This window comes from Stegostoma tigrinum, chromosome 30 (genome assembly GCF_030684315.1).
Source record: "Stegostoma tigrinum isolate sSteTig4 chromosome 30, sSteTig4.hap1, whole genome shotgun sequence".
Classification (NCBI taxonomy): Eukaryota; Metazoa; Chordata; class Chondrichthyes; order Orectolobiformes; family Stegostomatidae; genus Stegostoma; species Stegostoma tigrinum.
This window is the reverse complement of record NC_081383.1, coordinates 38,623,270-38,683,402: the sequence shown is the minus strand read 5'-3', so window position 1 is coordinate 38,683,402 and position 60,133 is coordinate 38,623,270. Positions and strand designations below refer to the sequence as shown.

Sequence of the window (60,133 nt, the reverse complement as noted above, 5' to 3'; positions counted from 1 at the left end):
ATGAGCCTCATGTGCATTGTTGGAAAAGTATTGGAATCAGTTTTAAGTTTGGGAAAGGTTTGGGAAATCATCATTTAATCAAGCAGAATTAGCATGACTTCATGAAAGTGAAATGCTGTCTGACTAATTTGTTAGAGATCTTTGAGTAAGTCTTAATTAGAGAAGACAGAAAGGAACCAGTAGATGTGTTGTATTTGAATTTCCAGAAGGGGTTTAACAAGGTTCCTACTCACAAGTGATGCCCCATGTCCCACTTGTCTGCCAGGTCTGGGGCAAATGTACAAGCCGTGTCTGGCAGCACCAGACTGACAGGGCTCATCCGAACGCACAGCTGAGTTTAAAGATCATGCAGGAGTGAGTGATATGGATCTCTGAGCTCTGGGATGTTTATCTGGGTATGGTGAGTAGCAGAATCAGGCAAAAGCATTGTCATGAGGGAGGTGGAGGGAATGAGTCAAACTTGGGATGATATGGTGAGAAATCTCACTCTCAGTGAGGAGCCCTCAGTGTAAATCAACTAAATTGACAATTGGCTAAACTTTGATAAGATTCAGCCACAGAATTGTCCATTATGTCTGCACTAGCTCCATGAACTTTTTAACTGAGCGCCAATCTAATGTCTTTTCAAATAAACCTGCAGACTCTTTCAATTCAAATAATCATGCAAAGGCCTCTGGTGTGCCTCAACTAAACTTACTTCCACTGTGCATTATTACAAAGTAAAAAGTGTTACAAAAAGATTTGCCGTGATGTTAGTGTATCTTGATTGAATGTGGAAGTATTTACTTAGCACACTCTCAATTCCAACAATCTATTGACGTGTGCCCTCCAAGCTGCTGGCATGTAACTTATTAGATACAGAGTTAGTTCAAATTCAGGGACAGCATTCCTGATGTTATTACCAATATTTATAGGGCTCGATCTATTCACTTCAAGGACAAGTCACTTTTTCCAGGTGAACATTGTGAGGACGATGTAAAGATTTGTGTGCTCCCTGCAAACTTAAAGCAGAGCTTCAAGATGGCAATTCTGAGGGATATTGGATTCTGCAAATGAACTGCTGGAGCATGAAATAGGGAAATGAAGTGTTACAATTCAGGCAACTTCCCAAAATTCTTAACATTTGTTAAATTAGTTTTGAATAATCATTAAACCACAATTTCCAAACATGATCCATTTCTGTTATCAGTTCTCTATTTGTATTGCTCTGATCTTCCTGTAACTGGCACAATTTCTCCCTGTATTTCCAACAGGGAAAAAATTAGTTGAGGAGGCTTTTTCCAGTGGAACCACCAATGTAATGGTGAGGGAGTGAGAGACAATCTCAGGAAATCAATCCCACTTGCATTAAAGGGTGAGATACTTCAGTTCTTAGGAAAGCTAAAATTAATTTGTACATTCTTTATATGCAGCAAGAACGATATTTGATAATAAAGCCTGTTATTTGCCTATTGTGTATCAAGAAAATTTCCATGACTTGATTCAGTGTTTCCTTGGATTTGTCAGATATAAATGAAGTTGATGAGATAAAGACAAATAGATTAGTTTAAATGTGACATGCTTTATCGATGCTTAACTGAAGCAAAATGTGTGCTCCACATGCATACCTCTTGAGTCTGATTCATGTTCTATATCCCAGATTATTTATGGCTAAATTGGATTTTCTTTCTCCACTTCACTATTCCCACTTCTATAATTGACGGAATTTAAATTCATTTAGTCGTGCGACTTTCTGAAAAATGTGGCATCAAGAGCGAGTCTCATTAATGGTGATTGTAAAAGTACCATTAATTGATGTAAAATTCCATCTACGGATGGCTGTATGTGACTGGATGTTTATGTCTTCAGATCCACAGCAACAATTCCTTACTACCCTCTGCAAGCAAGCACTTGGCTGTAACGAACCCGGATGGGCATAAAAATCCTGGCATTGCCAATGATGCCCATGATGTAGGAAGAATAAAACTCTGTGTAGAATGTTATTTATGCTTCAGTGCAAAGTAACTCTGAGCTGCCCCTCCTCAGAAAGACAACACAGAGTGCTGGTGCTGAACAGAATGTAAATCACACAACTTTAAACAGAAGGATCATGTTCATATTAACGGCGTTGGAAAGAAATGGACAACATTAAAGTCCCATGATTCATCACGTTAGTCTTAAAATGACTCTGAGGAAACCCAAGAAGTTTTCGAGAACTGAATGGCACAGTGGGTCACAGAGATCGGAAAGTAGAATCAGGATGGGTTTCATTGTCACTTGTACTCGAGTACAGGGATACAGGAGTACAGTGAAAGGTTTACAATGCCGACATTCAAGCTGCCATGTGAGCTACAAGGTACTGGATACAAGATCTTCGGTAAAGAGTCCAAAAATAAAGAAGTTAAAAAGTTCAACACAAGAGTTTTTCTCAGTATAAAATAGTGAATAAAAAGTAAGGTTAAAATTTCCAAATTACGGTCCTTCTTTAGCCATGGGCCAGCAGTAGCTCCACACTGAGCATTCCCCATGAGGGCTCAATCTCTCTCCCATGCTGGATTCAACCTCTTGTCCCCCGCGTTATCGCTTTGCCGTCTCACCACTGACTGCTGACCTGCTGTGGTGCTGCTCCTGGCTCCAAGCCACTTCTATGATGTTGCTGACAGCCAGAGTTCTGCCTGGGCTCATCAACTGCCTCATGGCCAGCTGCTGAAGCCCACATTCTGGGTCCACAACTGCTGCTGTCACTGCCACTGCCTCCACGAACAAAATCCCTTCGACAGGTAAGTAGGGAGAAAAAGAAAACTGAAAAAAAGCTAAAATAAAAATAAAAAATGCATGAAAAGAAGAAAGACAAGCGGTTGGATTGGATGACCTCCAATTCAAGAACCCTACTGTGCCACCATCTCGGATTAAGACAATAAGTGGTACAGATGCTCAGTGGATAGCACTGCTGTCTCATAGTGCCAGGGATCTGGGGTTGATTCCACACTCATGCGATTGTCTGTATGGAGTTTGCACATTCTCCCCACATCTCTATGGGTTACGTCTGGCTTGTCTGGTTTCCTCCCACAGCCCAAACATGTGCAGGTTAGATGGATTGATCGTGATAAATTACCCCATTCTGTCCAGGAATGTGCAGGCTAGGTAGGTTAACTATGGTAAATGTGGGGATAGTGTCAACACTGACTTGATGGACTGAATGGCCTCTATCTCTCCTATAATGATTCTGAGATTCTAAGCTTTGCATGGTGATATGGAGGGGCAGGAATTATTTTGAGATCATCATGGAGAATTCCTTTTGTGGAAAATCTGCTTAGCAAAGCTGACTATGTACAATATTTACTCCTAACCTATGAGCTTGTGGCTCAGTGATGGTATCTCTACCTCTGGACAAGGAGCGTTAGAGCAAAATGTACACAGTCCTGCTCCATGACACACTGGATCAAGATCATTAACTTACAAGCCAACACCGCTTTCCATTGTATTTGACTTAAGATTCAGTTCAGTCTTCTCTCTGTCTACTGGCTGCTACATAATACAGGCTTGGCTCATTTCCATGTGTGGAAAAATAGTCAATGCTTCAACATAAATGGACGCATGTCTGCCTGGGATATGACCCCGCCTCTGGATCAGGAAGCAAGGCTTCAGGTCCCATCAGCTCCAGAAATGTATAATAACATCTCTGAACTGATTGCTTTGAAAATATCTATAAATCAACGCTAAAGCTCCTCTGGAAAGCAGCATCAAGAGTTCACTTTGACTCTGGGAAATTCACCCTTATCCTGAAGGAATACTTTTTGGATGCTGTAGAAAAAGGGGGTTTACTGCTTAACATTGACACTCTGGCAACAACTAAGTGAAAACACCTCCCTTCCCATTACTCAGTAATCTCTCGAATAAATACCAGTTTTGTTCAAAATAATATGTGGATGAAAGGTAAATATCATACACTAAGCCAAGTTGTCCTATGGATTTTTTTTTAATCCACATGTACAGATATATTATGGTGAAGGTGGGACTTGAACCTGGACACCTGGCCTAGAGATAGGGACAATACCACTACACCACAAGGCCCCTAAATCTCCCTTTACACTTGAGGAAGGAGGATGCAGTTTATATTTTTTCATCTTTCATCTGGAGATGCAATTACACTCATGTGAGTTTTTATTAACCACCATCAATCATCCGTGTTTCTAAACAAAACCATAATTTATAGAAGTATGCAAATTGTTCAGCAATTCCTTTCATGACTTGCACTATTTGACTGTATTTGTTCATTAAACAATTAACCATGTTCGATTTGTCAATCAGTGATGCTATCATGATATTGAAGGGAGACTGTGTGTATATAAGGCAGGAATACACATGATGTGTGAGAGAGCGCTGTACTTAGATGGACCTAATCACTCCAAGAGGAGCTTATGATTACAAGGGATTATTTTCTTTTTTAAGTTCAGGGATGGATAGCTGGATAGTTGGATGGATGGATGGATGGATGGAGGGATGGATGAATGGATGGATTACGTGGGATGGGACTTAACTGTACTGTTTTACATCCAACTTTTGAAAATTCCGTTGTGTGATGACTGTACTATGACTTCAAGAGGTGCGTTTTGTATTTGTTTTTCGAGAGAAATTGGGGGAACTGGTACCAAGCAGTCTGAGAAGGTAAACAGCTTGTGTCTTCATGGGTGCTTTCTTCAACCGTTGGAACAGTAGAAACTGTCTGAATTTGTTGACCAAATGTCCACCCACGAACTAGGAAATTTAGGTTTAGCTTTCAGCAGTTTCTGTCTGAGTCTTGAAGACGCAATCGCTGCATTTTCCCTCTCTCAGTTACAGCTGAAAGCTGGAGTTCTCTATCTATCTGCAATATTCTTTCCTCCTGGATTGGAGAACTACATGTGACACATGAATTCTGAATTTGCCTTTTGCCAAGGGTGTGTTTATAGGATGTTACTATCTTCGAGTTGTTACTGTTTATTAGTAAAATAATCTATTCTTCCATTCAGCTTTCCCATAGATTTGTTGTTCCAAGTTCTTCTTTTTTGTTGTATTTTAACCAAAGTGTTTAAATAGTATTTTGTTTAACATGGAGTGTTTGAACAATCAAATTTTATCTGGAACACAACACCTCACATTTAACTTTAAAATAAGAAAATTAGGATCTCGACTGTCTTCAGAATAGTTTGAAGGGTTTTGATCTGGTCCATAAGAGAACTTTGTGATTTGTGGGGAAGTATTGAGCCATGATAGAGGGGAATTGTGAGAGGTTCTTATTGAAGAGTTTGTAGAGTTTCTCACTCTCACCTTTTGCCTCAGTTGCTCTGTGCCATTTTCCCCGATCCGCACAGAAGTGAGTACAATCATAGAAATGGGATAATTCCTACTCTATAACCTTGCCTGTAATTAGGACCTGACAGCACATGGAGGGCCATGATTCATAGATTGAAGCTTCCCCCCCCCTTCCTATCCTCCCTTCCCCACCAGACAGAGTTGTGTAATCTCAATTGTCAGGACCACCATCTGTGTCAATGAAGATCGCCTCAGCACTGATTGTATTTTTAATACATGCAGCTTATCTTTGTACAGTGATATGTGTGAGATCACGCAGAGGAAAACAAGAGGTTGCACTCACCACATAACCAGTGACATTTTCTGCAGGGTAATAATTAAACTAACGTTGATATTTCCTGAGAACAACTTCAGGAGTGTTCTATTGTATTTCACTGGATCACTGGCTTCCCCTACATATTTTACGAAAGGCACTGAATAATGAATAGATTATCAGGAGATCGTAAGAACTGCAGATACTAGGGTCAGAGATAACAGTGTGGATTATCCTAATAGACTATCAGGAAGGGCTTTTATCCATTGTATAATATAATTATTTAGAAAGGTCACCAATGGATTATGAATGTAGGTGTCAATGACATTGTTATTCAGAGAATTCAGATTTATATTACTCCTTGAGAATGTTAACTTTACAATCTGATGGGTATTTAGTGATTGGTGTCACCCGTGAAAAATGTCGATGTGAGATGTTGCAGCATCAGTGATCGTGTGGGGTGGAAGTCGGTGGAAGATATAAATATGTACACATCAAAGACTGAAGAGGATACCCAGGATACGAATTCAGCAGCGTTTACATACCTATGTGTGAAAATGTCAAAGATCATCATGGCTTATTGCACTTTGACCTGCAGGAAGGCCCGAAACTTTACCCCACAGATGAGATAACGTCAGAAACTCATTAGATAGACCCCCAAGCATAGCAGCTGCTGGACGCTGCTCTGGGGAACACTTTTAGAATTCCAAAGTGCAGCTGCTGGCTGATCTACTTGGGCCAGGGAAATGGTGCAATTCCTCGAAAAATATGTTGTATGTTTTATTCACCTGACCAGATCACAGATAGGTGTGCAGCCAGATAGAGTCTGAAACGAGGTGAGTTCTGATTCTAAATGTCTCTGGCTACACATAGAACTCTCTGTTTTTGTCCCAAGAACTTCACAAAAGGCAAAATCACCCTCCCTCCTCTTGGAGAAAGGACTCAGACAAGAGACAATGTTGGCATGACATGATTTTTTTTTAAACAACAGAGACACAATGCAATTATTTTGTGTGGCATTTATTCCTGAACAAAACACAACAGAGGGTAACGTAATGAATAATAAAATAACCAAATTGGAGCACTGTACATCAGCCGAGGAAATATATTGGAGAAAATTTAAGGAATTAAATTCCAAAAAAATGCCCAGGCCTGACCAACTCTCTCCTCATGTTCTCAACTCAATGGCTGCAGAGAGAGTGGATGTGCCAGCTACAATTCTTACAAACTCCTTAGATTTATGATTGGATCATGGATTGAAAGTTGACCAATGTAATAAAGTCAAATGGAAGCAGGAAACTGCAAGCCAGTCAGCTGACATCAGTCAGAACCTGCTAATAAGTGCCTCAGTAATGTGCTGAGAATCATGTCGCATGATTGTAACAAGTCAGCATGGTGTTCCAAAATGGAAATCCTGTATCTGGTAGCACAGATTAAGAGGAACTAATAGACGTAATGCACCTCAATTAAAAAAGACATTCAATATGATAATACAAAATTAGTAAATACAATTAGGGCTCGTGAAATTGGAAGCAATAAATTAAAATAGATAGAAGATAGCAAGGATAACATCAGGAGTAAGGATAACATTTATCACCCATGACTACTCACCAAGCAGAGAGCAGTGATGATCAAGTGTATCAAGTTTATGAGAAGGCTTGTAGCTCCTGTTGTGGACGAGGTGGGAGCCTTGCTCGCCGAGCCGGTGTGTTTGATTGCAGATGTTTCGTCACCCTGTTAAGTAACATTGTCAGTGCGCCTCTGGTGAAGCGTCGGTGTCCTGCCCTGCGTGTTATTTCTATGCCTTGGTTTGCTGGGGTGGTTGGCATCACTTCTGGTTCTGTTTTTCAGTGGTTTGTGTGTCAGAAACAGTTCAATGTGTTTGTTGTTGGAGTTCCGGCTGGAATGCCAGGCCTCCAGGAATTACCTGAAATGTCTCTCTTTCACTTGTGTTATTATGGATGACTCAGTCGAATTTGTGCCCCTCTTTGTCCGTGTGTATTGAGGCTAGTGGGAATTTATCGTGTCTTTTGGAGGCTAGTTGGTGATTTTTTAAAGATTAGATTAGATCAGATTATCTACAGTGTGGAAACAGGCCCTTCGGCCCAACAAGTCCACACCGCCCTTTGAAGCATCCCACCCAGACCCATCCCCCTATAGCCCACACACCCCTGAACACTACGGGCAATTTAGCATGGCCAACCCACCTGGCCTGCACATCTTTGGACTGTGGGAGGAAACCGGAGCTCCCGGAGGAAACCCACACAGACACAGGGAGAATGTGCAAACTCCACACAGACAGTCGCCCGAGGCTGGAATTGAACCTGGGACCCTGGCACTGCGAGGCTGCAGTGCTAATCACTGAGCCACCGTGCCACACTATGTGGATCCTTATTGTCAGTTTCCTTCCAGTTCCCACGGTCTCACAGCCCTTTCATGTTATTTTGAATATTAAATTAGTTTTATTAGTTGTGGGTATGGGATCCTTTATGCTTGTCAGCAGCTGTCACAGGGTGGGTGCTGGTTTGTGGTCTATCCTGATACCTCCGGAGGTATCCAGAGGATTCCACGACAGGCCACAACCAGAAGACACAACATGGTCAGACGTACTAGTCACCCTACTGTACAGCAGAGACATATCAGAGATGACCACAAGACTACTCAGACCCACAGGCAGCCCACAAACCAACATCCACCATGTGACAGCTACTGACGAACATAAAGGATCTGACACCCACAACGATTGAAACTGATGGAATGTACAAGATAGCAAGCAAGGACTGTGAGAAGCATTACACAGGCCAAACTGGAGGAAAACTGACAATAAGGATACAAGAACACCAACTAGCCACCAAAACACAGATCAATTCTCACTGCTCTTAATACACATGGACAAAGAAGGACACAAATTCAACTGGTACAACATATTCATAACAGCGCAAGCCAAACAAAGACATGCCAGGGAATTGCTGGAGGCCTGGCATTCCAACCAGAATTCCATCAACAAACACATTGAACTGCATCTGATACACAAACCACTGAGAAACAGAACTTGAAGTGATGTCAGCCACCCCAGCAAACCGAAGCATATCAATAACAAGCAGTACAGGACACCGATGTTTTACCGGAAGTGCACTGATGATGTTACCTAGCAGGTCGACAAAACATCAGCAATAAACTCATCAGCTCAGCGGGCAAGGCTACAACCTCACGACTCTGTGTATCTGGAGTCATAAGTACACTAACAGCTTTCCTTTCCTAAGGCACGTTAGTGCACCAGAGATAGTAGGAAGTGCAGATGCTGGAGAATTTGAGATTACAAGGTGTAGACCTGATGAACACAGCAGGACGAACACAGCAGAACAAGCAACATCAGGGGAGCAGGAAGGTTGACGTTTCGGGCCTAAGCCCTTCTTCAGATTTTCTAAAGAAAGGTCTAGGCCCAAAACGTCAGCCTTCCTGCTCCTCTGATGCTGCTTGGCCTGCTGTGTTCATCCAGCTCTCCACCTTGTTACATTAGTTGGAAAGGTGGGTTTTTACAATAACGGTAACACAGTCACCAAAACCATGTGCCGACAACATTAACCTGGGTTTCTTGATTTGTAATCCAGTGACATTAACACTACATCACCCCCTCCCCTGTCAATGGACAGGGAGCAGACAGCAAGCGTTAACACAACACTTTCAAGTTGTCAAGCAGAATATTGGAGTGCTGCAAGGATCTGTGTTGTGTCCTCAGCTACTTACAATGGGTGAGGAGACCGAGAGTAAAGTAGTCAAGTTTGCTAATGATACAAAGTGAGGTGGAAATGTAAATTGGAAGTGCACGAGGAGGCTAATCAGACATAGACAGATTTGGCAACAAAATGGTAAATCGAGTGAATTTAAGGAAATACTTGAGCATATGAAAAATAATCTGATTTTTTTGAAAAGATTCAAAACTTGTACATGTTCAATGAGACTTTAAAGAATGCAGAAAGTTACAACGCAATTAAGAAGCAAATGGTTTGTGAGGCTACATTGTGAGGGTACATGGGTACAGGAATAAAGAAGTCATGGTACATATACTTACAGTCACCGGGGCTTGGTTGATGCCACATCAGGATTGCTGTGCAGTTTCTCATCTTTAAAGGTGGAGGTATTTTCATTGAGATGGTGGAGTGAAAATTCACGAAATGTCCTGGGGCCTGGAGATTTCTACTATGAAGGGCTGAATAACTGGGTCCATCCTCTCTGGAGTTTAAAAGGATGAGAGGTAATTTCATTGAAAGATACAAGATTCTGAAGGGCCATCAGTGTTTCTGCTGGTCACAGAATGTAAAACACTGGTACACAGACTTTAGGAAAGGGGGCGATTGTTTAGCACTGAGATGGGGAACAATTATTTCACTCAAATGATTGTAAGCCTGTGGAATCCTCCACCCAGGCTTCTGTGGATGCCCTATCATTGAATACATTTAAAGTTAGCTTACGAAGAATGTTGGTTTCTCAGGGAATCCAGGGATTTAGGGACCAAGCAAGGAAGTGCAGTGGAACCCAAGGTGAGCCATGATCATATTTATAGTGCTGAAGGCTTGATGGATTGATTGGTCTACACTTCCCCCTTTTTCTGTGTGGCTAACATTTTCACTAATTGCCTATTTTCCTAATTTATAAGTTATTCCAACTTTAAAACGGATCATGTCAATAAAATTACTATGCGTTTAATTTCAGTCTGTGAAAATACAATAACAAGAGTTGAGCAGGGTAAACAGTAACTTATATGTTTAGCTTAAATTCAATTAGCACAACACTGTTAACCTTCTCTTCATATTTGACAGGGAGATGGCAACGTTTTCACTGGATGGAAAATGTATGAATGTAAGGATAATTTAGTGTGGACATTGGTTCAATTCCTACCAGGGCATCTAAATCCTGTTAATTGTCATTATCTTGGATGTAAAGGTCTCATTGATTGTCAGGAAAATGCCCATCTTGTTTCCCAAGTCCTTTTTTGGGGAAAATCAACAATCCTTACCTGGTCTACTGGCTGTCATGTGACTGCAGACATGCAACAATGTGGGTGATTCTAATCTGCCCTTAGCCTAATAAGCCAATCAGGTTTCAAGGACAAGCCAGGTTGAGCAACACATGCTGATCTTGCCGATGAGCAAATAAAATAGAAGAACTGCAAATGCTGCAAATCAGAAACAAAAATTGCTGGAGAAACTCAGCAGATCTGGCCGCATCCAGAGCATCAACCAAAACATCAACTCTGATTTCTGTCCACTGATACCGCTAGACCTGCTGAACTTCTCCAGCAATTTCTGATTTTGTTTCTGATCATGCCAGGGATACCTAGAACCTGGTGAGGCTCCTCAATTAGTCATGGATCGAAATGGGATTGGCAAAATTGTTAAAGTCCTGGGTGAGGAGGGATGAGCCTTTGTCCTTTTTTATTCACCCACCCCATGGCTGATCACAAGAAGGTTAATTTAAAAAGGATCTCCTCCTTTCTGGGTCCCGTTACCTCCTGGACCAAAGGAATTTAGGTTTAACAGGAGGCAGTTTAAACCAGGTTTTCTTGAGTTAATAAAGGAGTAAGCGCATAAGTTACTCAACATGAGAAGAAGGAATAAAATAGCAAGCACAATCAGAGTAGAAATGAAATGTGAGCCCTAGAAGAGTAAAAGTTAAAAGATGTCCAATTCAGTCTCTGGGTCATTCATGATGATTGGATAATGGGACATTGATGGTTGAGCTGTTGATTTTAAGATTCTTGGCTGAGCAGGTTAGCTAAAATTCTTTTATCCTGTCTCATCCTGAACGAGTTTGCAGCAGGCAGAGTGTGGGAGTCTTTCACCTGCAACTCAGGCATGACGAGGGAACGGCACTTCAACTGACTTTCACAGTACATCAGTACTTGAATCAAGACGAATACACAAGTACCTCATCCAATTGATAAACAAGATCATTCACAGCCATTCCTCAGCTCTAATTCCTCTTTTTAAAAGATACAGTTGAAAGTTCAATAAATCTCTATGTGATCCAAACTCTGTCTTTATCCATTTCAATCCATTTGCTGCTAAAAAAACTTTTCTTTTTATTATTGACTTATTGGAAAGCTTAGAAAGAATGGGTATGGAGGTGGATGGCTCTGTTAATATAGGCAGCGTGGCTGTGAATATCGATCTTGGCTTTGAACATTAAGATGTAGAATTAGCTTGAGTTTAGTTCAGAAATACTAAGTCGAAGAGAATAGTTTATCGGTGTCCTAAACGGCAACTACATTGTTGGATCAAGTATAAATCAAGGAACAAAAGAGTGGTAAGAGAGAGATTGCAATATTAATTTTCATACATTGGACATTTCAAATTGGTGAATGTAGCCTTGCAAAGTGTGCGATGAGTGCATGTGAGACAGGTTATGTATACAAGCAGTTGAGGAGGGGTAAATGTTCTCAATTCTTAACAATATCCCATTTGGCCATTAATAAATGTTCAAGCTCTGTTTAACAAATGGTCATACCCTTTCCCAGTTAAAATGTAATAAACTGCTTTTCCCAGAAACACCAATGAACCAGTAATAAGGTTTTCTTGAGTGGAAGAAAAATCATCTTTATTACCTGTTAAGTCAGAGAGAAATAATAACGATGGCTCAACAAGCATTCAGTATTCAGGCAATTATACTTCAGGCAAGTTGGTGGGGGAGGGGGGGAGGTGGCGGCGGTGCGGGGAGGGTGTGGAGGTTAGTAACCAGTATCAAACGATGATAAAATGGCACATAACTTTAAGCCTTTCTTGTGTTTTCGAGTTAGATGAACTTCAAACTGAGATTGTGGTTGGGTTGTTAATTTTTGAGACTGTCAGCATCGAACCAGAGAACTAGGGGAATGATACAGCATAGACGGGGGTCATGGCCTAACTTGTCCATGCTGACCCAAAGGCACCTAGATGACCTTTCGAACTCCATCTTCCTGCACACAGCCCATAACCCTGCATCTTACAGCACTGAAGGTGCAGATCCAGGTACTTTCGAAAAGAGTTTCGGATCTTTGTCTCCACCACCAACTCAGGCAGTGAGTTCCAGACACTACCACTCTCTGTGTAAAAAAAAATCCTCACTTCCCCTCTAACCCTGTGACCACTCAGCCTGAATCAATGACCCCTGGCTTTTGAAATCGCTGCCAAGGGAAACAGGTTCCTCCTGTTTACCCCTCACAATTTTATATACGTCAATCATATTGCCCTTCAGCCTTCTCTGTTCAGAGGAAAACAACCCCAAACACTCCAATCTCTCCTCATAGCTACAATTCTCGAGCCCTGGCAACACTCCAGTAAGTCTTCTCTGTGCTCTCTGCAGAGCAACTATGTCCTTCCTGTTATGTGGTGACCAGAACTGTGCGCACATAAAAACATAAGAACATAAGAACTGGGAGCAGGAGTAGGCCATCTGGCCCCTAGAGCCTGCACTGCCATTCAATAACATCATGGATGATCTTTTTGAGACTCAGCTCCACTTACCCGCCCATTCATCATAACCCTTAATTAGAATATAGAACATAGGACAATACGGCGCAGAATAGGCCCTTTGGCCCTCGATGTTGCACCGACCTGTGAACTAATCTAAGCCCATCCCCCTCCACTATCCTATCATCATCCATATGTTTATCCTTTTGCTGCTCAAAAATTTATCTAGCCTGGCCTTAAACACATTCAGCGAGATAGCTTCAACCGCTTCACTGGGCAGGGAATTCCACAGATTCACACCCCTTTGGGTGAAGAAGTTCCTCCTGACCTCAATCCTACGTCTGCTTCCCTTTATTGTGAGACACTACCCGCCCGTCCTAGTTTCACCTGCTAACGGAAACAACCTCCCTGTCTCCACCTATTCTGTTCCCTTCATAATCTTATATTTTCTGTAAGATCTCCCCTCATTCTTCTGAATTCCAATGAGTAGAATCCCAGTCTACTCAGTCTGTCCTCATAGTCCAACCCTCTCCACTTTGGAATATAATAAGATTATACAATATTCCATTTGTGACCTCAACAGTGTCTTATACGGTTTCATCATTTTCTCCATTTTTTTGTATTCTATCCCTCTGTCAATGAAAGAGGGCATTCTATTTGCCTTTTTTACAACCTTATCTCCCTGTACTGCACTCTTTCGGAGCATCTGCACTTGCACACTAAGATCTCTCACTTCATTCACTTCTCTCAGTATATTCCCATTTGTTGTGTATTCGCTTTTACTGTTAGACATCCCTCAATGCGTTATCTCACACTTATCAGAATTGAGCTCCATCTGCCACTGTCCTGCCCACCCCATTAACTCATTTATGTAGTTTTGGAAACAAAAACAGAAGTTAGAACATAGAACATAGAACCATCCAGCACAGTACAGGCCCTTTGGCCCACGATGTTGTGCCAACCTATTATCCTACTCAGATCAATCTACCTGGCATACCCTACATTTTACTATCCTCCACGTGCCTTTCTAAAAGTTGCTTAAAAGAATCTAAAGTATCTGACTCCACTACCACTGCTGGCAGCATATTCCACACGCCCACCACTCTCTGTGTAAAGAACCTACCTCTGACAGCTCTCCTATACCTTCCTCCAATCACCTTAAAATTATGCCCCCTCATAATATTCATTTCCACCCTGGGTAAATGTTTCTGGCTGTCCACTCTATCTATGTCTCTCATCATCTTGTAAACTTTTATCAAGTCACCTCTCATCCTTCTTCGCTCCCATGAAAAAAGCCCTAGTTCCCTCAATGTTTCCTCATCAGACCTGCCCTCCAGTCCATGCAGCATCCTGGTAAGTCTCCTCTGCACGTTCCCTAAAACTCCCATACTTTTCCTCTAACGAGGTGACCAGAACTGAACACGATACTCCAAGTGTGATCTAACCAGTGTTTTATAGAGCTGCAACATAACCTCATGGTTCTTAAACCTCAATTCCCCTGCCAATGAAAGCCAACACACCATACACCTTCTTTACAACCCAATCAGAGTTAACATTTCTGGTCCTGTGACCCTTCTTCAGAATTGAAGTCTTTATCTGATGATGGACCAGCAGACTGAAAGACTGATTTCAAATAAACTGTTGGAATTGAACCTGGCATTGTGTGATTTCTGACTTTGTACATTACATCGGCGAGACAATGGGCAGGTTTGCCTCCTCGCCAAAGGAGGCTGGTCAGGGAAGATTCCTCAGATTGTTCCCTAGGATAAGAAGTTATGCTAGGAAGAAAGATTGAAGAATTTCAGACTTTACTTACTGAGGAAATTGTGATAATCTTGTTTAAATATTTAAAACTTAGATCTCTCAGTTGTGCCATTCCCATAGTTAATTATTCGTGGAGCCTTTTTCTCAGTGCTCTGTGAGTTTGACTACATTATTTTATGATGCTTACTTATTATGTCAAATTAAGTAGAGAACTCATGGCTGGAAAAGGCATATTTGTTTCTTTGGAATAAACCAACTCTCAAAGTGGTTGCTGACGGTGTTTATTATATCGGTCAACATCAGCAGTACATGCAGATCATTGTCACTCCACAAGCTGGAGAATGTAGGCCTGCAGGCATTACTGTGGTTATATGTATTAAACATACAATGACATTGGCTTTTATGTAATGCAATGGAAATTTGCAGAAGCTGATGTTATTCAACGGTTTCAAGTTGCAACAGACAGTTAAAGCAATGGTGTCGAATGAGTCAGCATCATCAGAAATGGTTCCATCATTCCTTCAGGGGGAGTTCAATAAAGCTCTGGTTTAACACCTGGCTCCTTCCACGAATGGATAAACTACATCCTTGGCAATTCCATAGTTATTTCCACCCCCTGATCCTTAGACATCTTGACGTAACTTTCTTCACCTCAGTCTGTTCCCCAACTGAAAAATTATCATAAAAGCAATGTTAAGATTGTAAAGCTGTTCAAAAGATTCAAAAGAGTTACAAGATTACAAATGGCTTTCAGGGAGATCCTATGAGGGGTGACATCTCGAGGAGCAGGTAGGTGGGGAAAAGGGGGTCTGAGATTAGTAACTGCTTGCTTTATGGGGAAGAAGAGTTTCCCAGAATCATCCTGAGATTGGCTCCCACAGGAGGAGGTTGAGTTGATGCTGGGTGCAGATTACCCAGTGTCTGTGAATTTTTGCACACACATGCCCTGCCCTGCAAGAATACTACATTCAAAACACCTGCTTCCAATTGTTGTTATTCCATTCCTATACAACTTTCACAAATCTATTGCCCCACAAATTAAACTCTGATACTATCCAACCATATAGTACATGTTTCCTTCCTCCACATATATTTGTTTCTCTTTATGAAGTCATATGGAAATGAGAGATCGATTCATAGAATCAGAATAATGCAGTACTGAAGAGATGCTTCAGTCTGCACCAACAAAAATACATTACTACCCAGACTAATCCCATTCTCCCACATTAGGCTCAAAGCCTTGAATGTTCTGACAGTTCAAGTGCTCATCCAGTAAACACAGACAGGAAGTTCTCATTTAAAACTCCACCAAAGCCATCTGGCTTCACACACAGATTGCCCCAGAGATCCGAAATAGGCCATGGTCTTTCCCTGATCATTCTCTTCCCTTTGATACTCCTCTAGAAATTCCAGTGTTTTTCTCTCTTTGTACCTGTCATACATCTCTGTTTGCCTTTATGTCCAGTCGTGAACATTGTGAGAGATCTTGGGTTCTCTGGTCATGTTGCTCTTACATTTCACCATAAGGGGAGCATGTTGAGTTTGTACTCAATTTTTGAATAAAATTTTTATATGTAAAATTTTTTCAATACACCCCAGTGCTCTGCTGTAGATTCAACCTTAACTAGCCGTTCCCAGCCGAATTTAGCCAGATCCTGCCTTATTTATAAAATCAGCTTTCCCCCAATCCAAAACCCTTTTTATTCAGACAATCCTCCTCCTTTTTCATAAAAAAAAACTGAAAATGATTAGTGGATTGATTACCAAACAGCTTGTGAACTGTGAACATCATGAACACTTCTTCTGTGGCCAAGACTAAACGCAGACTGGGTGACCTCTGAATTACAATTCATGGATTACTAGCTTCTGAGTCAAGACATGCTCAGTTAAGGAAGGATTTTTCACACAAGACTGTGAGCAGCAGTGGCCCCAACACTGATCACTGAGGTGCACCAGTTTTCAGTTTCTGCCAGAGTGAATCAGTTATCTTTCATTCCAATCTCAGCCTTCTGACCTAATGCAAGTTAGAAAGACCACTTTGTTCCATGACTCTGCATTCTCTGACCTGATTTATTATTCAGTTATGGGGAACATTATTGAAAGCTTCTTGAAAATCTAGATAAATTACATCTACAGCATTACAAATGTCTACTCCCTCTCTTACACCCTCAAAAACCTATTGATTCACAGCATTTAAGCATCACTGAAAGGGCTGAAATGTATTGCCCATCACTGATTCCCTCAAGAAGGTGCTCATGAGCCATTAGCTTCCAGTTTCATTGCAGTCTTGGAGTTTTCTTGGAGTGATCTCATTGATCATCTCTCTTTTACTTTAAGCTGGCCCGTGGAGAACATGTCTTTCTGTGAATAACTCTTTTATTGACTTTATTTCTCTCGAGATGGACTGTATCTTTGTCTTCCAAATGGCATTGTCTTTTTGACAGCCCTTCTGTTACCTTTAATAAATACAGGTTCTCTACCTCCCCTTTATTTCATCTCTGTATCTTTTCTAAATATATTAGATGCTTCAGTGCCTTATACCCAGCCCTGTTCTTTCTGAAGTCATATCTCAATAACCTCTGTTATGTTCGTTTTCTCTACATCCAGCACCCTGGTCTTATTCCAGACATTGTTTAACACATTTTAATTGGATAACTCTCAATTTACACTTAGACTGCTTTTCTGTAATAGCACTTACTACATAGGTGTGAATGGCCTCCTTGAATTTATTTTTTATTCCCAGAGCTTTCTTTCCTGTTTCATTCACATTTAAGCTGCTTTTGTTTCTTGTCATTCTGTCCCCTAATATCAGTCATCGAAATATGGAGAGATTGGGAACATTACACAGAAAAGTTTTTTTTTAATTATACTGGAATTGAGAGGTTTTCACAATGAAAAAAAAATCATTGAATATGTTGAAGCTTTTTTGTTCAGAAAGGAGAAAACTGAGGGTGACCAGAGAGATGATTTTAAGATTATAAAAGTGTTTTTGAGCAGTTAGACACAAATATAAATGTAAATTTGTCACGAACAAGTGAAGAGTGACCTCAGGAGAAATGACTTTACCCAGACAGTGTTTAAACTGTGGAACTGGCAGCTACAGGAAGCAGTTGAGGTGACGAGCAGAGATGGAATAAAGGGTAAACTAGATAAGCAGATGACGGATAAAGGAAGAGAAGGATAAGCTGATAGGGTGACAATACACATGGGAGCAGGCTCATATGGAGCATAAACATTAGCTTGGGCCTGGCAGGTTGAATGGCCTGTTTCAATGCTGTAAATCCATTGTAACAGTTTGAAAATTTCACAGAACCACATACCTCTCCATTTAGTTTCCACTTCCTTGTAATTTTTACAAACTTGCTGTTCTGTTTGATAGAGATGGACCTTCCACTGTGGTTTCTCTATTGAAAAATAAACCTCTCCTTATGCTTACATCCACCAGTTTATAGTGTTTCCCATTGACCACAAGTTGGACTGGAGCTGCCAGACTAACACTATTGTGAGAGACACAGGGCAGAAGCTGTGTATTCTGAGACAAGTGCCTCATCTCCTGACCCTTCACAGCCTCCCCAAAACTGACGAGCTCCAGGTCAGGAGTGCAATGGAATAATCACTGCTCACCTGGAAGGAGCAGCTACAACACTGTCCAGCACAGAGCAATTCACTCGATTGAGGTTCCTGCTACTAGACTCCATTTCTCCTGCAGCACCTAGTGCCCTGCAGCTGCAGAATGTACTGTCTACAGAATGAGCTGTAACAAATCACTAAGGTTACTCCTTCCCTTACAACCTCTACCACTGAGGGGACCGGGGCAGCCGTGTCTTATGTAAAAACCATACCTTCACACTCCCCTCCCAGTCCCACAGCATCCTGGCCTGGGCACATATTGCTGCGGCCTTGTCAGTGTCATTGCCTTGGGTCCCCTAAGACCATCGTGGGAGCACCCCCACCACCAGGACTGCAGCAATTTCAATAGAAGGTCCTGCACCACCTTCTCAAGGCAGTTCGGGTTGGGAGATAAGTGCTGACATTATCAGCATCGTCCATATCCTGAGAGCAAATATTAAATCAGAACTGGAAATAGGAGAAGCTCATTGAGAAGGTGATTTGAAACAAGTTAAACCACTTTCCCAAATCGCTCTGACCCATTTGGACATGCACATGAGCACATAGAATGAGCACTGAACCCATTGGACTCCACCGAAACAATCATGCATAAGTGAGTAGTCTTGTATTAACAAGCTCATCGTGAAGTGAACCTGTGCTCTGACAGCCGCTATGCGAAATAGCAGGTTTTTCCACATTATATGGATACATCGCATTGCAAGACCATTCCTCTGATCTTTTGCAATATCTTTCATTGTGAAGTTTGATGATTAACAAATTAAGTGTGATGTCTTCCAGAATGCAGAATCAAATTCCACTTTTATAAGTTTACACAAAGATATCCATGACCACCTTTGTCAAATGTTTGATTAACTTTCCAATTTATATAGATCATTGAACAAAATTAATGTGATAAGATGTATGTGACTGACACTGTGCTCCATTCCAGCCAGCTCACTACAACCACAGAAATATGCAGTGCCCAGTTCAACAGCAGCACAGGTCTAAAGTGTCATTGTTACATTAGATCCTGTCTTTTTAACTTTAAGTTTCACTGAGCATAATAATTTTATAAACTTCAGGTAAGTGTCAAATACCTTTCCTGGAATTACCTGTAACATGCAGGCCAGAGCAGTTGAGGACAGCTAATTTCCTTCCCACATACCTGGCTGCAACAGAGGTGCACTCAAAACAACCTGATAGCTGTACTGAAGTTTCCATTCCAGATGAAGCTTCTTATCTAAATTCAATTTCATGAACTGCCATTGTGCGATTTGAACTGGTGTCTCTGGATTATGCATTCGGCTCAGTAAGGGTACACAGACATATGAAATGAGGCAGGAGGTTAGCACAACATAATAGAGCTGATGCAGGTACAATGGGCGGAATGGCCACATTCAACACCTTAGTAATTCTGTGATCCTGGTTCTGTGATCCACTAATATAACCACATTAGCAATGTTCCCATATAAACAGTAAACGTTACAGTGACCATGGAAATCTCTAATTTGGTGTGTCTAGTTTTGGTTTTTTGTTAATATTCTTCTATCATTGTCAGGACACTTGTGAATTCAAACCATACTCCAGGCTTTAAGTACATTGTAAAGGCTGACATTTCAGTGTGTTGAGAAAATGCTGCATTGTCAGGGAACAGTCTATAGAATGAATTGTTGCATTTCCGTTTCTCTCTGTTCTCTCATACGAATGAGAAAGATTCCACAGTATGATCTGATGGAGAGCTGTGGATTTCTCCAGGTATCTGGTCAACATTCATCTTTCAACCAACAGCATAGAAATTAAATAAGCTCATTGCTTCATTCTCTCACAAAACAGCATCAACTTCACTTCACAAATAACCATTGGCTGTCCAATGTTTAGGATTGTCAGAGATGTGTAGGTTCTTCCTTTCAAATTTATGACAACCCTACGCCATTGCAATCCACTCACTGTTTTATGAAGTTATGGGAATTCTCCAGACCTTGGCTGAGATACTCAAATGAAACCAGCTACAGCATCAAAATTGTTCTCTGAAATGCCCAGCGAAAACTGGTTTTCATTTCAGGAATAAGATCTAATGTCCAATCAGCAGTTTCTGTCCCAATTATTTACCATAAGCAAAGAGAAATAATTGGTGAAAATAGAATCAAAATAGTGACTGAAGATAATTAACTCCTATGTGATGAGCTACTCTCTTACTTCTTGTTGCTTAATCATGAAGCATTCCTCTGCTGAATCCTGACCAAATAGAACTATGTAAGACCTATGAGCAGAAGTAAGCAATTCAACCCCACAAGCCTCGAAATCTATCGATCTCCTCCTTCAATTTATTCAGTGCCCCGACATCCAATCCACTCTGGGATAGTTAATTCCATAGATTCACAAACCTTTGAAAGAAATAATTTCTTCTCATTTGCATACTTCTCAGCCGAAATCTGTTACCCCTCTTTCTGGATTGCATCATGAGAGGAAACATCCTCTCTACATCTATTTTGTCAATCCCTATGGCATCTTGTACAACTCAAAGAGGTCTCCTCTCATTCTTCGTAACTTTAGTGATTATAGGCCTACACTGCCTAATCACTCCTCGTAAGGAAAGCTATCCTTCTTGCCCCATTCATTATTACACATTGGCTCAATTTCCAGCAATCAAAACATTGATTCAGCAAGTCAACCAGAACTGTAAAATCTCCACTTTGAGCTGGCGCTAAATTTACTCACAGTCGGCTTTTCCAAATTTACTTGTTTTTTTTTGAGTGAGCAGGGTTACGGTCAGGGTTAGAGTTACATTTTGTGCAGGATAATTTTCCAGGCACTGGAGAGCAACTGGACGGAGTGGTATCTGTCCATCCATGCTGGTCATGGGAAGGGACACGGCAAGATTAATTTGCCTGTGTTTGGAATGACTGAGACAAGGTATTAATATAACCTTGCAGTTCTCATTGAGAAATTCAGTGATAGGGAAAAAGAGAGTGAACAAGGAGGAAAAAATATGTGAGAAACACACTGAAGGACAGGGCAACTTGTTGTGATGACCTTGTTGATTATTGTAGTGTGGATCTTTGTGGCTTTCACAATAAATACCAAACAGAGCAACATTTCCAGATCAGATCTAATTATATTTTAACTTCAAGGTCCAAATAATAACTCACTCGTTTGAAAATCTTCCAAATTTGAGGTCATATTTTGGATGCAGTGGTAGCCATTTACAGGCTTGTTATAAATATTTAAATGTCACGTTACATTTTCAAGCAAAAATGTGTAGAAAAGAGTTATTTGCTGATTTAGTCACAACTATTCAACTGACTGTAACGGAGGTCACTATTTCCAGGTGAACATTGCGACGGAGATGTAATGACTTATTTGCTCCCTACCTCCCGAGATCAGAGCATCCAGGTGGCAGAGTCTGAGGGATTTCTGATTGTGCAATAGAATTGCTGCTAAATGAAGTGTTACAATTCAGGCAACTTCCCAATATTCTAAACGTTTGTTAGTTTAGTTTGTTAGAACCACCAACCACAATTTACAAACATGCCCCATTTCTATTGCCAGTCCTCTGATGGGATTGTTAAACCTTCTGTCAGTTCTCTATTGAGCTTAAAACCCTTTGGGGTTTTTCACAGTAGAACCACCAACATTATGGTGAGGAAGTGGGAGAGATTTGATGGAAATTAAGACCACTTGTATTAAAGAATGAGAGGCTTGAGTTGTGAGAAAAGCTTTAGGCCTGTCATTACAACCAGCAGGGTTAAGAGATTTAGAGTCAGCCCACTGACCTGCACCAGAAATCTGTGAGAGCAGGAACCAGACTAGGGGAATAATCAATATACACACTGATTGTTAGAATGTGACTCATACTCCCTCTCAATTATCTGTTTTGTGGCACCACTTCTTAATTATAGTCAGTGATTACTTAGATGAAGGAATGAAGAGTCATATTTCCAAGTTTTCTGCCAGCACCGTAAGGGGGTAATGGTGCATATGGTGATGTCCCTGAAGGAGTGATCCAGAGACCGAGGCAAATGCTCAGGAAACATAGACTCAAATCTCATTTTCTGAAATTTAAATTTGGTTGATTTGAATGAAATGGGGAATTGAAAACAAGTTTCCATTACAGTGACAATGAAGCTGTCATAGATTGCTGTTAAACCCACCTGGTTCCCTAATGTCCTTTAGGGAAAGATAACTGCCATCCCTACCAGATTATGTCAACATGTGACTCCAGGGTCACACCAATGGGGATGACTCGTAACTACCACTGAAATGACCAAGAAAGATGCTCCATTAGACCATGAGATACAGCAGCAGAATTCAGCCAGCAGGCCCATTGAACCTGCTTCATCATTCAGTTGTGGCTGACATATTTCTCAGTCCCATTCTCCTGCCTTCTCCCCATAACCTTTGACCCCCTTACTAATGAAGACCCTATCTTACCTCTGTCTTAAAGACACCGAGTGACTTTGCCTCCACAGTTTTCTACCAAAAATGAGCTCCACAGATACACCACCCTCAGGCTGAAGAAGTTTCACCTCAGCTCATTTCTAAAGAGTTACCCCTCCAGTGTGAGGCCGTGCCCGTGGGTCCGAGTCTATCCTACTCATGGAATAATGTTTTAACCACATTGAATGTATCCAGGGCTCTTACTATCCTGTAAGTTTCAATCAGATCCCCCCCTCAATTTTCTGAACTCCATCGAGTACAAACTGAGAGTTCTCAACTGCTCCTTAAACAACAATTCCCAGGATCGTTCTTGAAAACCTCTTTTGGACCTCTCCAATGCCAGCACTTCCTTCCTTAGGTACAGGGTCCAAAACTGTACGCAATATTCCAAACAAGGTTAGACTACAGCAATATACAGTGTCAGCAGTACTTTCCTGCTCTCGTGTTCTAACCCTCTCAAAATGAATGCTGACATTGTATTTGCCTTCCCAAACACCAAATGAACTTGCATGTTAAACTTTAAGAGAATCCTGAAATCTGACTCACAACACCTTCTTTGCTTAAGATTTCTGAAGATTTTCCACATTTAGAAAATAGTCTATGCCCCTATTCTTCCTATCACACTTTCCGGCATTGTATTCCATCTGCAACTCCTTTGCCCACTCTCCCAGCCTGTCCAAGTCCTCCTGCAGGCTCCCTGCCTCCTCAAAAATACCTGTCCCTCCACCTGACTTCCAGTCATCTGCAAACTTAGCAACAATGCCTTCTGCTCCTTTGTCCGGATCATTCATGTATAATATGAATAGTCGTGATCCCAATACTGACCCCTGTGGAACTCTACTTTTCACAGCTGCCACCCTGAGAAACAACACTTTATCCCTATTCTCCACCTTCTGCCAGTAAACCAATCCCCTATCCATATCAGTACCTTACTTCGAACATGATGGGCTCTTGTATTATTTACCAGCCTCCTGTGAAGCACCTTGGCAAAGGCCCTCTGGGACAAAGCATTTCGGGAATAGCAACATTGACTTTAACCTCAGCTCTACGTTCCTGCTACCCCCAAAAATCTTTAAATAGCCCATCTACCTCTGCATTAAAAATATTTAAAGATTATCCCACTGTCTTTTGAGGAAAGGAAATCCAAAGACTCACAATCTTCTGGGGAGAAAGAAAAATCCTCATCTTGGTCTCAAATAGGTGACCTCTTATTTTTAAACAATGCCTCCTAGTTCGAGATTCTCTCTCAGAGGAAATGTCCTTTGCAAGTCCACCCTGTCAAGATCTCTCCAAATGTTATATGCTTCAAATAGTAGGATGACCTTAGAGCAAAAGTGTAGACTGTGGGAGAATAACTCAAAGATGATGATGAATAAGAACATAGGAATAAATTATTGCTGCTGGTTAGATCTACAGCAGGCCTGATTGAGTACCAGGTCTTGTTGAGGAGGGCGAACAGTAACAAGTTAAGGGTGAGCTTAGTACTTTCTTTCCTCTAAGTCTGCTAGTTGTTAAAGGAGCAGATATGGCAGTCAATGGAGTGGCAGGCTCCTCCTGTCAGGTGTGAGAGATCAGCGAGTAGTCGACTATACCTGGGAGCTATGTCGGCAGGAAGTGTTTCCAGTTGCAGCTCCTCTCAGATGACATAGATTAGTTGGATCAGCAGGTGGACATACTGAGGAGTATACAGGAGACAGAGAGTGTGATCGATTGCAGCTTCAGTGATCACCTTGCAAATGCAGTCAGGTAGATAGGCAACAGCTAGGAGAGATAGGCAGGCAGTGCAGGAGTCTCCTTTGGCCATCCCCCTCACAAATAAGTCTACCATTTTGGATACCACTGGGGACGGCCAGCCTCTCAGGTGAAAATAGCAGCAGAAGCCAGGAATTTGGCACTACATCAGGCTCTGCACTAAATTCCAAGCAAGCAATTGTGATAAGGGACTCTAGTCTGGGACGTAGACAGACATTTCTGCAGCCGTGAGTAAGATTCTAGGATGGCGTGTTGCCTCCCTGGTGCCAGGGTCAAGGACATCTCACAGCAATTGCAGGAAATTTTCAAAGGAAAGCTGGAGTGTCCAGAGGTCATTGTTGGTGCCAACAAGATAAGCAGAAAAAGGCATGAGGTCCTGCAGATTGAAAATAGGGTATTTGGCAGGAGGTTAACAAGCAGGAACTCAAGGGTAATAACCTCTGGATTACTGCCACTGCCACGTGCTGGTGAGAGTCGGAAAAGGAGGAAAGCACAGATTAATGCCTGGCTGAGGAGCTGGTGCAGGAAGCAGGGATCCAGATTTTTGGATCATCAGGATCTCTTCTGAGGCAGAAGTGATCTGTACAAGAGGGACAAGAGGATATGAGCATTGAGCTCATATTGCTCTGAACCCTTACTAGAAGTTTGTCAAATCTTTAGTCTGTAATGTGCAGCTTTGTGAAGAAACTGAAGCCTGAAGACTGTCCTTGACCCGGCTTCTCTTCGACCAATCTGTCATGAACCCAAACGTGTGGACGTTGGCATCAAACCACACTACAAAAAAAACACTGGATTCTAACCGCAAATCACTTCAAATCATCTTACTTTATTGGTGGAAGTAATTAGAAGCAGTTTGTGACATTTCTAGAGGATATATAAAATTGTGGCAATTGAACACAATGTAAGCAAATAGTGACATCACCAACTTTGCACCTGTAAAGGGTTGAACTAAGTGTGTTTCAATGATGGAAAACTAGAACTAAGGAGGTTTGGTGATCCAGGTCGATAGATCATTAAACTGTAACAAACAAGCGATGGAGATAATGTAAAAGCCTTCTCGAACAGTGACCTTTCCATCGAGGGGTTTTGACTTATTTTTATTCATTCATGGGGTGTGGGCGTCGCTGGCCGGGCCAGCGTTTATTGCCTGTCCTTAGTTGCCCTTGAGAAGGGGTGGTGGTTCTGGGCTGCCTTCTTGAGCTGCTGCAGTCCATATGCTGTGGGTTGATCCACCATGCCAGTAGGGAGGGATTTCCAGAATTTTGACCCAGCAACACTGAAGGAATGGCGATATATTTCGGCGTCAGGACGGTGAGTCGCTCAGATGGGAACTTGCAGGTGGTGATGTTCCCATGTACCTGCTGTCATTGTCCTTCGAGGTGCAAGTTGTTATGGATTTTGAAGGTGCCGTCTCAGGACCTCAGGTGAATTTCTGCAGTGTATCTTGTAGATAGTACATACTGCTGCAGCTTCATATCAGTGGTGGAGGGATTGGATGCTTTTGGATCTGGTGTCAATCAAGTGGGCTGCTTTGTCTTGGGTTGTGTCAAGGTGCTTGAGTGTTGTTGGGGCTGCACTCAGCTAGGCAAGTAGGGAGTATTCCATGATAATAAAATGTGAGGCTGGATGAACACAGCAGGCCGAGCATCATCTCAGGAGCACAATAGCTGACGTTTTGGGCCCATCACAGTTCTTCCTGTGCTTTGTTCATGGTGGACAAGCTCTGGGGAGCCAGGAAGTGAGTTACTTGCTACAGTATTCCTAGCCTCTGACCTGCTCTTGTAGCCACTATGTTTATGTGGCAGGTCCATTTCAGTTTCTGGTCAATGGTAACCCTAAGAATGTTGATAGCACAAGGTGCAGTGATGGTAACACCCTTGAATGTCAAGAGGTGCTGGTTAGATTCTCTCTTATTGGAGATGGTCATGGCCTTGCATCTCTGTGGCGTGAATGTTACTTGCTATTTGCCAGCCCAAGCCTGGATATTGTCCAGATCTTGGTCAGAGACAAAAAGACTGCAGATGCTGGAATCCAGGGTAAACAAACAGGAAGCTAGAAAAACACAGCAAGCCCAGCAGCATCTGGAGGAAAGGAGCAGTCAATGTTTCTGGTAATACCCTTCTTCAGGAATCCTCCTTCAGCATTTGAACAGTATCTGAGCAGTTGCAAATGGTGCTGAACATTGTGCAATCATCAGCAAACATCCCCACTTCTGACCGAGATTACGAGGCTGTCAAAGTTGCACATCAGTTATGAAGTTCCCTGCACAGTCCACAACGAGAGCATTGTTCTGCACCAACAGATTGAGGAAACCTATTCCTGCTGGCTGAGGAGTTTGGGCTGCAGAACATTATTTAAATTTGAAATTATATTACTTCAGGAGGTAAAATAGGAAAGATATTTTTAAAAGTTGCCAATGTTTGAAGTGAGATTGATGGTTATTTGTTCATTCATTAACATGCATGAGCCAGGATTTTGGATTAGTTCACATTGGGTCTCATTGGATCCAAAGTGTTAAATGCTGTCCTCCAGTTCCGAGATTCTTGGAAAAGGAATGAATGAAACTGGGAAAGATCTCCTGATTAGAAAGGAGACAAATGCACTGCAATTACTTTACCAACAATGTCGGCACTGCAGAATCACATTGCTGCATTCACTGGGAGGCACCAAATTTCTTTCTTCATCTGGACATCCAACGGGAGCAAAACTTCAGATTTTCAAAGTATTTGTCCCTTTACTTTTTAAAAGCTATCAGTAATTTTGCAAACAGCTTCAATCACATGTTCCTTGGAGTCAATAAAAGAAATCTCCCATCATTCTTTTGGTAACCACTGGGAATTTACACCTTCCAGCTCCCAGCCAGGAGAAATCATTTAACACAATTTGCTTCATCCATCAATACCTCAGAAGCAATGCACTCCCAGGTACATCACTTAGCCTGCTTCCTCACTTAGGTATTGACACACAAAATAATTTAAATCTTTCAAGAAAGTATTGAAAAGCCAAAGTCCATTTGGAAGAACCACTTTTCGCAATCTGTCAATTGTAGAACATGCTGATTTTTCTCACTGTTTGGCTCTTACGTCCTCACAAATTCCTTGACCATATCAACAGTTCATCACAATTTGCTTCACCCAGTTAGCTCTCATGTAGGATCTAGTTATTTCCTCAGAACTAAAATGTTTCATCCTTTAACACAAATAGGATATTTTTCAGAGCCTCTCCCTCTGCACCATCATAACATTGGTGATTTCACAGGGAAAAAACCCGAAGGATTTTTATCTCCTAAAGGGAACAAACTAAATTATAACAATTACAAGTAGGTCAGAAGAATAGAGAATAGGGAACTGGCAGTAGAGTTGGAGCACGTTTGGAAATTGTGGTTGCAAGCTACAATGAATAAAATTAACACGTGAAGGCACTGAAGCGTTTAATCGGTTTTTATAGTATTAAATGGTGGTGTAGACTTGACCAATTGAATGCATACTCCTGCTCCTATATTTTCATGTTCCTGCACAGTGTCCTTGAGTGAGTAAAAGTACTCGAGGCACTCACAGCAGTGTTGCGCACACTGAGCCACACACTGAGATAGTATGAAAATGTCTCCTGGCCCGCTCTGTATCAGAAAGCTAAGCTCATTGAGCAGAAGCCATTTTGGAGGTTTGATAACACAACGAGCTTCTAAAACTGACGCCACCATGCCCACTTTCTCACCCGTCATGAATAGTCAAGAAAAGAAATACTGGGCTTGTTAAAATTTGTAAGGTAACCATCGAATTGTTGTCAAAGTTAAATTAGTTTGTTTCTGAATTTGGGGCAAGGAAGGCTGTTCTCATTGGTGACCCAGTCTGACACCAATGTCATTGTCTCCTAAGTGCCTTCTGCTTAGTGTAGAAAGTCACCCCACTGTATTAGACTGCTGCCATTATTGGTTCAAGAAATAGGCCCATCACCAGCTTTTAAATTTATGGAGGAGCAATAAATGATGGCCATGCTACTGGTACCCACATCAGAAGGCCATGTCATTCAAAACAAATCCCCATAACTCTCTGAAAGCCAAGCTTGTGCCTTAAGATTCATATCCCCCTCAGTAGTTTCAACCCTTATTATAACCTTTAGTATCGCACAGTTTAGTGAAGCTCGAGAATCCACCCACTAAGGAATAAAAATCATTGCACGCTGGATCAAACTACAGCATTCTGCAATGAGCAGTTCATGAACCAATTCACTTGATGTCATTCTCTATCTGCAACTGTCAGCAGGCTCGCATCGATAAGTCAGAAATCAGTGAAGACAAGCACAGAAGCTCGTGAACCAAAACAGAAATTGCTGGAAAAGCTCAGCAGGTCTGGCAGCATCTGTGGAGTGAAATCAGAGTTAATGTTTCAGGCCCAGTGACCTTTCCTCAGAGGCTATTGACATTGAGCAAAATTGGACTTGGAATATTTACACCAATATGGTCCAGGTGGCACTCATTTAACTTGGTGTCTGTCTGTCCAGAGAACTATCTGGGTCCTCCAATCAGATTATGAAGGCAGGATGACATTGGGATTTAACAGGATTTTAAGAAGCCCATGTTAAGTGATGAATTATAACAAGAGCTGAACACTTGATGTGTGGAAATCCATTGGTGCCAAAATCACATGGTTAGGCACAAGGTTAGATTTTCATAACTTAACTGGAAGTCAATTGTTTGTAACAGAGCTTGAGCAATGTACTTGCCCAAATTTGTTTCTTCTTTTTTTTTGGTAAGGCTGAGTTAGTAACCAGTGAAAATCTATCTCAACCAAGGTTTCCTAACCCCTTGAACACTGGATTTTTTCAAATGGAAAGTTAAACTTCAAAGTTTTCCACTGATTAAAAAGAACTAAAAATTCCAGGTGCCTACATTTTTTACAGAGATCTGCCAACAAAATCCATCACATATTATGTCGCAAAATCCAGCAGACATTAGCAGAATACTATCCATCTACTCCCACCCCATGTCTTCTATTAGACAGCCAGTTCTGTATCCAGACAGCCAAATTTCCTGAAATGCTTACTTTCTGAATGAGGCTACCATGTGGAACCTTATCGAATGCCTTGCTAAAATCCATGGAGACCACATCCACTGTTCTACCTTCATCAATGTGCGTTGTCACATTCTCAAAGAATTCAACGAGGCTTGTTAGGCATGAGCTGGCCCTCACCAAGTTATGCTGACCATTTATAATCAAACTTTTCCAAATAATCATAAATACTATCTCTCAAAATCCTCTCCAATAATTTGCCCACCATAGAAGTGAGACTGACTGGTCTGTAATTTCTAGGATTATCCCTTCTCCCTTTCTTGAAGACGGGAATGACATTTGCCACCCTCCAATCTTCTGACACTACTCCAGTGGACTGTGAGGATGCAAAAATCATAACCAATGGGGCAGCAATCTCTTCCCTCGCTTCCCATAGGAACATTGGGCATATCCCGTCTGGCCCACGGGACTTATCTATCCTCATGTTTTTCAAAATTTCTGGCACATCCTCCTTCCTAACATCAACCTGTTTGAGCATATCTGCCTGTTTCATCCTGTCCACACAAATGTAAAGGTCCCTCTCATAGGTGAAGCAAAGTATTCATTAAGGGCCTCCCCTACCTCTTCTGACTCCGCACACAAGTTCCCTCCACTATCCATGATTGGTTCTACCTTCACTCTGGCCATCCTCTTGTTCTTCACGTAACTATAGAAAGCCTTGAGGTCTCCCTTGATCCTACCTGCCAAGGTTTTCTCATACCCACTTATCGGTCTCCTAAATCCATTCTTCAGCTCCTTCCTGACTACCTTGTAGATCTCTAGAGCCGTGTCCGATCCTTGCTTCCTCAAACTTAAGTAAGCTTCCTTCTTCCTCTTGACTAGGTGTTCAACATGTCTTGTCATCTAAGGTTCCTTCACCTTCCCATCCTTTCCTTGCCTCAGTGGGACAAACCTATCCAGTACCAGAAGCAACTGCACTCTCAACGATCTCCACATCTCTATCATGCATTTCACAGAGAACATCTGATCCCAGTTGGTGCTCTGTAGTTCTTGCCTAATGGCTTGCAATTACCCGTCCCCCAGTTAAATCCTTTCCCTCACTGTCTGCTTCTATCCTTCTTCAAGCCTATCGTAGAGGTCATGGAGTTGTGATCACTGTCACCAAAATGCTCTCCCACCGAGAAATGTAACACTTAACGTGGTTCGTTGCCAAGCATCAAATCCAGTAGGGCCTCCCCTCTTGTCGGCCTATCTACATATTGAGACAGACGTCCTTCCTGGGCGTACCTGACAAAATCTGCTTCATCCAAACTATTTGTACTTAGAAGGTTCCAGTCTATATTAGGGAAGTTGAAGTCACGAATGGCAACAACCCTATTGCTTCTACACCTTTCCAAAATCTGTCTCCCACTCTGTTCCTCAGAGTCTGTCTTGCTATTAGGGGGTCTATAGAAAACTCCCAATAAAGTGACTATTCCTTGCCTGTTTCTAACTTTCACCCAAACCAACTCAGAGAGCAAACCCTCCTCAATGACCTCTCTTTCAGCAACTGCGATACCATCCCTGATTAGCAATGCCACTCCTCCACCTCTTTCAACTCCCTCCTTATTTCTTTTGAAACACCTATACCCCGGAATATCCAACATCCATTCCTGCCCCCATGTTATCCAAGTCGCCATAATGGCCATGACATTGTAGTTCAAAGTTCTGACCCATGCTCTAAGTTTGGTCACCTTTATTCCTGACACTTCTTGCCTTGAAGTAGACATACCTCGACCCATCACGCTGACTGCCACTTTATCCTATCAACTGCTTATCCTTCCTTGTAGATTCTCTGCTTGCTCTAACTAACTGTAGACTGGCTACCCCACACTCTGATCTGTAACTCTCGTTTCCATCCCCCTGTCAAACTAGAATACGGAGTCACATGCGGGGGTAAGACCATGGAAAAACCAAACAAGTTAGTTTCTGCAACAGAGAATGGGAGACCAAAGCTTTGAGGTCGAAAGAATTTGGGTGCAGCACTTTTGAGAAAAGTGTGAAGGTATTCCCTCATTAGAGTCACGTACCTAATGTGAAAACCCATGGAACAGATAGGAATCATAGAATCATCGAATCGCTACAGTGTGGAAACAGGCGCTTCAGCCCAACAGGTCTATGCTGAACCTTGACCATCCCAACCAGACCCAAAAGTTTCAGAAATAATTGGTTTAGAAATTGTCGGAGTGACAAGAGACAAGTAATAAGGGTACTGAGAAGATATGCTCATGAAGAAGATGTAGTATCCTACAACGATCTATATTGGTCTCTTCACTGTTTACCTTATTAATTAGCAAGTTAAGATCGGAGAGAAAATTACAATAACAACATTTCCTGATGACACAAAGATACATTTGGATGAAAACATAAAGTAACAAAGAGGCAGTGATGGATAAAATTAAAAGCCAAAAATGTGCCAAAAATAAATAGCACAAAGCTCCTTTTAGATCAATTGTTAAATGTGAGTTTGAGAAAGATAGATTTTTGTTTTTCCACAGTATTAAGTACCAAAATACTGTAAGAGTATTGCTACAGAGCCGAAGTGGTAGAGGGAATCAGTTCACAGGGCAGGCAGCATTTCATTGACATGAGCTTGAGGAGCTGATGGAACTCATCCTGCTTCTGCATTGTCAGTGGGGATCTTGCAAATGTTAGAACAGGGCAGATGAAGATTATTCAAATCCTGGTCCGTTATAATCCCATTGATACTGGCACTTGTTGACAAGAACTTCCCAGGGTGGACACTTTGTCTACTGGTAATAAAATTTCATCAAAAATAGTGAACAGAGAGGTGAATTAATAAAGCAATTATTCAGTAAAACCTATGTGCCCCTAAAACTGGGCAGAACACATTCCTGGAATGAACTGACCAGAGCTGGAAGACAGAGATAACACAGTGTGAAGCTGGTTGAACGCAGCGCGCCAAGCAGCATCAGACGAGCAGGAAAGCTTGACGTTTTGGGTTGGGACCTTTCTTCAGAGCTGGAATACAGTCAGGTTATTTCTAGTTAACTTGTTAATAACATCACAATGCACAACGTAATGGGAACACGGCACGTTCAATGGCCATGTTATGGTCTATCGGTAAGGCTTAAATCTCTGTGCAACTTGTTGGAGTTGAAATGCAATTTTATGGACACCTAGTGGTCAGTATAAATGGGAAAACACTCAAATATTTAAAAGAAGGTGATAATGCTCTCAATGGGATTACATTTCAAGGACATAGTCTCTTTGTCATTTTCTAAAAGAGGAAATTTATTCTTAAGCAATATTCTGAAAGACACACAAGGCTATCTCACTTCATTCAGTGATCACCTCGTCCATTTCTCAATTACTAATGTTGCCACAGATCCAGAGGGTTGGCCTTCCTGGAAGATTGTGTCTATATATTGTGGAAGTGCACTTGGCGTTTGGTGGAGCCATACTGAGGATCTCTCTCAGGTAAGACTGCTGAAATTAGGCCTTGTAAATGTAACTTTTCCTTCCAGTTGAGCAGTTGATTGTTCTATGGCACTCCCGACTTGAAACTTGTCAATTTTGGGGAGGCTGTAAAGGGTCAGAAGGTGAGGCACTTGTCTCAGAATATCCAGCTTCTGCCCTGTGTCTATAACCATAGTGTTCGTCTGACGGCTTCAGTCTAGCTTCTGGTCAATGGGGAGCATGATAAACTGGTGGGTGTGAGAATTAGGAGAATTAGATCAGTGGAGCATGTTTATTTTTCAGTAGAGAAGCCAAGGTGAAAAATCATTGTCCATTAATTGGAACAGCAAGTTTGTGTAAAAAAAAGAGGCAGGGGAAACTAAATGAATGAACATGTGGTCATGTGAAAATTGTGAATTATTACAATGGATTTGCAGCATTAAAACAGACCTAGGGTCAAAGCTAGTGTTTATGCTCCACATGAACCTGTTCCCACCCTTCATTTTCTCACCTCATCAGCTTATTCTTCCTTTCCATTTTCCCTCAACTGCTTATCTCGTTTACCCTTAATTCCATCTCTGCTTGTCACCACAACTGTTTCCTGTGGCTGTCAGTTCCACATTTTAAACATTTTCTGGTCAAAGTAGTTTCTCCTGTGTTCAGTCTTCAAATTGAGAAGTTATTCACTTTGGTTGTAAAAATAGAAAAGCAGAATACTTTTGAAGATATGAAAATTGTAAGCATTGACATACAATACTCATGAAGAGAATGCAGAAAATGACCACGCAGTGACAGCAGGCAGGAAGTTTATGGAATAAGAGTCTGGTCCTACAAGGAAAGACTGAGCAAAATGGATCTGTGTCCTCTGGGGCTGAGAAGAATGAAAGATGATCTGAGTGAACTGTTCAGTCTTCTGAAGGGAATTGATAAGATTGATGCTGAGAGACTATTTCCACTGATAAGGGAATATAGAGCATGAGGGCACTGTGTCAGAGTGAGCAGTTGATTATTTTGGACTGAGATGAGGGGAAATTGCTGCAATCAAAGGGCCGTGATTCTTTGGTATTATGCACCACAAAGGATTGATTATTGAATGAATTGGGATAGGTTCAGTGCACAATATATGTGTGTACATCCAGACAGACTGAGTATTTAGGGAAAGTGATTTCACCTGCTTCAAAGAAACAAGTTATTCAGCTTCTCCTCTAACGTGTGTTGCTCTAATATTTCTTCTCAGGCTGTAGTCAGTACTGCTACGGCTGGATTTGATCACTCACCCTGCGGTAAGAGGGTGGTCCAGGGTCTTTCATTTAAATGGCATCCCTTGTTTCAAATGGTTGAGGTTTGGATGGACAGATTTTTTAATGATTTCTCAGGGAATCAGGGAAACTGCAGACGATGATAACGTACAATTTTAGCCCAAGGTCATCCACAATAGCTTTAAATGACAGGACAATCTCAACGGGCCAAAAACAGAAGTTGCTGGAAAAGATCGCATGTCTGGCAAAATCTGTGAAGAAAAAGCTCAGTTAATGTGTCGGATTTTTAACTTATTTTTTAAAAATTTGTTCACAGGTTGAAGGCATCACTGATCAGGGGTGGCATTTACTGACCATCCCTAGTTGCCCAGTTTCAACCACACTGCTGTGGGTCTAGAGTCATATGTGGGCCAGACCAGCAAAGGAGAGCAGCTTCCTTCCCTAAAGGATATTAGTGAACCTGATGTGTTTTTCTGACAATCGTCAATGTGTTCATGGTCATCACTAGATTCTTAATTCCAGCGATATTTTATTGAATTCACATTCCACCACCTGCCGTGGCACGATTCAAAGCCGGGTCCTCAGAATGTTATCTGGGTCTCTGGATTAACAGTTCTGTAGCAATACCTCTCGGCCATTGCCTCCAATCCTGAGTTCTGAGGAAGGGTCACCGGATCTGAAACATTAACCCTGATTTTTTTCTTCACTGATGTTACCAGACCTGCTGTGCTTTTCCAGCAACTTCTGTTTTTGTTCCTGATTTACAGCATTTGTAGTTCTTTCAGTGTTCAATCTCAATGGGCCTTTTTACTCTACAATCTACTCTACAATTACTCCCCGCTTCTATTTTTTTTTGCTTTCTCCAAACTGTCTATGTTTAAAGTACAAAGACTGGTAAGGGAAAGCTCAACAAGAAATACAGCCTTAATGAAAACAGATCAGGAGAAAGGGGTCAGGAAAGATTTACGCCCAAGATGACATTGATGGCAAGGAAGTAACGAGAGTTATACAGCTGGAGTCTGAAGAGATAGTTCAATGTAGAGTGGGAGAAAACCTTACTTAAATGAACCAACAAATGTTTGCAGTAAAACAGGGGGAGCCGAATACTGTGTTGAACAGCAAGGAATCAAACATCAGAGCAGTTATTAGGAAGTGCTGCAGAATAATTTGGACTCACAATTAAAAATTGCAATGTAATATATTTAGAAATGATGGTGAGGGTAAAAGGCAAGTTGAATGAGCTGTATTTATTTGGGAAAAGTAGGCACAGCTACCAGCAGGACAAAAATAACATCCATATGGAAGGAGCAAAAGAATATTAAAGGATCAGCAAGAGGTGATGTCTGCACAATACCTACTAGGTTTTGGAAAGGAGGTCAGGTAAAAACAAAACATGCAGACTGATTCAAATCCGTGATCTCTATCAGCCGAAGGAGTATGAGACATACGGGGATATCCCACTCATTACCGCCAGCCATTTTAATTTGGAGCGAGATCACTGTTTCTTTTATTGCCAGTGGATCAAAATTCTGTAACTATCCCTCACAGCACTTCCAATGTCACTATACTGCATGGACTGAGCAGTTCAAGGAGGAAGCTCGGCCCCACTTTCTTTGGAGCAGTTATGGATGGGAATAGACATTGCCCTCGCCAGTGATGAACAAGGCCCATGAAGGAATAACAAAACAAATAGGGCATTCAGTAAAAATCAAACATAGATTGGTAACTATGGGGCATTTTAATGACACTGATATTAATTGACAGAATTGTCAATTATCAAAACGTTAACTGTTTTCTCTCCACAGATGCCCCCAGACCCACTGAGTTTCTCCAGTATTCTGTGTTTGTTTCAGATTTTCAAAATTAATAGTATTTTGCTTTTACATCATTTATTACTGGTTTTCCGTCGCAGATATTAGACTAACAATCTTATAGTTTCCTGTTTTCTACATCCCTCCTCTCTTGAACAGGGGTCTTAAATCTGTCTTCCCAAACTGCCTGGATCTTCTCTGAACCAATAGAATGTGTTTACTATCTCCACGGACACTTCTTTTCTGACCATAGGATGTTGCCCATCAGGTCCAAAGGGCTTCCGGCATTTAATTCAAATAGCTCCCCCTATACCTGTCACAAGCTTTGTGTTCCTTCTTGCCTTTCATCTTTTGACTTTCAAATATGAGTAAGATGTTTTTCCAGTTTTTGCAGTGTTAGACACGAAATACCCGTTCAATGTTCTAACCATATCCTTGTTTCTAATTGTTAATTCTCCACCCATATTGTCTCATGGAACATTGTTCACTTGAAATATCAACCCAGTAACACTGTCATCACGCTGCTACCTGAGCTATTGACGGACTGATGCAGACAATTGGCTGTTAGCTGAGGAATGCCTATTACAAGGGGACAATTCATATTCTGTCCACACTTGCTCTTTCCAATACTTAACAAAACATTTTGAACAAAATTAATTCGATAGATTTAATGGCATGAAGATTTTAATTCAGAGATTATGGCAATGAGGTATTTTATCTACTTAAGCAAGATAAAAATGCAAAAGATGACAGCATTTGATTGAGGAGGATAATATGTACATTGTCCTTTTAACCAAATAATTTAGCAAAATTAACTCGGAAGAAATTGGAGCATTGTCCATTCCCTGTCTAAGCCCATTGGTTTTGATCCATTAGGTTGCCCATCATGAAGCTCTCTGTGTGTCTGGGCTGTGTGGTGATGTCTATTCTGGCTGGAGCCTCAGGCCACATCTTTAATTCGACACTGGCTGAAGACTGGAGGAATTGGAAATTAGAGTATGAGAAGCAGTACACTGAGGTAAAAGGAGAATTTGCTCTGGTACAAAATCTATTCCAAAAGTTCAGTTCGCTCAGAAGAGGAAGTGATTCTGTAGTCTAAGTTATTGAAATTTCTTAGTTGGAGATAAAGTGGGAGAGGACCATTCTCTTTTGGCTGGAACAGATAAGTGAAATGAAATTAGAAACATATCGATCCTGAAATTCCTATGGGCATCCTCCCAGTCTCTAACTTCAGTAAAGGACTGATGAAACTCACAATCAAAGAGCATGGACTTGTGGTGTCTCAGTTTACTCGGATCCACTTGAGTTACCATGGAAACCACAATTACACCTCAAGAACATTCAAACTTATTCTAATGAATATGTCGACAATGTCAATGTTTGCACCAATCAGAACACGTCCAAAATTATGATTAAAATAGTGGAGTAAAGTATCTAAAATGTAAAACTTATGAGTGACATTTTTCCTCTATTATCCAACTCTGTCTCCAGATTATTTGTCCAAGAACAGAGATGTTGGACTGATTGATAAGGGCCACTGTATTTCCCACCTGGCCACATCCCTTGCTCAAAAGCTGTAGATAGTGATGACACCCAGGATAACAATAGCTTTCAGCTTCATGTTCTGAAAAAAATCAAAATGATTTTTTTTCTGGAGATCTCGCGTGTACAAGTTGATTCATCTGGGATCTATTAGATGCCAGTTATTGTGAAAGTGGCCATCATAGACCGGAGGTGAGCTTTTTGCCCCACTAGAACTGGAAGTTCAAACTAAGAGAACTATCAGACAAACAGGGATTGGTGTCTCTCATTGCACTGGGGGTGCCAGAGGGAGTGATGGTCACGGCTGGTACTGCAATCGGGAGTTGAGGCCTGAGCTGTGATGCAATGGAACTTGGGAAACGTTCAGGGTGAGGAAGATGGGGTTAACGTTTAGGAGGCTGTGCCAGGAGGACAACTTGGAGGGTGACCCATTGAGAGAGACCTCCAATCAGTCTAAGGGGGCCTGTTAATTAGAGATAACTTTCTGCCCACCATCAGTCTTCTGGATTGGCAGGTTGGAGTGGGCCTCTCCTGCACCAAGGTGATGAGATTCCAAATTGGATATTAATTGGAATTGGCTCCAGTCACCCTACTGCTGCAGGGACCATGCAATGTCAGCATCACAGCTGGAGTAACTGTGCCTGGGTTGAGGTATAAGGACAGGCCACCGGCTGGATCATTTGCCACCCACCTTCAAACCCATCACTGAGGGGGCATTAAACCGGACCCTCAGATCCATCTGTTTATTCCTCCAATTGCAATGTCACTAAGACAGTGATACAAGATCAAATGGGTTTTGCTGTCTGAATGAGTGGGGAGAGGAGAGGAGAGGAAGTGACTGACTGCTACTTTTCAGATCTGATCGGGAGGATTGAAACACAATTGCAAAATGTTATTTCGGGTTTCTCAAAGGGGCTATTGAAGCTACTGTATAAATTTATGAATGAAAGATGCTGCAGCCTGATTGGCTTAATGTCTTTATTCAGGATGAAGAGATCTACAGGAGAATGGTCTGGGAAGACAATATGAGATACATCAAACAACACAACCTGGAGCATTCGATGGGGAAACACACATTTACTGTGGGAATGAACCAGTTTGGAGATCTGGTGTGTACAAGACATTTCATCTGAGATCTGTTCAATGCCAGTCATTGTGAAATTGTGAAACTGGTGTAAGGTTATAACAAGAAGCAGGAGCAGGAGTTGGCCACTTAGTCCCTCAAGCTGACTCTACCATTCAGTATATTCAACGACTGACTGGATTGTGATCTTACTCCATTTTCCTGATTCCTTCTTCCCCACTCCACGCTTCCATTACCCGGAACTTCACTGTAAATCAAAAATCCATCTCTCTCCAACTCGAATATATTCAGTGACTCCAGCCTCCATGTCTCTCTCTCTCTCTTTCTCACGCACACTTTCTTTCTCAATGGAGTAGTTCTGTATGTAGAGTTAAGCCTTGTCTATTGACACCACACACATACACTCTGCACATTTCTTCAAAATTCACACCTACATGTTTACCAGAACCACACATGTGGCCAGAACAAGGGTTTGTTGTCAATTTGTGAATTAGCTGCAATCAAATCAACATGATAAATAAATAACACATGGGAGCGAGGCCTGAGGCTTGGCAGGGCTGTCTGCAAGAGACAAATGGTAATCAGAGAGCAGGGAGCTGTGTTAGGAGAGAGACAGAGAGAGAGAGAGAGAGAGAGAGAGAGAAAGGGGCTGTGCTGGGGCAAAAAGAGCAATGATCAGGAAGAGAGAGGGAGTTGTGAAAGGAAGAGAGAAATGACACTACAAGGGGTAAGGGGAGGTGTCTGTGAAGGGATAGAAAGGGGGAATGCTATGAGGGGAAAGAGAGAGGGGTCTGTGAGGGGAAGGGGAGGGGGCAGCGAGGGGGAAGAGAAAGAGGGGTCTGTGAGGGAGTAGAGGAGAGGGGACTGTGATAGCGAAGGGGAAGGGGAGAGGGTCCTGTGATGGGGAAGGGGAGAGGGAGGTGGTGGTCTACTCCATCCATATCATTGTCCATTCTCTGCCTTCTCTACGCAAATCTCCCAACATTGTGCTCGCTCTTCCATGTCATCCCTCATCCTCTCCCCACTCCCTTCATTCAATGCCCCATCACTCCACCACTTGATCCCTCATTCATTCACACAATCCCACTCTCCGCTATTACTTCCATCATTTCCTTATCCCTCCCCTCACTGATATGATACGCCCCTATCACACCCCCAATCCTTCCTTCCCTCCCCCACACTTTCCCTGTTCAATCCCTCCCCCACACCATTCCCACTCACTTTCTCCCCCATGTGCAGCCCGCACTCCCTCACTCCCTCTCTCTTCTCATTCTCTCACCCTCACTCCTTCCTTGCTGCTTCCCCTACACTCTCACCGTTCGCTCCTTCCCACACTCCTTCCCCAACTTCCACCCTAGTCCCTCTACCACACTTGCTTACTTCCCCCTCCACTCCACACTGCCCACTTTCCTGAACTCCCCCACACAGTCCCTCCCTCCTGCACTCTCTGCCCCACTCCTTTCCTCCCCTCAACCTCTTCCCACTTGCTCTACCCCACCCTACACTCCCTCCCCAACCTTCACTTTTTGCCACACTCCTTCTCCTAATAACACCCCAATCCCTCCCCACTCCTGCTCAATTCCCCCCTCCCTGCCTGTCTGTTTCACAATCTTCCCCTGTCCCTTGTTCCACATTCTCCCTCATTCTCTCACTCCTTGCTTGCCCTGTCTGCCCACTTTGCCCCATTCTTCATTCTCCACACCTTCCCTTTTGCATACTCCCTTCCACTCCAGCCACCCCCTCTTTCTCACTATTCCCGCTCTCCTGTTTCCTCTTTCCCTCCTTAATTTTGTTTCCGATTGCACACTTCTGAATGTGTCCTGTTGTTTCTCAGGTGATGCCACTGGAATTCTACATGTTGCATGTGTCCTGACCTCACATGTACAAATTTGGCATGGGCAAAAATACTGGCCAAGTACATTTCTGCATTTCTGAGCATCGCAGTTGCAAACAGTGTCAGCAGAGACTGCTTTAGACTTATAGAATCTTGCATTGCTTCTCTATGCTTTACATTTCAAACCAATTTCGAAATAACCTTTGCCAACTCTGATTTCATACCTTTGTATGTGACTTTACTTTATCCCACATTTCTGACCCTCAAACAGAATGTGAAATTACTTCACTGAATGAGATGTGATATGGTTTGTGATTTTTAACAAAGAATCTCAGCTTCTTTGCAAATGTATGTTTCACAAAAGTGACTCTGCCTTCCAATTTACATCCATTTTCATCCTGTTTGCGCTTGTCAAACAGCCAATTCCATGGCCTGGGCCATTGCCCATATATCTGCAGTAATTTCCAAATATTAAGCATGGGACAGGTTCACCTACACCTAACCAAGAGACAATTTTTAAATGATGGGATATTGCTGACAGTAGTCAATACACCAGCCTCATGAGTCTCTCCCTGACCCTCACCTCACACAGTAAAGACAAAAAGCCATCATTTGGATTAATGGTAGTTCAGAGTTCTGAGAAAACTCAGTGAAAAATTCATGAAAAACAAATTGCACTGTGGGAGTGAAATAAATTGAAAAGCGAAATGTCAGATCTGAGTACAAAATGGTGCCTTTCAGCTCTGTGAGGTTATCAACCCTCCTCCTGCACGTTGTCTATTCATAGGTACTGTTTTCATTCGCGAGACTTCTTGTATTTGACTTTCTAGACCAATGAAGAGTTTAATGAACTCATGAATGGATTCCTCCAAGTTGAAGTTGATAACTCGACTGAAGAGGAAGTTGATGAAGAAGATGATACTGAAGATGATGATGAAGACTTTGAAGAGAATGATGAGGAATTGCGGGGTGCAACGGTTGACTGGCGTAGAAAGGGTCTGGTTACTCCCGTGAAAAACCAGGTAACAATCAGCAGGAATCCTCCTTGTGATTGTGAATTGTCAAAATTAAGCTATGAACAATGTCGACCTGTGGTGTGCCTGTCGGTGCCGAGAAAGAGGGCTGCGCTTCCGCTTTAGATCCTATTTACCCAGAATGCACCATTGCTGGGTGCCATTGACTGCACACAACTGGCTGTGTAATGGCCCCCTTTATTCCTCACCAACAATGTGGTTTAACTTCCCTCTCAGACGAATATTGACCCCTGCAACAGTCCATCATTTCCATCTTCCACAGCAGCATTCTCATTTCTTAGAGTCACATTGCTTGTTTGATGTCAATGTTTGTCCATTTCTTTCCCCTTGGTTTAAGGCTTATTAAGGAGGAGGTTGAGATTGTCAAATTTCACAAATTATTCCTACGGCCCACAGAGACACTAAATCAGAATTGTATTTCACACTGGATCACAGGCAGTGGTTTATCACCGTGTGCCTGACTCCATCCTTCATCTCTCTTGAAAAAAATTCTGCAGTCAATGTTCTCCAAACGCCAAGGGTTCAGGCAGTGCCCTCCGAATCCTGGTACACAGACACTCACTGACCCCGTGTGATTCTGTGAAAATTCATCAAACAGACTCATAATATCAGTGTGAGGCTGTACTCCACCTGAAAGGAGATGGAAAAAGGATTTTATTTTTACATCAGAATAATTTAATGTGATTGTATTTCTGTCATTGCCAGAGACGATGTGGTTCAGGCTGGGCTTTCAGTGCAGCTGGGGCCATCGAAGGACAGTGGGCAAAGAAACAAAAAAAATTGATCTCTCTAAGTGAACAAAACCTGGTTGATTGTGATTGGCGAAGCCATGGATGTCGTGGTGGATGGATGACAAGTGCCTTTCACTATGTGATGCGAAATAAAGGCATCAACTCAGCTGCAACCTACATATACAGAGCACGGGTAACTCACTTTTCAGTGTGTTTTAAATTCACCAGCTACAAAATGCTTACAGCATTCATGGTGTTACACAGTGGAGCCTTGTAATGATCTCCGAAATCCCCATTCAACACCTCTTGCTCTCAGGCAATGTGAATGAAGAGTTATGGGTATTTGCATTCCTGTGTATTGCTGCTCACCATTTTGTGAGCCAGGATGTTGATGTGACAGTCAGCTAAATCATCAGATCATTCAGCATGTTCTGTACTTGATCTGGGGAATGCACACCACCCAGTACAACAGTTACTGCAGAAACACCATGATGGACAGGACTGAAGTGTTCGAATTACAGGAAATTACTTTAGTCTGTCTGCATCTCTCACGTGCCCCGACAAGCTGTTTATTCATTCAAATATAAGTTGCAACTTTACACAAAAAAAGAAATAATTTAAGTTTAGGATATTTATTCAGAATTGACTTGCAAACTATTTTCTAGACCACTCTAAGTGCAAATCTAGTTGCTTCGCAAGAGCGGTGTAAATACTTTTGGAATGGCATTTAAGCTGCAAATTGCTGCTTCGACATTTTGAATATGGGGTGTAATTAAGACATAACTTACTTTGAATCTGTTCTGAAGTGAATATTTGTGTGAACTGCCTTTTGTGCTGATGTTGTTTCTCCAGCAGCCACTGTTTTTTTCTATTATTGGTCCCTCCACGTCACAGATGTCCCTCCGTACTGGATGTCATTGTGATCAGCCTCTTGCAAGTAACGCCCAGCTACTTGTCTCAATGTCACACAGATTCAGCTCGCTCTCCAGTGCATCTTTCAAATCTTCCACCAGCGGCTCCAGACTCTCATGTTGAAGCTCTTTGTAAATGGCACCAATGTGTGTGTTTCATCCAGCAGAGTTGTGGTTTCTGAGTTCTGAGGAAGGGTCACCAGACCTCAAACGTTAACTCTGAATTCTCTTCACAGATGCTGCCTGACCTGCTAAGCATTTCCAGCAACTTCTGTTTTTGTTTCTGATTTACAGCATCCGTAGTTCTTTTGGCTTTTATTGGGATTGTTTCAACACTGTTCGATTTTCCTTTGAGGTAGCATGAGGAGCCAGGGCTGTGTAAGTTGGCAGGTTCAGGAAAAACGTGAAATGTCACATTGCGTAGGTAGATGGGTTGCCCAGAGGAAATGTAGGAGAGGGAGGAGGGTAATGCAGGAGTCTCCTGTGGCTATCTCCATCTCAAACAAGTTGTTCAGGGGAGATGGACTTTCAGGTGAATGCAGCATTGGCAGACAGGTTTCTGGTGCCACTCTAATGTAACAACAGGTGCATCAGGTTTCAAGCAATTGATTACGACAGAGAACTCTCTCCTCAGAGGCGCACACAGACATTTCTGCGGCCAACAACGAGGCATCAGAATGTTGTGTTGCATCCCTGGTGCCAGGAGCAAGGATGTCTCCGAAAGAGTACAGAATATTGTCAAAGGGGAGAGGGGCCAGCAGGAGGTCATTGTACACATTGGAGCCAATGACATAGGAACAGAAAAGGTTGAGGTCTTGAAGATAGAATATAGGAAATTAGACAGGAATTTAAAAAGCAGATTTTCAAGGACAGTAATATCGAGATAAGTCCTGGTGCCAATTGCTAGTGAGAGTAGGACTAGGGTGATAGAGCAGTTGAATGCATGGCTAAGAAAGTGGTGCAGGGGAGAAGGATTTATATTGTTGGATTATTGAAATTACTTCTGGGTTCGAAGTGGCCTGTTTAAGAAGGATGGTTTGCACGTGGCTTGGAAGGGAACTAATATACTGGCAGGGAGAATTGCTGGACCTATATGCGAGGATTTAAACTAGTAAGGCGGGGTGGAGCGAGGGTGGTAACCCAGAGAGATAGTGAGGAAACAGATTGAGATCAGTCTGAGGCTACTGCAGTTGTGAAAAGGACCAAGTCAAACAATCAAGGCAGGCAGGAGCAAAGCAGAAAATGAGGTAGGGCTGATAAATTAATCTGCATTTATGTCAATGCAAGAGGCCTGACAGGTAAGGCAGATGAAGTCAGGGCATGGTTGAGAACATGGGACGGGGATACCATAGCTACGAGAGAGGTGTAGCTCAGGGATGGACAGGGCTGGCAGCTGAATGTTCCAGGTACAAAAGGAAGAACGGAAATAGAACCAAGGAAGGAGGGAAAATGACATTGTTGATTAGGGATAACATTCCTGCTGCAGTTAGGGAGGATATTCTGGGGAGTGCATCCAGTAGAGTTATTTGGGAGGAACTGGGAAATATGAAAGGGATGATCACATTATTGGAATTGTACTATTGAACCCCCACAACCCTTCCCATAGTTAGTGGAAATTAAGAAGTAAATTTGCAAGGAGATTTTAGTTATCCAGGAGAATAATAGGGTGGTAATGGGAGGGGATTTTAACTTTCCAAACATTGACTGGGACTGCCCTGGTGTTGAGCACTTAGATGGAGAGGATTTTGTTCAGCATGTATCAGAAAACTGTCTTATTCAGTATGTGCATGTACCTGCTGGAGAAGGAGCAAAACTTGACCTTCTCTTGGGAAATAAGGCAGGGCAAGTTACTGAGTGATCAGTGGAGGAGCACTTGGGGCCAGTGATCAAAATTCTACTCATTTTGAAATGGTGATGGAACAGGATAGACCTGGTCTAAAAGTTAAAATTCGAAATTAGTGGAAGTCCGATTTTGATGGCATTCAACAAGAACTATGAGAAATTGATTGGATATTCGCAGGTAAAGAGAGAGTTGAAAAATGGGAAGCATTCAAAAATGAGATAACAAGAGCTCAGAGACAGCATGTAATAGTAAGAACTGCTGATGCTGGAGTCAAAGATAGCATAGTGCGAAGCTGGAGGACCACAGCTGGTCAGGCAGCATCAGAGGAGCAGGAAAGCTATTGTTTCATTTCCGGACCCTTCTTCAGAAAGAAGAAGGGCCCCAACCCGAAACATCAGCTTTCCTGCTCCCCTGATGCTGTCTGGCCTACTGTGTTCCTCCAGCTCCACACTGTGTTAGCCCAGAGGCAATATGTTCCTGTTAGGGTGAACGGTACCAGTATGCATAAGGAATGCTGGAAGACTAAAGAAATTGAGGTTCTGGTCAAGAAAAAGAAGGAAGCATCCATCAGGTATGGACAGCAGAGGTCGAGAGAATCCCAAGAAGAGGAGAATGGCGATAGGAGTCTCCTCAAGAGGGAAATCAGGAGGGCAAAAAGGGACAAGTGATGTCATTGGCAAATAGGGTTGAGGAGAATCCAAAGGGATTCTACAAATACATTAAGGACAAAAGAGTAACTAGGGAGAGAATAGGGCTCCTTAAAGCTCAGCAAGGAGGCCAATGTGTGGAATTGCAGGAAATGGGGGAGATACTAAACAAGTGTTTTTGCATCAGTTTTTACTGCGGAGCAGGTTATGGAAACTGGAGAACTTGGGAGTGTAAGTGGTGATATCTTGAAAAGTGTCCATATTTGAAAGAAGGATGTACTGGCTGTCTTAGGTTGCATAAAGGTGGATAAATGCCTTGGACCTGATCTGGTGTACCCGAAATGCCATTGAATCCCTACCATATGGAAACAAGCCATTCAGCCCAGCATGTCCACACCAACTCTCCAAAGAGCATCCCACCCGGGTTCAGCCCCCTAACCTGTAACCCAGCATTTCCCATGGTTAATTCCCAAGCCTACATATCTCTGGATAATACAGACAATTTAGCATGGCCAATCCTCCTAAATGGCACATCTTTGGACTGTGGGAGGAAACCAGACCATCCAGAGGAAACCCATGCAGACATGGGGAAAATGTGCAAACTCCGCACAGAGTCTCTCAAAACTGGAAGTGAACCCAGGTCCCTTGTGCTGTTGTGCAGCAGTGCTGAGCCACCATGCCATAGAAGTTGGTGGGACACTGGACGAGTGGTTGTTGGGCCCCTTGCTGAGATATTTGCATCATCATTGCCATGGATGATGTGTCAGAAGACTGGAGGTGGTCTAATGTGGTTTCATTATTGAAGAAAGGTGGCAAGGAAAGATCAGGGAACTATGGACTGGCGAGCCTGTCATCAGTGATGGACAACTGGTTGGAGGGGACTCTGAGGGTCAGGATTTATGTGTATTTGTAAAGGCAAGGACTGATCAGGGATAGCCAACATGGCTTTGTGCATGGGAAATCATGTCTGACTGACTTGATTGAGGCTTTTGACAAAGTGATGAAGAATCTAGATGAAGGCAGAGAGGTGGACGTGGTCAACATAGACTTCAGTGAGGAGTTTGACAAGGTTCTGCCTGGTAAATTGGTTAACACGATTCGATCACATGGAATACAGGGAGAACTAACCATTTGGATGCATAATTAGTTCTGAGGTAGAAACAGAGAGTGATGGGGAAATGTTGCTTTTCGGACTGGAGGCCTGTGACCAGCAGTGTGCCACAAGGACTGGTGCTGGGTCCGTTGCTTCTCATCATTTATACAAATTAGTTGGATGTGACATAGTACATTTGTAAATGACACCAAAATTGGAGCGTAGTGGTCAACCAAAACCGTTATCTCGAGGAAAACAGGACCTTGATCAGATAGGCTGATGGGCCAAGACAGATGGAGTTTAATTTAGATAAATGTGAGGTGCCGTATATTGTCAAGACAAATCAGAACAGAATGTATGAACGTAATGTTGAGGCGTGTTGCCAAACAAAGAGACCTTGGAGTGCAGTTTCATAGCTCCTTGAACGTGGAGTTGCAGATAGGATATTGAAGAAGAGACATTTGGTACTCTTGCCTTGATTGGTCAATGCATTCAATACCGTTGTTGGGAGGTCATGTTGCAGCTGTACAAGACATTGTTTAGGCCACTTTCAAAATACTGCGCCCCCCCCAGCTATAGAAAATATGTCATGAAACTTGAAAGGGCTCTGAAAGGCTTTACAAGGGTGATGCCAGGGTTGGAGGCTTTAAGAGATTGGGTGAAGATGAATAGGCTGGGGTTATTTTCCCTGAAGCATCGGAAGCTGAGGGGTGACCTTATAGAGGTTTATAAAATCACAAGGGGCATGGATAGAGTGATTAGTCAAAGTTTTTTTTTACCCAAGGGTAGGCAGCCTAAAACGAGCAGGCTTGGGTTTAAGGTGAGAGGGGAAAGATTTAGAAGAGACCTAAGGGGCAACTTTTTCACACAGAGAGTGGTGCATATATTGAATGAACTGCCAGAGGAAGTGGTGGAGGCTGGTACAATTACAACATTTAAAAGGCATGTGGATGGGAATATGAACAGGAAGTATTCAGAAGGACATGGACCAAATGCTGGCAAATAGGACGAGATTAATTTAGGATATCTGTTTGGCATGAATGAGTTGGGCCGAAGGGTCTGTTTCCATTCTGTACATCTCTTTGACTCTATAAAACACAAGCAAGTCTGCACAATATTTCTTCTGATGATGGTTTCCAATCTGCATGAGCAGTAAACTCACTGTAGGAGGGGGAATTAAATCCCACCTGCCCCTGCCGATGTTTCTGAAACTGCACCCATTGCAGCATTGATGAAAAGGTAACTGAGGGCCTCATTGTCCAAAATCTTCACACTAACAGACAAAAGGCATATTCTGCAAAATTCACCACATTTGTAAGGTCCCATTTTCATTTAAACGTGAAAATGATGGTCGTGCCTTTGATGATCAAAATGGTCCATAGTTTCCAAGATCCAAGAGGCTGTTAAAGATCCTGAAAAGATAACACTGGTGCTTTAATGCATATCACATGATCAAAATGAGTTTCATTTTAACATTTTCTTGAACACTTAGTGAGGAAGATGCAGATTTCGGAAAAACATATGTTGCTGCCAGAATCAGAGGATACAGACGTGTTCAAAGAAGAGAAAGAGATTTAGCAAGAGCAGCGAAAAGGGTGGGACCAATAGCTGTCGCAATTCACGCAGGGCGAAGGTCCTTCCATCTTTATAGATGAGGTAAGAAACAGAAGCTGTGGTTCAATTGGATTATCAACTATTCTTTATAAATATTGAAAATCACACATCCATGCACACTTCTACACAATTATTTTATGAATGCTTTTCAATGTTTACCATGGAAGTGACCATACACATTCCCCTTGTTCATGTTTACCTCTACCCCGTGCTACATGTTGTCTGGCGCCGTCAGACTCCATGGAGTTAAAATGGGAACAGAATGAGAGAACCAATGGATTGTCTTTCTTATAGCATGTCATGCTTCAACTGAACTGAGATAAGTTGGAGAATGAGGCCTTCAGACCCGCAGGTGATGTGCTTTGATGTGGTAATGAGACCAAGAGCTTCTCTTTTAAAAGTATCCTGATATTGAAGCCAGAAGACAGCACTCTGTGCTCATGTTCTTTCCTGGTACAAACAACGTATCTCACCTCCCTGATTCTGTCGGCTTCTGGCTTGTGATCGGTAATTTGCAGATTTTCTGACACTGGAATTATTTTGGGAATGTGAAATGAAGAAGGCAGTAGATGGGTATTTCAGGGCAAAACAATCTCTGCATTTGTTAAATACAAAAAGATAAGTACAACACAAGAAAAAGGCAAATGTAATAAAAACAGTGCAACTAAAACAATTATACAGAAGACAATAGCTAAATACATGATCAAATTAAACACAGGTGAAACACTATTCGAAGCTAAAAAAACAATTTTACTTACAGACACTTTAATCAGGTCTCCCACCATTGGGGTTCCCTGCACTGTGACAACCCATCTCCCCCTCCCTGCTAGCTAGGTTGGAAACTTTGGGCTCTCAGGAGTTTCAACTCACCGCTGGGGAAAAACATGATTTGGAAGTATTGCTGGCCATTCCCGCTTGCCGTACCCAGTGCCTCAATGAAGACTTTAGATGGTGTAGGCCTTCAGTCTGGCTTGAGTCCACTGATGCAGTACAATGTGCTTTAGGATTTATCAGGTACGTACTTGGCTTTTCTTACTTTGTGGTAGTTTTTGCAATCTGGTTTTCACCTCAGATGTGCCTGTGGCCTTGCGGTGTCAGTCCAGTCGGTGGTTTTTGGAGGTTGTCGGTTGCTGTTGGTTTGCCTGGTACAGAACAGACCTGTGTCAGTAGGTTTCGGAATTCCTGCCAGGATTCCTTTTCTGGAGATAGCGGTGCAGATAGCTTTCAGGGTGGTCGCTATTTTCAGGTGAGATTGGGGCTTGCAATTACACTAATTACATGCCTCTTATCTTCGTGTTAAATCTGTGCTTGCTTTGTGTTACTGATGTTCCCTTTCAGGTAGCTGGCTTCCTGATAGTTAAGAGTTTGTGCGAGTGTATTTTGATTAATGTTGAAGCCCACTATCTCTGTGAATGGATATTGATTTCAGTTGAAAGTCTGGTATCTGCAGAAGCCCCATTCAGTCTGTGCTGGGTGGCGTTAGGTCTGCCTGATTGTTCTTTTAGAGTCGAGGTGTGAATTGGATTTTCGGGCTGAACAATGGCTCCATGCAGCTGCCTCTGTAGAACATAGAACTGGGCTGTCCACGATGTTGAGCCAAACATGACGCCAAACGAAACTAATCCTTTCTGCCTGCCTTTGGTCCATGTCCCTCCATTCCTTGCATATTCATGTGCTTATCTAAAAATCCCGCAAATGCCCCTCTCGTATCTGCCTCCAACGCCACCCTGGCAGTGTGTTCCACACTCCTACCTCTCTGTGTAAGAAGACTTGCCCGTCATGTATCCTTTGCATTTTCCTCTTCTAACCTGAAATGCATCCTGCCGAGTATTAGACGTTCCAACTCTGGGAAGAGGATTCTGACTGTCAATCCTCTCCATGTATCTCGTCATTTTATAAACTTCTATCAGATCTCCCCTCAGCCCCTGACGCCCCAGAGAAAACAATAGGAGATTTTCTAGTCTCTCCTTATAACTCATACCCTCTAATCCGGGCAGCATCCTGGTAAACCTCTTCTGTACCCTTTCCAAAGTCTCCACATCCTTCCTATAATGTGGCGACCAGAACTGAATGCAGTGCTCGAAATGAGACCTAACCAAAGTCTCATAAAACAGTGACACGTCACCATGATTCCTGCACTCAATCCTCCGACCAATGAAGCTCAGCATGCCTTATGCCTTCTTTATCACCCTATCTACTTGTGTACTTTAGGGAGCAATGGAGTGAAACTCCAAGATCCTTCTCCACATCAGTACTGTTCAGAGTCCTGCCACTAACTGTACACCTTTCCTTAACATTTGGTCTCCCAAAATGTAGCACCTCACTCTTACCCGGATTGAACTCCATCTGCCATTTCTCAACCAGTATCAGAAACTGATCTATATCTCGCTGAATCCATTGACAACTTTCTACACTATTCACAACTCCACTGATCTTTGTAATGCCTGAAAACGTACTAACCCACCCATCTGCATTGTTATTCAAGTCATTTCTCTACATCATAAACAGCAGAGGTCCCAGTATACATCCCTGTAGAACACCATAGTCATGGACTTCCAGTGTGAAAACCATGCTTCCATCACTTCTATGGTCAAGTCAATTCTGAACCCAAATCACTGTGAATCCCATGCACTTTAATCTTCTGGAAGAACCTACCATGAGGATCTTTATCAAAAGCCTTACTAAAACCCATGTAAATCTACCATCATTGATCACCTTCGTCACCTCCTTGAAAAATTCAATCAAGTTCCTGAGACATGACCTGCCCCACAGAAAGCTATGCTGACTGTCCCTAATTAGGTTATGCTTTACCAAATGGGCATAAATCCTATCCCTGAGGATTCACTCCAATAGCTTCCCAACCACCAATGTGAGACTCACCAGCCTGGAATTTCCTGAATTATTTCTATTTTTCTTCTTGAACAGAGGAACATGAGCTACTTCTGGGACCTCTCCCAGGGATTAGCGAGGAGACAAAGATCTTGGTCAAGGCCCCTGCGATCTCCTGTCTTGTCTCTCTCAATAACCTGGGGTAGAAATCATTGGTCTCTGGGAATTAATCCACTTTGGTGCTCTCCATGAGACCCAGCATAACTTCTTTCTTGATCTCAAAATGAGCCAGCATTTTCGCATGCTCCACAGCATCCTTATTATCCTCGATATCCTTCTCCTGGGTGAATGCCAATCCAAAGTACACATTTAGGATTTCATCCACATTCTCTGCCTCCAAGCACAAGTCCTCTCCTTTATCATTGAGTGCTTCTAGCTCCTCCCTTGTTATCCTCTTGTTTTTAATGTATCTATACAATGCCTTGGGATTCTCTTTAATTCTACTTGCCAAAGTCATTTCATGGCCCATTCTTGTTCACCAATTCCTTGCTTGAGTACTTTCCTGCTTTCCCTGTGTTCCTCATGGGCCCAAGTAAATTCACAACCTCACTTGTTATCAAAGGGCCCCTTACCTTGCCATCCTTGAACTCCCTTCCTTACTGGAATATGCTGGTCCTGAACTGTCCCCAACAGGTCTTTAAATAGTTTCCACATGTCAAATGTGGACTTGCTGGATAACAGCTCCACCCAATTAACACTTCCTAGCACCTGCCCAATGGTGACATAATGTGCCCTCTTCCCAATTAAGTACCTTCCCGCAAAGTCCTTACTTATCCTTGCTCATGGCTTTCATAAAACTGAAGGAATTGTAATCACTGTTTCCAAAAAGTTCTCCCACTGAAAGGCCAGTCGGTTGACCAGGCTCATTAACCAAAACAAGGTCCAGTTTGACCCCTTCTCGAGTTGGACTATCCACATACCATCTCAAGGAACCCTCTGGGATGTACTTAACAACTTCTGCTCCAACCAAGCCCCTTGCTCTCAGGGAGACCCAATCAATATTGGGACATTACTCACCCAGTGGGACAGCCCTGTTGCTATGGCATCTTTCCATAATCTGCTTACATCCTTATTTCTCAATGTCCCAGTGGCTGTTGGAGGGCCCTATAGCATAATCTTATCAGAGTGATTGCATTCATCTTGTTTTTGAGATCTACTCATATTGCCTCAGTGGATAAGTCCTCCAGCATGTCCTTTCTGAGCGCTGATGAAACATTCTCCCTGATTCGTAATGCGACTCTTCTACCTCCTTTACCTTCCTATCTCATCCAAAACAACAAAACTGCAGACACTGAGCAGCCAATCCTGTCCCTCTTTCAATCAAGTTTCTGTGATGGCCACAACGTCATAGTCCAATGTACTGAATCAGGCTCTAAGCTCATCTGCCTTCCCTATTGTACTCTTTGAACTGAAATAAACACGGTTCAGCCCGTTGATACCATCGTGTTCATTTACGCACCTCTACCTGTCTTTTCTTTCTGATATACTGATCTTAACATCTACCTTTCCCTCAATCCCCCCACTTGCTGACCTGCTGCTCTTCTCCCCGGCCCGTTGGCACTCGAGTTTAAACTGTCCTGAGTAGCACTAGCAAACTGCCCTGTGAGGATATAGGAGCAACCCCTCCCTCTTGCACCGGTCTCCCCTGCCCCAGAAGAGGTCCCAATGATCCAAGAACCTGAAATCCTGTCCCCTGCTCTAGCTCCTTAGCCATACATTCATCTGCCCTGTCTTTCCAATTCTTGCCTCACTAGCACATGGTGCTGGTAGTAACCCAGAGATTACTACCCTTGAGGTCCTACTCTTCAGCCCCTTTCCTAACTCCCTGTACTTATTCTGCAGAACCTCATTCCCTTTTTCTACCGATGTTCCTGGTACCAATGTGCGCCACAAACACTGGCTGCTCGTCCTTCCCCTTAATAATTTCATGCAACTGCTCAGCGACGTCCTGGGCCATCCTGGAATCTTGGAAGTGGCCATAGAAACGCCTGTCTGTGCCCTTAACTGACAAGCCTCCTACCACTTTGGTCACTTCAATCTTGCCTGACCTGGTGCCTGTGTATCTTTCCCAGAGCATAGCCCAGCTGTCTTTTAACTTTCAAAAGTTTTTGAAAAGTCCACGATTTTGGTCCAGTATTTCAGTTGGTAGGGATTTTCGCTCAATCCTGCAATTTGGCAGTGGGCATGAAGTCTGCTCCAATCTGGAAAGATCAGCCCCACAATCAGCTTCACAGTCACTGATTGCTATCCCTGGCCTCCTCTGAGGATGCAGGGCGGTGTCCAACAGATGGCAAAGTTCTGTGAGCAGCATCTTTAGGAAGAGAAGATGATACACTCACTGTTCCTGGGTTAGGTGGAAAGAGGAGAAATTCTCCTGGAATTCCCTCGCCCTCTTGCTGAGAGCCCCCACCGATCCAGCCGACCCCACCTCACCACCAGCAGTTTCTCTTCTTTTCTCAATCTCCTCTCATGTGGCAGCTCAAGAGGAATTGCAAAATTGTGGCCAACAGGAGGGCAGTTACCTGCTCAGATCTTCTCCATGTGCAGGACCATTGTCTCTCGGCTTCACCAACTTTAACCAACACGGCAAATCTATTAAGCACTCCCACAACATAACACAGAGGAAAGATTGCTCAGCAACAAACTGCAAAATGGGTAGTGATCCCTCAAAATGTGTGTGTGTGTGTGTGTGTGTGTGTGTGTATGTCTGGTTAAGAGAATGTTTTCACTCACATGGCATCCAACTGACATTCCACACTGACAGAGAACATGATTGGTGCCTGCCCCTGACTCCCAGACCCTCCCCGAGATGTGACATGTTTTTGTCAAGTGGAAGGAGGGAGGGTGTGTATAGAAGAAAAGGAAAGGTCTGTGAGGGGGCAGAAGAAAGAAGATGAAGTGACAAAAGGGTTGACAGAGCAGGGGCAGTGAGATTGGACATGGGTTATTTGAAGGAGTAAAAGATGTGTTTCGAGGAGCTGTGAATAGCAGATGGAGGGAGAAAAGTTGATAATGTGACAAAATGTGACAAAAAGAAAAGGAAACAAGGTTCTGACAGAAAGAGTGTTTACCAGAAGAGGTTGCAGAGGAAAACATGACTTAGAGTAAATATCTGTGGGAAAGGGATAAAAATTAAACACGTTACAGACTAAATGGGCTAAAGATAAATGTTTCCTTACAGGCGTTTACTATGATCGCAGGTGCAGTCAGCGTCTAAACCATGCAGTGCTGCTGGTGGGATTTGGAAGAGAAAGGGGAATGAATTATTGGCTTGTTAAAAACAGGTATGGACTTCATTTTTTGACTTTATTCATTCACAGGATGAGGGCATTATGGTGGTTAGCATTTATTGCCCATCCCTAATTGCCCAGAGGGCAGCTAAGAGTCAACCACATTGCTGTGGGTCTGGAGTCACATGTAAGCCAGACCAGGTAAGGATGGCAATTTCCTTTCCTAAAGGGCATTCGTGAACCAGATGGGTTTTTATGAGAATCGACAATGGATTTACAGTCATCATTAGATTCTTAATTCCAGATATTTATTGAATTCAAACTCCACCATCTTCCGTGGTGGGATTTGAACCCACGTCCCCAGAATGTTATCCGGGTCTCTGGATTAACAGTCTAGTGATACGCTCTTTGATTGGAAGAATAGGTTCACAGACTATTTTCTAAATGAACAAAGGTTTCAGAATTCTGCAGCACAAAGGGACTCGGGACTGAGTCCTAGTTCAAGATTCCCTGAAGGTTAACCTCTGTCTTCAGTTGGTGTCTCGAAGGCAATGCAATATTGGCATTCGGTTAAAGAGGGTTAGAACACAAGAGGAGTGATATAGTGCTGAAGCTGTACAAGGCTCTGGTCAGGCCACATTCAGAATAGTGTGAGGAGTTTTGGGCCCCATATCTAACAAAAGATGTGCCAGTGTTGGAGGGGTTTCAAATGACGTTTGCATGAATGATCCCAGGGGTGAAGTCCTTGTCATATAAGAAACGATTGAAGAGTCTGGGTCTGCACAATGATAGAGTTTAAAAGAATGAGAGGAGATCTCACTGAAGCTTACAGGATACTGTGAGGTCTGGATAGAATGGACATGGAAAAGGTGTTTCCTCTTGGAGGAGAGACGAAAAGCCAGGAACAGAGCCACAGAGTAAAGGGACAACGCTTTAGAAACAAAATGAGGATGAATTTCTTCAGGAAGAGGGTGGTGAATCTGTGGAATTCCTTGCTGCGGAAGCTGTGAAGGCCAGGCCATTGAGTATATTTATGACGGAGGTAGGTAGGTTCTTGATTCATAAGGTGATCAAGGGTTATAGGGATAAGGAGGGAGAATGGATTGAGAAACATTTCAGCCATGATCAAACAGTGGACCAGACTTGATGGGGTGAATATTCTGCAGCACTCAAGATGTTAAAAATTAGGGATCCTTTCAGATAGTCATTAATAAATCCAATCAAAACCTCAGGAGGAACCTCCTTACTTTGAGGAGGGTGGTATTGGAGAAACTGTTACAGCAAGGAGTGGGTGAGCTGAATAATACAGATACATTGAAGTGGAAGGTGGATACACACACGAGGGTGAAGGAACAGAAGAGATATTGACAGGGTTACAGGAACGGAGCTGGGATGAGACTCCGACAGACATTTGCCAATGACACAGAGCGAATTCCCTGTCTCTGTGCTGCAACCTGTGTATCTGTTTAACCAACATGAAACACTGATTATCTTGATGCGAGGGATTAACAGCAGAGCTATCTCCGATGATATCAGGGTTGGAGGGGATGGTAACAGGATTGGGTGAGGTGGGCTTCCTCAGCGTTGGATTGGTTGGTAGATTGTTTGAATAAGGAAGTGCTGCTCACTGAGTAACACCCACTCCCAGCTCACTACCTCTGAGTCAGAATCTCACCATTCAAGTCCTGCCCCATTACCTGTTGACATTAAAAGGAATGTTCATGACACAATCAAACAGGGTGATAATCCTCTTGACAATCTTTCCACATGCCCCCACTATTCCTCAAATTATAAATGTGGGTCAACAAGGATTGGGAAACCTACATCCACCATCACCATTCACTTATAGGGTCTCCCCTGAGCCCCACATTGAAGTTTGGATTGAATCCACACTCACCGTGCAGACCAGCACTTTCAGTCTGATGTCACAAGGAAGTGCTTCCAAGCACTGAATCTCACTTCATATTTCATAACCTTTACTGCAGTACCCTCGTTGTATTCAGCTATCTGGTTCAAATAACTCACGTGTTGAACAGAATCTAACCCCTCTCAATCATTTCAACAAATCCCAGAGTAAAACAAACTCAGTTCTCCAAACCTGTCTCCATAACAGAAGTTTGATTTCAACACATCATTTTCTTTTCTTATTTTCAGCTGGGGAAGGTCATGGGGTGACCGCGGTTATATCAAAATGGCTAAGGATCAACAGAATAACTGTGGAATTGCCAATTATGCAGTTTATCCAATTGTGTGAGGAGGGAGGTGTTAAACAAGAGCTTCATTGAACTCCACTTGAAAAAACGATGGGAACATTTCTGCTGATGCTGACTCCTTCAACAGTATCGCTTTAACTCCCTGCTGCAGTTCAACAAGTTAAATAATGACAGCTTCTGCGTATTTCTATAGTTTTACATAACGGTCACTGTCAGCGTGTGTTTGATACATGTAACCATAGTAATATCTCCAGCTTGTGTACAGACAATGACCTGAATGTACTGTTGATGTCGATCAATATAATAAACATTGCCAGCAATCACTTTGAGAGTCGGTTTATTCAAAGGAACAATTTCATAATGCTTTTCCACGGATGGGAAACAGGTACAATGGGCCACCCGGCTTCCTTCTGCACTGCAATTATTGTGTGACTGTGTGAATTGTTTAATTTAATTCGGAATGATGTTCTTAAAATGATGTGTACAAACAGAAAAAATGTTACAGAATTGGCCGTTTTATGACACAAGTATAATTAATCGCTACCACTGAGGTATTTAAAGTTTAATTTAATAGTACTCACCCCAAAACTCTCCTTAAGAAATTAGAGAATGAAAGGCACTGTGACTGTGTGTTGGTAGTATTCACAAAAATTAATTACTTAAATGCACAATTGAGGTAAATAGCACCGATTTCATTGCCATTACAGAGGCATGACTACAAGGTGACCAAGATTAGCCACTGAAGATCCATTCCATTTACAAATATACAGAAAATGCCTTAATCTTACCCAGGTCACAACCCAGTGAAATTAAAGACGGTCCCATTCATGATTCAAGTGTATTCTCCAGGCGATTTTATGACTCTTATAATGGGAGTGTACTTCACATCGAAGTAAGCCATTCATGAAAAGAGGGTGCTGTTCATAAACATCCCAGATTCAAAATTGTGTTGTGTAATGAATAAAAGTTTTGGAAAAATTTGAGAATAATCAGAAGTGCTCCAGAGCTTTGTGCCATGCAAATATTGCAGCTTGTTTTCCAAAATATAAAGACAAGCCTGGAGTCTTGACAGCAATCTGCGCTGAAGTTCAACCCTTCTGTTGCGAGAGCCCTGCACATATGAAAAACTTTGAGGATAAACATCTTTCAATAATTACCATTTTGAAATTTTTGGACTATTTAGGTAAAGTTGATGGAAAGATATATCAGAGCAATGACTTACGTAGTTCAGATTGATGGGAAACCTCTCTGGCTATGTTTGCAGGTTTCTTTGATGGGGTCTCTGGTGAGTAATATATCATTGTAGATAGATGGGGTCTCATAGACTCCAAATGGCCACACTTTACAACAGGACAATATAGGTACATACGGTACAATCCCTCAATGTAAGTTGAAGTTCTCAATTCATACTGGGAAGGTCAACATTTCTGGAAGGTAAAGCAGGGGATATTTAAATATGCTGCACAGTTTCATAATAAGTTGCTCGCTTTCAGTCTCAGTGCAATCAGGTGATAAATCAGGTGTTGACTTTCCAACTGGTGAGGACAAACACTGCCTGGAACATCACTTCAGTTTCCCTCCCTGGGCCCTGCCCTGGTTTAATCACAGTTTCCCACTCACCGCAAGCAAAAAACAGAAAGGTGAGCTGGATCGGGTCTAGGCCCAAAACGTCAGCCTTCCTGCTCCTCTGATGCTTCTTGGCCTGCTGTGTTCACCCAGTTCTACACCTTGTTATCTCATCTCCTGGTTTGTCTGTTTGACAACAGCACTGTGTCAATTCACAAATTATGTTTCACAGTGTTGTTATGATCCTCACTGCTTTTATGATTGGATGAGTTAAATACCAGGGATAAATCTGGCTTAATAGCTCACAGTTTTATTTTTAATTTAACATTGTTATCTTTTTATGAAACTTAAGCACATTTGGTTTTGACAATAAAGCACAATTTTATTACATCTCCTGCCAAACCTAGCACTTTGCAGTTACTCAATGTCCTGACAAACTTTCCAAACTGTATAGAATCAGAGTAGCCCCACAGTGTGGAAGCCTGCCTTTTGGTTCAAAAAGTCCACACTGACCCACAAAGTACCCTCTCCAGATCCATTCCCCAAACATCTAACCACCGAACATGACAGGCAATTTAGCATGACCAATTCACCTAGCTTGTACATCTTTGGACTGTGGGAGGAAACTGGAGTACCCAGAGGAAACCCACGCAGACACGGGGAGAACATGCAAGCTCCACGCAAACAGGCACCTGAGGGTGGAATCGACCCCAGACCCCTGGTCCTGTGAGGTAGCAGTGCTAACCATGAGCCACCATGCTGCCCCCCAAAAATCTAAATTGACCCTTGCAGGTTCAACTTAAATGCTTCTTTTCACTGATTTTCCTGTGAGATGTGAAGTATTTTCCTTGAGTATTCACACGATTGAGAGATTACACTTCCTCATGTTTTAAATAAGCAGCAGCATCCAAAACCAAATACATCTGGTCTGGAAGTTTTCACAGACTGAAATCTTTACAGTCAGGCAATGTATTCTCTTAACTGCTCTGCTAAACCTTCTTTTCCGGGGAAGATTATATTTGCGTCTGACTTCAGTTAACTCTCCTTTGATCTGAACCCAAAAATGTTTGAACTGAGTTCCAAAACACTTGTTCATGCTTAATTTATTTTTGCTCACTCACAGGTCAAAAGCCTTGCAATGTAAACAAACATCCAATCGCACTCCAGATCGCCTCACAGTTCTCCGACACTGTGTTCAAATCATGGTTCCAGAAAGATGGACCTAATTGTTTTTTGAACCTCTTCACAAATGTAAACCAGCACCCATATGTGGAGAAAGTAAGAACTGCTGATGCTGGAGTCAGAAATAACACAGTGTGGAGCTGGAGGAACACAGCAGGCCATGCAGCATCAGAGGACCAGGAAAGCTGACGTTTCAGGTCAAGACCGTTCTTCAGAAATTCTGAAGAATTTGTCTTGTCATTTCTAGTCTAAGTTCTAAGATATGTGATGTTGGTCTCTTTAGCTTTGCTTCTTGCTTTTCTGATCTATGGTTGCACTGTGTACAGTTGTAAAGTCACTTTGTTTTCTTCATTTCTCTATTCTGTAACTAAGAATTGCATCTGGGTAATCTATACCGAGGATTGTTTCATATGTTGGTAACATTGTTACATTGCAACTAATCTTGTAACTGAGGAAGCTATGCCTAGGTACTTTTGTACCAAAAGTGGTGCTGTTCGTGGAGAGTTATAAACTTTTCATTCTACTCATTTGACTACAAGTGACAATAAAGCTGATTCATTCATTCAGATGGTATCTACATATAAA

At 42.4% G+C, this 60,133-nt stretch overlaps 1 pseudogene; it reads left to right on the top strand.

The window, feature by feature from the left end:
- Window positions 1-37,015: 37,015 nt before the first annotated feature.
- On the top strand, window positions 37,016-57,123 carry LOC132206068 (procathepsin L-like; annotated as a pseudogene).
- Window positions 57,124-60,133: the final 3,010 nt, after the last annotated feature.